The sequence below is a fragment of the Citrus sinensis genome, chromosome 2 (genome assembly GCF_022201045.2).
Source record: "Citrus sinensis cultivar Valencia sweet orange chromosome 2, DVS_A1.0, whole genome shotgun sequence".
In the NCBI taxonomy this organism is placed as follows: Eukaryota; Viridiplantae; Streptophyta; class Magnoliopsida; order Sapindales; family Rutaceae; genus Citrus; species Citrus sinensis.
Window position 1 is genome coordinate 23,316,465 of NC_068557.1, and position 60,839 is coordinate 23,377,303.

The 60,839-nt window shown below is 33.5% G+C and overlaps 5 protein-coding genes and 1 pseudogene across 10 annotated transcripts in view; 2 read left to right on the plus strand and 4 right to left on the minus strand.

Annotated features, from left to right (window-relative positions):
• Window positions 1-12,131: 12,131 nt before the first annotated feature.
• LOC102616655 (uncharacterized) lies at window positions 12,132-17,307 on the plus strand. Its single transcript, XM_006492228.3, has 2 exons — window positions 12,132-13,020; window positions 16,565-17,307. Exons 1-2 carry the CDS (start codon window positions 12,460-12,462, stop codon window positions 17,132-17,134), a joined length of 1,131 nt encoding a protein of 376 aa, XP_006492291.2. The 5' UTR covers window positions 12,132-12,459; the 3' UTR covers window positions 17,135-17,307.
• A 239-nt stretch (window positions 17,308-17,546) lies between these two features.
• On the minus strand, window positions 17,547-20,844 carry LOC102623128 (UV-stimulated scaffold protein A homolog; annotated as a pseudogene).
• Window positions 20,845-25,782: 4,938 nt separating this feature from the next.
• Window positions 25,783-27,272, plus strand: LOC102616951 (uncharacterized). Its single transcript, XM_006492229.4, has 3 exons — window positions 25,783-26,192; window positions 26,302-26,478; window positions 26,807-27,272. Exons 1-3 carry the CDS (start codon window positions 26,148-26,150, stop codon window positions 27,068-27,070), a joined length of 486 nt encoding a protein of 161 aa, XP_006492292.1. The 5' UTR covers window positions 25,783-26,147; the 3' UTR covers window positions 27,071-27,272.
• A 1,029-nt stretch (window positions 27,273-28,301) lies between these two features.
• Window positions 28,302-37,812, minus strand: LOC102617259 (IAA-alanine resistance protein 1). Its single transcript, XM_025093017.2, has 11 exons — window positions 37,058-37,812; window positions 36,857-36,906; window positions 32,921-32,972; window positions 31,666-31,794; window positions 31,086-31,339; window positions 30,438-30,590; window positions 30,193-30,300; window positions 29,069-29,170; window positions 28,934-28,978; window positions 28,635-28,837; window positions 28,302-28,540 (listed from the first exon to the last, which is right to left on the minus strand). The coding sequence occupies exons 1-10, from the start codon at window positions 37,464-37,466 to the stop codon at window positions 28,682-28,684; spliced, it is 1,458 nt and encodes a 485-aa protein (XP_024948785.1). The 5' UTR covers window positions 37,467-37,812; the 3' UTR covers window positions 28,302-28,540; window positions 28,635-28,681.
• Window positions 37,813-39,112: 1,300 nt separating this feature from the next.
• Window positions 39,113-45,124, minus strand: LOC102617740 (65-kDa microtubule-associated protein 6). Of its 3 annotated transcripts, XM_006492232.4 has the most exons (13): window positions 44,615-45,124; window positions 44,299-44,456; window positions 43,166-43,369; window positions 42,177-42,443; window positions 41,683-41,898; window positions 41,450-41,605; window positions 41,215-41,374; window positions 40,951-41,102; window positions 40,603-40,690; window positions 40,449-40,522; window positions 40,292-40,366; window positions 39,685-40,042; window positions 39,113-39,584 (listed from the first exon to the last, which is right to left on the minus strand). In XM_006492232.4, the coding sequence occupies exons 2-12, from the start codon at window positions 44,371-44,373 to the stop codon at window positions 39,704-39,706; spliced, it is 1,806 nt and encodes a 601-aa protein (XP_006492295.1). In that variant the 5' UTR covers window positions 44,374-44,456; window positions 44,615-45,124; the 3' UTR covers window positions 39,113-39,584; window positions 39,685-39,703. The 3 variants fall into 3 exon arrangements, with proteins under 3 accessions (XP_006492295.1, XP_015380639.1, XP_024948778.1); XM_015525153.3 differs by having other exon boundaries at window positions 44,299-45,124; XM_025093010.2 differs by lacking the exons at window positions 44,299-44,456; window positions 44,615-45,124 and adding an exon at window positions 43,511-44,018.
• Window positions 45,125-54,084: 8,960 nt separating this feature from the next.
• LOC102618207 (cyclin-J18) overlaps window positions 54,085-60,839 on the minus strand; it is a 7,706-nt gene continuing 951 nt past the window's right edge. Inside the window, exons 6-9 of one of the 4 annotated variants that reach the window (XM_006492234.4) lie at window positions 60,681-60,751; window positions 60,451-60,577; window positions 60,289-60,349; window positions 54,085-54,495 (exon numbers count right to left, since the gene is read on the minus strand). In XM_006492234.4, coding sequence (XP_006492297.1) covers window positions 54,413-54,495; window positions 60,289-60,349; window positions 60,451-60,577; window positions 60,681-60,751 — 342 coding nt within the window. In that variant the 3' untranslated portion in view covers window positions 54,085-54,412. Of the gene's footprint in view, window positions 54,496-60,288; window positions 60,350-60,446; window positions 60,596-60,680; window positions 60,752-60,839 lie in introns of all 4 variants that reach the window. The other 3 variants (XM_025093006.2, XM_025093005.2, XM_025093007.2) reach the window with 3 other exon arrangements.

Below are 60,839 nucleotides of genomic sequence, written 5' to 3' on the forward strand. Positions count from 1 at the left end.
AAACGGTTAACCGTTTATTGAAACGGTTAAAGGGTAACTTTCAGGGGCTGAAGAAAGGGAAACAGTGAAAGCCTAAGCGCTTAACGGCTAAGGAGTAACTGTTAGAGGACTCACTGTTGAAAAACGGTTCATCGATTGTGGCAAACGGTGAAAGGGTAAACGGACAGACACATAATCTCGTTACTGGAATTAAACGGTGATCCGTTTATAGGAAACGGCTAACCATTTATTTTATCTGTAATTTCGCACATTTGATTTAATTTTTGGCTAGCAAATAATATATTCCAATATCATTTAATTGATCTGAAAATATTTTATGAGCCAATTTAATGCATGATTCATGGACATGTTTTCAACCAATCAATTTATATAATCAAGAGTTATCAATGCAAATTCATCATTTGTCTACCAAGCTCAAGCATTTCATAAATAGTAATCAATCAATTCAGTACACTCAATAGCATGAATAGAGATGTTAATGCAAAAATTTCATCATCCCAAGTTCATGCCGAATTTTTGAAAATTGTTCTTCGCAAAACGGTTTTGTGAAAATATCGGCAAGTTGTTTTTCCGTGGAAATAAACTCTAATGCAATATCTCCCCTTTGAACATGATCTCTCAAGAAATGATGTCTTATTTCTATATGCTTGGTTCGAGAGTGTTGAATAGAATTCTTTGAAAGGTTTATAGCACTAGTATTATCACACTTAATAAGAATTTGTTCAAGATTAATGCCATAATCTCTAAGTGTTTGTTTCATCCAAAGTGCTTGTGCACAACAACTTCCGGCAGCTATATATTCAGCCTCGGTAGTTGAAAGTGCAACAGAATTTTGTTTCTTGCTAAACCATGAAACAAGAGAGTGTCCTAAAATATAGTAAGTTCCACTAGTGCTCTTCCTATCCACTTTATAACCAGCAAAATCCGCATCCGAAAAACATGTTAAATCTATGTGAGTTCCCCTAGGATACCAAAGGCCAATATCTATGGTTCCACTCAAATAACGGAAAATTCTTTTAACAGCGAGCAAATGAGATTCCTTGGGACATGACTGAAATCTTGCACACAAACATACACTAAACACGATATCGGGTCTACTTACAGTCAAATAAAGTAGGGATCCGATCATACCTCGATACATTTTGATATCCACTTCTTTACCTTTTTCATCTTTGTCCAGCTTGGTTGTTGTGCTCATTGGTGTATTCTTGGTCTTTGAATCATCAATGCCGAATCGTTTGAGTAGATCCTTTACGTACTTGGCTTGATTTATGAAAATTCCTTCCTCGTTTTGTTTTATTTAAAGTCCAAGGAAATATTTCAACTCTCCTATCATACTCATCTCAAATTCTTTGCTCATACACGATGAAAATTTTTTACACAACAACTCATTAGTAGAACAAAAAATAATATCATCAACATAAATTTGAACAATAAGTATGTCTTGGTTCTTATGCTTAACAAATAGAGTAGTATCCGCTTTACCCATAAAGAAGTCATTTTCTAGCAAGAAATTTTTAAGTCTATCATACCATGCTCTAGGTGCTTGTTTTAATCCATACAAGGCTTTGAGCAATTTATACACATGATTTGGAAATTTTTCATTTTCAAAACCAGGAGGTTGTTTCACATAAACTTCCTCCAAAATATATCCATTTAAGAAAGCACTCTTGACATCCATTTGATATAAAATAAAATCCTTATGACATGCATATGCTAACAACATCCTAATGGATTCTAACCTTGCTACAGGTGCAAAGGTTTCATCAAAATCAATTCCTTCCTCTTGGTTGTAACCTTGAGCCACTAATCTAACTTTGTTTCTTACAACCACACCGGATTCATCCATCTTATTTCTAAACACCCATTTAGTACCTATTATAGATTGATGTTCAGGTTTAGGAACTAATTCCCACACATTGTTTCTTTCAAATTGATTTAACTCCTCTTGCATTGCCATAATCCAAGATTCATCATTTTCTGCATCCTCAAAGGATTTTGGTTCAATTTGAGAGATGAATGCATTATGCTCACAAGTATTTTTAAGTGATGATCTAGTTGTAATACCTCGTGAGGGATCTCCTAAAATTACATTTTTAGGGTGAGAATAGACATACCTCTACTCCTTGGGGAGTGTTTGAGAAGTACCTTCATTTTTCTCCGCATTTGGTTCTTCATGATGTTCCTCTTGAATTTCATGTGGTGCATCCTCTTGATTGTCATTCGATGCTTCTTCTTCTTGTTCTTCTTCTCCTACATCATCATCAACAACGACTTTCTCCGTAGAGGAGGGGTTAGACTCATCAAATGTCACATGCATAGATTCTTCCACAACTAAAGTTCTTTTGTTATAGACTCTATAAGCTTTGCTTGAATTTGAATAACCAAGAAAAATACCAACATCGAATTTTGGATCAAATTTACCAAGATTGTCTTTTGTGTTCAAAACAAAACATTTGCATCTAAAAACTTTAAAATAGCTAATGTTGGGTTTTCTATCTTTCCAAAGCTCATATGGAGTTTTATTAAGATTAGGTCTAATCAACACCCGATTTAAAACATAACAAGCGGTGTTGACGGCTTCGGCCCAAAAATATTTTGGTAATGCATTTTCATTTAACATGGTCCTAGCCATTTCTTGAATAGATCTATTCTTTCTCTCAACAACTCCATTTTGTTGTGGGGTTCTAGGTGATGAAAATTGATGCTCAATGCCTAGATTATTGCAAAAACTCTCAAATGCATGATTTTCGAATTCTCCTCCATGATCACTCCTAATGCATACAATACCATGCCCTTTTTCATTTTGTAATTTCTTACAAAGCACTTTAAAGGCATCAAGAGCATCATCCTTATTGGCTAAGAATAATACCCATGTATATCTAGAATAATCATCCACTATCACAAATGCATAATATTTGCCATTTAAACTTGCATATCTAGATGGCCCAAAAAGCTCTATGTGAAGAAGTTCAAGTGGTTTTGAAGTAGAAATATGGTTTTTATTCTTGAAAGAAATTTTAATTTGTTTTCCAAATTAACAAGCTTCATAAATCTTATCCTTTTGAAAACTAATTTTCGGAAGACCTTTAACTAAATCATCTTTCGAAATTTTTGAAATCAAATCCATACTTGCATGTCCTAACCTTCTATGCCATAACCAACAATCATCATGCAATGCCGAAAAACATTTATCAAGAGTAGATGCACATTCTATGTCAATGATATAAACATTACCACATCTATTTCCAACAAATAGGGTTTTGCCATCACATGAGTTCTCAATAACACAACTAAGTTTATCAAATATAACTTTATAACCTTTGTCACATAATTGACTAATGCTAATTAAGTTGTGTTTCAAGTTTTCAATCAAACATACATTCTCAATTAGAGTTGAAGAGACTTTACCAACATTTCCAATTCCAAGAATTTTTCCTTTTGAGTTGTCTCCAAAAGATACGTCTCCACCATTTTCAATTTTGGTGAAGCTTGAGAACCATCCATAGTTTCCGGTCATGTGCCTTGAACAACCGTTGTCCAAGTACCATTTATTCTTCTTCTTCTTTAAGCCCTACAAGAAAAAGTCTCAAGTTTTAGGTACCCAAAGCTTTTTAGGTCCTTGAGAGTTAATAACGGTTCCTTTTGGAACCCAAATGCATTTGACACCATAATATGCATTCCTTTTCACGGGACATCTAAATTTCATGTGACCATTTTGATTACAATAATGACATGCAATCTTATGATCATTTGTGGAGGTAGCTTTAACAAAATAATTCTTATAATACTTTTGCTTCAAGTTAGGCTTATATCCAAGTCCTCCTTTATCAAAAACACATTTTTGTGAGTTAAGCATATTATCTAACATCTTTTGCCCATTTGTAAATTTCAAAACAATTTCATTCAACTCATTATTCTTTTTCTTGAGCAATTCGTTCTCATTTTTCAACTCATCTATGTGTGATTTCAAATGCTCATGTAAGATGCTAGGTTTCTCATTTGATAATGCAATTTCATCATGCAATGTTTTGTTTCCTACTTCTAGGCATACAATTCTTGCATTTAGAGATTCATTTCATTTTTAAGCTTTGCCATTTCCTTTTTAAGACATACATTCTTTTTACCAATTTTCATCAACTCATTATGCAAATCTTGAAAAGCATCATATAATTCATCATAGGTAGGATCACTTACCTCATTGAGATCATCATCCCCTCTTATTGCCATGAGTGCTAGGTTTGATACTTCTTGCAATCCTTCTTCATCATTTGATTCTTCATCACTATCATCCCAAGTTGCAACCATTGCTTTCTTCTTGAGTTTGTTGATAAGTGGGCATTCCGATCTTATATGTCCAGGCTTCTTGCATTCATAGCAAGTAATTGCCTCCTTCTTCTCCATATAGTTCTTGAAGTTTCTGAAATTTTTTCGCTCTCTAGTTTTCTTGAAGAATTTTCTGAACCTCCTTGGTAGCATGGCTAGCTCTTCATCATCCGGTTCACTCTCCCCATCACTCTCATATTTTGAAGCTTTGAGAGCAATGCTTTTCTTCTTCTCCTCATGTCCTTTTTCTGCAGCTAAATCCTCTTCATACGAAATAAGAAAACCAATTAAATCATCAAGAGGTAAAGTATTTAAATCTTTGGCCTCTTCAATAGCGGTTCTTTTAGGTCTCCATTCTTTTGGAAGTGACCTAATGATTCTCTTAACTTTCTCACTATTTGAGAAGGTTTTCCCTAAGGCACCTAGGGTGTTCACTATGTCCGTGAATCTAGTGTACATAAAATACACATTTTCATTTTGTTCCATTTGGAATAACTCATATTGACGAGTGTATCTACTGATTTTAGACTTTTTCACTTGATTTGTCCCTTCATAGACAACTTCAAGTTTGTTCCATATCTCTTGTGCACTTTCACAACTAGATACTCTATGGAATTCTTTCTTATCAAGGGCACAAAACAAAGCATTCATAGCCTTGGAGTTTAGAGACATCTTTCTCTTTTCTAACTCACTCCATTGACTCGATGGTTTAGGAATATCATCTCCTACTTCATCTTTGAACGTAGGCATGAATGGACCATCACAAACAACTTCCCAAATTTCATAATCTAAGGCTTGCAAATAGATTCTCATTCTAGTTTTCCAATATGCATAGTCATTACCATAAAAAAATGGTGGTCTAGTTGTGGATTGCCCTTCTCTAAAGGTTGAGTCATTTAGGGTTGCCATGGATCTTTTACTCTAGACGATTAAGTCTTAACAAGAGAACGAGGCTCTGATACCAATTGAAATACAAGTATGCAACCCAAGAGGGGGGTGAATTGGGATTCTAAAAAATTATTCAATTTATTAAAGAAAATCTTAATGCAATTATAAATCAAATTCAAAGCAATGACAATTAAGATGATCACAATATAAAAAGATAAGGGAAGAGGGATTCAAACACCGAGATTTTTACGTGGTTCGGCCAACCTCGCCTACGTCCATGCCTCCAAGCTTTCCGGGCTTGAGGATTCCACTAAGCAAGCCTCTAAGGCTTCAAATGCTTACACTTGACTTCCAAGGTGTCAATGGACCTTTACAACAAGAGATTATCCCCAATCTCTTAACCCAAGTGTATCCCAACACTTACAATCACTCAAAGTAAAAGATTACAAATTGTTTTGCCTCTCACAATATATAAGATTACACAATGATGCTTAATATGTGAATAGATGAAGCAAGAATGTGTTCTAAGCTCCATGAAGATTGAATTCTCGAATATTAGCTCAAATGGTCGTGTTGTGATCAAGCTTCTTTGAATTTGAATGAGCTTATTTATACTTGGAGCTGAAAATCTAGCCGTTACAAACTGTCGGACAGAAAACAGTTCGCCGTTAACCATTAACGGTTAACCGTTTAGGCTGGTCAAAGTTACCGTTGGGCCAATTTTCAAATAAACAGTTTGCCGTTTAGGATTAACCTTTCGCCGTTAACTTCCAAAGACCTGCAAGATAAACATTGGTTATCCGTTTACACTAAACGGTTAAGGACTTGCGTGAAGTGGCTTCTCTGGATATTATCGGTTGACCGTTTACAATAAACAGTTCGCCGTTTGTCTCTAGTAACCTGCAAAACAATTTAGCCTTATCAGTTTTGGTTAATCAGTGATTCTGGATGTTATCGGTTAACCGTTTTAAAATAAACGGTTCACCGTTAGGTTCCAGTAGCCTTCCCATCTTTGGTGTTTTCCGTTATTCATAAACGGCTAGAGCTTAGGCAATATGTTGCTCTCTGGTGCTAATCGGTTAACCATTTAAAAGAAAACGGTTTACCGTTAATTTCCAGTAACCTTCCCATCTTTTGTGTGTTCCGTTTTTCATAAACGGTTAGAGGTTTAGGAAATGTGTTGCTCTCTGCCTTTAATCGGTTAACCGTTTTATATAAACGGTTCACCGTTTATAACCAGAATTGCAATTTTAAACGAGTTTTTATAGAGAACCTCTTTCTAATTTGAAAATCCATCTTTTATGAAGAAATAAGGCAATGGTTAAAAGGGCTCTCGTTTATTAAGAAATAGCTCCAATATTTTTGTTAAAAACCATATAAAATTTGTTATCATCAAAATCAATATTATTAACATATTCATGTTAACAGAATCCTGGTGGAGAGCATTGGATAACTGTAAAGAGGATTTTGAGATATATTAGAGGAACCTCAGATGTTGCATTATGTTATAGAGGATTAGAATTTACTGTTAGGGGCTATGTGGATTCAGATTTTGCAGGAGACCTTGATAAAAAGAAATCCACTACTGGCTATTAAGTTTTGATGTTCATTTTTCTTTTTCTTTTTAATTTCTCCTTTATAAATATATTCAAATATTTGAGTCGAAGATGGCTAAATATGGAGTGTAGTGCCTCTAGAAACGCATCTTCTTAGTTTAAAAAAAAATATTTCTTTTTCTAATTAATTTTTCTGCATCATTTTCACATTTCTGCATGCATATTTTCCTTTCATGTTTAGAATAGGTTGGGGGGTAGAATGTTGTTTAAAAAAAATTGTGTTATTTATTTTAACATTAGATGACATGATTAATTTCAAATTTTAGTATTTGTATTATCTTTGGTCTTAAGTGATGTTATGCTATGTTTGCTACTTTTCATGTTGATGTCGGAGACAAATATGAGTTGCTTGAAGAAATGAACATGTCATAAATAAGTGCCAAGTGAGTTGTTGAGCCTATCATTTTCTTGGAGAGTAACCCTTTTGCCCATTCTCTATACAGCTTAGCAGTTTATTATTTTATACACGATCTCTAGATTTGTTTTGAGTTAACCCTAAAAAAAAATTGTAAAATAAAAAAAAGAAGAAAAAAAAAATGTGTGTTGCTACATTAGGAGGCCCATCTAACTCGTAGATATAGATGATTATTTAGAGCCCTAAAAGACGATGGAAATGCCATTTTTTATCCATTTGAGCTTTTCTAGCCATCCCTTTTGAGAAATATCCATAGTTAACCATTTTGAGCCTTAAAAAAAAAAGCCTTTTATTTGTTAAACTTATCATCTTGACCCACTCCGATTTGGAGTATTACCCGATATCTTATAAGTTCCATCACCTATTTATGTTTGAGAAAAATGTAAATAATTATTTTGTTTAGTGACGTTGTGCCAAGCAAAAGCAAAAAAAAAATTATTTCAAAAAAAAAGAAGAAAAAAAATAACAATAATAGGTGAAATCCACCTTGTAACTTAAAAAAAAAACAAATTCCTCTGTATTTTTCTCAAACATACACTTTGTTTTCCTTATTTCCCTTCTTTGTTAACCATGTCCCTAGCCTACGTTACTTCCTAATAAAAATCCTTGATTTTATGGAACTATAGTCTGAAGTAAAAGCTAGTTATATGGGCTAAAAAGATGTAGTGATGGATAATAAAAAAAAAAGAAGAAAAAAAAAGATAAATAAAGTGAGTTGACTAGCATTTTTGTTTGACTTGAGATTGTATTATTTCTAAGCTGAGGGCATATTTCTTTCATCTTGGTGAGAGCATGTGATCTCACTTCTTTATTATTTTCTCTCTCAAGTACTATTCATTAGAGTGACTATTTTTATTGGGTTTAATTTCTTTGTGAGAGTGTCACTATTTCCAGTGAGATTTTGGGGTTTGACATGTCATTCTTGAAAGTAGCTATGACAATCTACTAGGCTGATTCATGTAGTGATGTTGCTTTAGACTGGAGATAATGCTTATACATTTATTTGATTGCTATCATTAGTCTGATTGAATAAACAAGATTGTTTAAAAAAAACAAAAAAAAATTTGTGTTTGAATTTTGTTTTCGTTTTATTTGCTAGGGACTAGCAAGCTGGTTGGGAGGTGTGTTGAGTGTTAGAAAATGTATATTTATAAAGGAGAAAATCGTCATTTTACATTTCAAGTCTTACTAACAACCCTTACTTTTATGTATTTAAGGTTCTTGTAATTTAATTATGTGTGTTTTATTTTAATTAAGTATTTTGTGTATTTTAGGGGCATCATAGTCATTTCACAATAAACGAGAGATCAAACGGCAAAACGGACATCACTTTTGAACTCAGGACGGTCGAACACCTTAGGAGGAGCATAAAAGGAAAAATGACACTGTTCACATGTACGGTATTGTCTACGTTACTGTTCACGACACTGTTCACATAGACGGATCGATGACGTGGCATTGACCGATGATGTGGCATTGACTGATGAGGTGTCATGATCCTGTTGGTCTAAAATTTTTATGAACTGTTGATGGTGACGTGGCAGCATATTAGTAGACCAAAACTTGCGCGTACGGTACATGCATTACATAGAATTATTTTCAATCAAACCGCGTTACTGTTCAAAGCCGGGTCAAACCGTGTTACTGTTCATTCACGTGGTCAAACCGTGTACTATTGACTGATGATGTGGCGCAATCCTGAGCGTCCAAACTATTTTTAATCCGATGACCATGATTTACTCAATGTATCTATAAAAAGAGGGCCTCCCCCCCTAATTTGATATCTCTGAATATATTTTTGGGATCTATTTTCTGTAATTCCTTCTCCATCTTGTATTTTCTATGTATTTTAATAAATTCTCATTTTGCCCTTAGTTCAATTATGAGTAGCTAATTTTCTTTCAAGCTTGGGTTGAAGGTGAAGTCTCAACATGTGTTATGGGCTTTATTTGGTAAATTTATTTTCTCTTCCCCTCTAATTTTTGTGGATGTTTTGATTTCTCGTCGATAAATAATACTAATCTTGTCTAGTACCGCCTTGGTTTCACCGGCCCCCTAGTACAAAGTTATTATTATTTGGCACGATAAGCCCTTAGCACCATATTGATTAGAGCGTGGTTCATGAGGTGTAGATTCCCCCCTCATGATTTAATTGGCATTAATAATGATTATTTAGCCTATGATGCATGTTGATACGGATCCAGATACCCAAGTACGTCATCTCAATAAATTTCTCTTCAATTTATTCTCGCCATTTCAATTCTAATTTTAGGATAATCCAAATCATTTTCACCACAAATCCAACCACCAATTTACAAAATTAATTCTACACACAATTAAAATCCACCTCCTCGTGGAATCGACACTCGTCACCATTAGTCTATTCTACAATAGATTTGTGCGCTTGCGAGTTCAATAAAATTTGCACAACACTACACCCATCAATTTCCTAACAGTTTATATTACTCAGCCGCTTTTTTTTTTATTTTTGGTTTTACACTTTTACTTGTGTTTTGTGTTTTCATTAGTTATAGATTTCATGAATTTTTCGTAAAAATTGTCAAAAAGGTTCCAATCCTAATTCAATCCGAACTTATTCAAATCAGAACCAATACGAAATATTTATCCAATCCGAATTCGATCCAAACTATGTGAAATCGGATCGGAATGGATTTAAAATTTGGATTAAAATCAGATGGACTTTTTTCCCATCCAAATATTCTGAAATTTGATCGGACTCATCCGAATCTAAAATTGCCTAGCCGTAATGCACATTCAAACGACTTGAAGTAATGTAGTTTTGTTTAATGAAGCACACGATATGCACGTACTTAATGAAAGCTTAAGAAGATTGTTAAGAAACTATTAAAGCACGTCTTTCACATGCATTTTTGGGGTTTCATCTAGGCTTATTATAAGTTGTTATCACAGCTGGTTGTGATAGAAATTTTTTTGCTACATTGTGAGCATTGTAGAGAGAGAATGCTAAAGGAAATTGGGGGTTCTTGTTCCATACAAAAAGTTTTGAAATCTCCATAACTGATCCTTGAGAATCATTAATAAAGTTGTTCATGCTGTTCCTTCCGTGAATGTAAGCTAATGTGAATTAGTTGAACCATATAACATCTTTTGTTCTTTGTTTTTACAATTCTTTGATTCATTTTTGTTCTTGATTGTTTCTATAAATCATCTTGTGTAATCACTTTATCTTGTTCAAGTTTCAATCAGATCTTCTTTGAGGATCTTGGGCGGTGGCCCAAGGTGATTTGCTTTCTAGCTTTTCAATTATTACCATTGGCTTCACTGATCTTTTATTGCTCAGCAATACAGATCTCATTTTGGTAATTTACTAATTATATCACCTAATGCTCAAGGAATAATGGATTATCCATTAGATGAGCCACATAGAACATTGGCTTCACTGATCTTTTATTGCTCAGCAATACAGATCTCATTTTGGTAATTTACTAATTATATCACCTAATGCTCAAGGAATAATGGATTATCCATTAGATGAGCCACATAGAACACACTAAAGAATTTCTTTCTTTCTTTGGAGTTGGCCTTTTTTTCTTTTTTATTGTCTAGCACAAAATCGTCCAATCAAATAAATAAAAATTGGCACTATATAAATGATTTGGAATTTTAATTATAAATTTATATTATAATGAACGATGTTATGTAAAATTACTCAAATAAAGTTGAAATACAAACTTTGTATTATCAGTTAACATAACTATTAAAATATATGTGTTTTTATTAATATTTCTCTCCTTTGATCCCTATAAGTAATTATTTTAATTATCAATTTATATCCATTATCAACTCCTACCTTTTTCTCCTTTTTGGGAAGTAGCTACTTAATTACATATATTAATGATTAGATATTAATATGTAGAACGATATTAGTTTTAATTGAAATTTAGTTCATTTCTTTGAAAATATTTTTTTGTCCTATTTATATTAAATATTTTTACTTTGGGCCACATAAAGTTTGTAGATTCATCATTTGGGTCCCTATCGAACCAAAATTCTAGTTCTACTGCTAGTAAACCCATATAGAATAAATAGACATCCAATCTTAACCCCATCATGAATTCGTTTATTTAAAATTTTAATCAATATAATTATTTTAAAGAAATTTACTAATGCAAAAAAAAATTATAGGTTAATATACTAAAGAGGAAAATCTTCATTGTTATTAAACTGATCTAAAATCAACTGGTAAAAATTTTAATCATTAAAATCATACTAATATCGAGCATATAATTTGGATATTAATGGGTTTAGGTCAAACTATTTAATAAATCTGAACTCTTCTGAGACCCACCTTGAGCAACGAAAATGTGCCACCTATTCATTTTACAACTAAATTGTCGTCCTACTTATTAGTGAATGTTTAAATAGTGAATTTACAAAAAAATAATTATTTGAGAATCTATTCTTTAATTATATTTGACATTCTCAGTGTAATAGGTCCAAAACAACTCAAATAAATTATATTTGCTAATTAAAACATAATTAGGGAGTAGATTATTAGAGAATCCATTGCAATTCCAAACATACTCTTACTATGGTTCGTCTTGGGTTTTGTGCGTCACGATTAAAACTGCGTTGTAGTCATTCCTAGTGCTAAATTAAATAATTTATTTCATACTTTTATGTTTAATTTTGAGTTTTTGGAAAACCAGTTAACCATTTTAAAGGGCTTCAAATAATATCAATCATGTTAATTTCTTAATCGAAAAACTAACGGATTTGAAAATCAATATGGGTTAAGAAATCAAGAACGATTGATATGTTAAGAAAACTAAAAACGTAACCAAGTAATGAAAGTTTTTCACTTCCTAATAGTAAGGCAAAAGCTTGACATCCCCCGAATCCGATAGCTTTAAGGAAAAAGGAAACATCGCATCTTCCTTAAATAATAATCCTTTACAAGTATGGAAACATCGTAGATTCATTAGTTAAACGAAATCCTAAACCTCATAGGAAACCTTTTCAGTCCAGGATTTTGGAGTAAAAAAAATTCTTATAAATAAGGCCATGCACTGTCTTTTGCCATACACATTGATTCACTGATCATCTGGCTTTTCTTGCTTAGATTTCTTGCTTTTACATTGATTTACTGATCATCTTGGCTCATCTCTCTTAGATTTCTTGCTTTTACTCAGCTAATTTTTCCTTCTCTTTCGGACATTTGATTGAACACTGATGGCTCTTACGAAGACAATACTAGCTTTCTTGCTGATGGCAACACTTGTTGGCGTGTCTCTTGGTGCTGTTCACAAAGTTGGTGACTCCGCTGGATGGACTACATTGGGCAACATCGATTACAATCAATGGGCTTCTTCCAAGAACTTCCATGTTGGAGACACAATCGTATTCGAGTACAACAACCAGTTTCATAACGTAAAGCAAGTGACCTTCCAAGATTTTCAATCTTGCAACGGAGCCTCCCCCATAGCGACCTTCACCAGTGGCTCTGACTCTATCACCCTCAAAAGGCCAGGCCACTACTATTTCTTGTGCGGTGTTCCGGGACACTGTGAAGCAGGACAGACACTTGACATCATGGTTACTCCAGCTTCTCTGCGCCCAAGTGCAAGTCCATTATCAGCTCCTAATTATAGTTCATCGCCATCGTCATCGGGCTCAGCATCTTTACCGGCACCTTTGCCGAACCCATATCAGAGCAATGCTTCTTCTCTCCAAGTCCTTTCGGTTTGGCCTGCTTTGATCAGCCTTGCAATTTTTGTCATTGGTTTCGCATACTAGGCAGAATTTCAACTAATTTACCTTTTTTTCTCTTTAATTAGGTCTTGTATTAGCTTTCTTTATATTCATCGCACCGACGTGGTAACTCTTAAATCAATTAATTATAAAAAGTGAGCAAAATCAATAATTTCTAATTCTTTTGTTGGCCAAGCACAAGGCGGGAGATACATTTTGTTTCTTCCAGTAAATCTTTTAAATTAAATCAAAGTTAATCGACAATTTCCCGCGAACAAAAGATACAGAATTTTCCTATATTGTATCTATGTTCACTTAAATGCGTGGAAAGTTTATATATGAATGAAGCTGATTAATATATGAGTGGGAAATTTATATATTAAATGTGGGGGTACAGCCAAACATAAAGAGTACTTAATTTGGAAATTTTTATATAGAGAAGAAGAATTTATGTATGAATGAAACTGATTGATTGAAAATATTGATTACCAGGGAGAAGAAAGTTTTGGATGCTCAGTCAATTGGTATATACAATTTCATCCAGTGGATTCTTGGATAAATAAATAAATACTAAAATAAGTATAATTAATCAAATGTGCTCTAATTTTTTATATATTATTTAAAATTTAAATTCACATCCTCTTAATTTACGTAGAACTTAGCATTTCTTTTTGTTAATTAGAAAATTTTGATTCACCTATAAGTTTTTCAGTGAAAAAACCAACAATCTTTGAAGCGCTCCAAATAATAATAATGTTTTAAACGCAAAAGCTAATTGAAAAAAAAAATTAAGAAAAAGGTATAGAAATGAGAAAATTAAAAATTCCCTCTCTAGATTGGCTGATAAACACTTAACCTAAACTGAACGAAACTGCTACACACTTCCTCCTACTTTCAAAACATAACACTCTTCCCCAATGCTAACTTCCCCTACTATAATCCGCTTACTTCTAGGAAGAAGTCTATAATGCCATTAATTCAATTTAAGTAACTTTGAACTTCAAACCGGTGAAGAAATGGAATATTTTCAAGTCAACATTTGAACAAAACTGTACGAGAGAACCCACCCATAAATGGAAACAAAAACCATATTTTGAAAATAAAACCAATTCACTTCATCTATCTTATAAAAAAGAAAAAAAAATCAACTCATCTATCATCTTGTACGAGGGCTAACGTGAATTAGTTTAACCACGTAACCATCTTTTTTTCTTTAATTTTACAATTCTTTGGTTCATTTTTTTCCTTGATTGTTTCTGTAAATCATCATCATATGTATCACTCTATATTGTTGAAGCTTCAACCGGATCTTCTTTATAGCATCTTGTTGATCTTGATTCAGGATCTTGGGCGGTACCAAAAGGTGCTTTGCTTTCTAGCCCTTCAGTTAGTACAATTGGCTTTACTAATCTTCTATTGCTCGACAATGCAGATCTCTTTTCGATGATTTACTAATTGTGTCACCTAATTCTCAAAGAAATAATGGATTATCCATTAGATGAGTCGCATAGAACTCCTTAAACCATTTCTTTCTTTCTTTGGAGTTGGCTCTTTTTTTTTTTTTTTTTGTGTAGCACAGAATCGTCCAATCAAATAAATAAAAGTTGGCACCATATAAATGATTTGGAATTTTAATTTTAATTTATATTGTAGCGATTGATGTTATGTAAAATTACTCAAATATATTAACATAATTGTTAAGTGTATGTGTTTTTTTTAATATTTGTCTCTTTTGATCCCTATAAGTAATGATTTTAATGATCTTCTTAATATTTTTCTCTTGTTGTCTTTTTTTTGAATGTTAAAATTATAAAAAATAAAGATAGTCAAAGAATCAAGATTCATGAATCAGCTTGCCCATATCATTATTGTTATATTTATTTGTGTTTGTATTTATTATTACCATATGAAAGTTTGTTGCGTGTAGCTCGCTCTATTCTTCTGATTCTTCTCTGTATAAATCAAAGCTGACAGCCAGAAGTGGAAGACCTTTATTCATCTCATTTTCTTTGTTTCCTCCAAAAAACTTGATTTTGGCTCTCTGTTAATTCATTGTTTGGTATTTGGCCCTTGTTTTTGGTCAAATTAAGCGAAAATTTCATTTGAATTCTTTGAGTTTCTGGATTTGGGGACTTGGGTTTGATTATTTTCTTCCGTTTTCATATAAAAATCTCATCTTTCAATTTTAGATACTCGCTATTAGATAAATTTTGAAACTTTATACCTGGGTATCCAACAAAGAGCCAATACGTAGAAAGATACGAGTTCTAATTGAAATTTAGTTCATTTCTTTCAAAATTTTGTTTTGGCCTATTTATATTAAATTGTTTTACTTTAGAGCTCATAAACTTTGTAGATTCATCATTTGGATCCCTATTGAACCAAAATTCTAGTTCTACCACTAGTAAACCCTTAAAAAATAAATAGACATCTAATCTTAATCCCATCATGAATTCGTTGATTTAAAATTTTAATCAATATAATCAATTTAGAAAATTTACTAATATGAAAATAAAAGCAAAATTATAGGTTAGAATACTAAAGAGAAAATCTTCGTCATTGTTAAACTTATCTAAAATTAACTAGTAAAAATTTTAATGATTAAAAATATATTAATATCGAGCATATAATTCATTGGGATATTAATGGGTCTAGCTCAAACTATTTTATAAATTCAAACTCTTCCGAAACTCATCTTGGGGCTAGATCATGTAACGTAAACGTAAACATGTCATGTATTCATTTTATTGCTAAACTGTATTTTTTATTAGCTCATGTTTCAGTGGCGGATTCACAAAAAAAATAATTATTTGAGAATCAAACTCTCAAATTATATTTGATAATTCTCCATGTAATAGGTCCAAAACAACTCAAGTAAATTATATTTAATAATTTAAACATAATTAGGGAGTAGATTATTGGAGAATCCATTGCAAATTGAAAACATACTCTTACTGTGGTTGGTTTTGGGTTTTGTGTGGCATGATCAAAACTGCATTGTAGTCGTTCCTAGTGCTAAATTTATTTAATTTATTTTATATTTTTAGGTTTAATTCTGAGTTTTAGAAAAACAACAAACCATTTTAAAGGGCTTCAAGTAATATCAATCATATTAATTTCTCAATGGAAAAACTAACGGATTTGAAACCAAGATGGGTTAACAAAATAAGAATGATTGATATGTTAAGAAAACTAAAAACGTAACCAAATAATGGAAGTTTTTCACTTCGTAATAGTAAGGCAAAAGCTTGACATCCCACGAATCCGACAGCTTTAAGGAAACAGGAAACTTCGCAGCTTCCTAAATAATAATCCTTTACAAGTATGGAAACACCGTAGCTTCATTAATTACACGAAATCCGAAACCGCATAGGAAGCCTTTTCAGTCCAGGATTTTGGAGTAAAAAAAATTCTTATAAATAAGGCCATACACTGTCTTTTGCCATACATTGATTCACTGATCATCTGGCTCTTCTCTCTTAGTTTTCTTGCTTTTACATTGATTCACAGATCATCTTGCTCTTCTATCTTAGATTTCTTGCTTTTACTCAGCTAATTTTTCCTTCTCTTTCGGACATTTGATTGAACACTGATGGCTCTTACGAAGAAAATACTAGCTTTCTTGCTGATGGCAACGCTTGTTGGCGTGTCTCTTGGTGCTGTTCACAAAGTTGGTGACTCCGCTGGATGGACTACATTGGGCAACATCGATTACAACCAATGGGCTTCTTCCAAGAACTTCCATGTTGGAGACACAATCGTATTCGAGTACAACAACCAGTTTCATAACGTGAAGCAAGTGACCTTCCAAGATTTTCAATCTTGCAACGGAGCCTCCCCGATAGCAATCTTCACCAGTGGCTCTGACTCTATTACTCTCAAAAGGCCAGGCCACTACTATTTCTTGTGCGGCGTTCCGGGACACTGTGAAGCAGGACAGACACTTGACATCATGGTTACTCCAGCGTGTCTGCGCCCAAGTGCAAGTCCATTATCGGCTCCTAATTATAGTTCATCGCCATCGTCATCAGGCTCAGCATATTCACCAGCACCTTTGTCACCGACACCTTTGCCGAATCCATATCAGGGCAGTGCTTCTTCTCTCCAAGCTCTTTCGGTTTGGCCTGTTTTATTTTTATTTTTATTTTTATTATAAGATTTTTAGTGTAAAGCCGTGGTTTTTGAAATCTTTATTTATGCCCAATAAACGAGACCTGTGACAACATTTAAAGAATAACTAGCAACCGTGTATTTTACAAAATTTGCTAACAAGCAAGCTCCTTATTCATTCTATATCTAGGGAAGCCTAACAGCATCAAAAAGATTTCCAACTTCCTGGATAACACAACAGCAATGCTCTTCAAAATCACACAATCTGTTGTGAGATCAACATGTAATGGTTCTTGTCTCCCTTTATACAAATGAAACTGTTTATTCATCAACACAGTGCTGAGTGCAGACAATAATCCCAGAGCCTTGCTACAAAATATTTACCACTGATTTGGAAAGGACTTTCTGTAAATTTCATCCTCGCCCATTCTCAGCTGTCTTATTATTGCATCCCTTGCTCAGGTATTCAGAAGTCTCTGAGTTAACCTATCTCTTGTAGTTACTTTCTTTCGCAGCATGGATGCTAGAGTTTGCTTCTTGTTTCTTGTTGACGATCTCCTCCCATTTGTATCTTCTGCCTCGTCTCCAGCAGCTGCAGATCTTGAAGTTGAAGCCAACGCAGCATCCCGTAAAACTGCTTCATTGTGTTCCCGTACTTTTGCAAGTTTTGCTCGATTCAGCAACTGTTTATCAATTTTCCTCTTCCTTGCTTCCTCTTTATCTCTCTCCCTTACATTCTTTATAGCTTGTTTTGCTAATTGCTCACCTAAATCAGACCCCAAATCTGTTAAGTCTCATCCCTTAAAGAGCTCTTTTCTATCGATGATGTGCTCTGATTGATAGGATTTCCTTCATCATCTCAGGGAATGATGGGTTCATGAAATGGGCAGACTTCTAAATCCCTTCTCTGACAAAGGCCTCATTTCTTCAAAGGAGCACACCATGGTTGGATTTCTAATTGCTCTCCTTTGTAAAGAGTTGCCCTAAGGTTCAATTTGTTGGAGAAAAATCAGTTTTTGAATTTTTATAAAAACTTTTAGAATCGTTCTCATGCAATATATAAGAATTCGTAATTTAGAAATCGTACCTTGAAAATCTAAGAAGATGAACAATCTTTGCTTTTTCCGCTGAAGTGATTTAGGCTCCCAGATCATGATTCGTCACCACCACTCCTGTTAGATCACAATCCGTCACCAAATAATCTTACAGGCTATAACTCAAGTTTTATCTGCACTTGACGTGTGGGCGCCTTTATCACCACTAAAGCAACTAGCACGAGAAAATTTTTCTCTCAAAATTAGAGAGAAAAATCTTTTTCTTTGATGTGTATATTGCGGCTCTCCTCTAGTTTCTTCAGAGAAAATAAGTTTTTTTATATCTCTTTTTAATGAAAACCCTAGCCTCCAAATAATAAAAATCAAAAGTCGCGTTACTTGCTTTTTCTATAGGGGACCCACCTTGTAAAATAACATAAGACCCCTTACACACAAGCATATTAAATAGAGTTTCCCACTAAATGAAATATTTAGGCTTTTGACCCAAATAGCTGGTTATCTTGCTTATTAATCCAGTAGTGGTGCAGTCAATTAAATGAGCTAACCCGAGAATTATTTGGGAACATACAATAGTGGCTATAATAATTAGGCTTGTAATTAAACTAGCCCAATTATTTAATTCCAAATCTACTCCACTAAAAGATTGGAACTGACTTCCATAATTGTATGCTCGAATAATAATTTGTCCCAAGCCACATTGATTTCTTTACTACATAATCATTTGTACCACATCGTTAATTAAAGCGATATCTCAACTGTCCAATTGATTTAATTACATCTTATTCCTAGATACTTACTGGTTTTCTCTAATGATCATTTTCAACATACTAAATATGTTGACTCATTCTAACCAGAGAATTCTATGATCAAGTGCCGAAAACCCATCAAGAGATGTGTTGTACAAATTCTGTATTATTAATCTATAACTCCAATATTCATAATTGCTCCCACTAAGATGCCAGGTAATATTGACTACAAGTGTGTGTCGTGCTTATTGGTAACTCAAATGGAATAACAATTAAAATAATAAAATTATAACTAACTCAAAATTAAGATTACAGTAAAATCAATGCCTATGAGATTTAATAAGTCTGACAGTCATTTTAAGGTTAATTAAATCTCATATGTGATCTAGTTCAATGTAGTCAAACTACATCAGTAAATTCATACATGATTAAGACAAATCATTCAATGAATTTACTACAGTCTAAACATAAATAGAGCGTCCAACTCTATTTATCAACTGCAAACTTAATTTATTTAATCATAAGATAACTTGTATTTATATCTTTTTTGAATCTATATAATGATCACATAAATACATATAATATGATTAAACGGACCTTATTCAATATATTTATGTAATTGAAAAATATCTCAAATATTTTATTAATTAGAAAATAAATTAATATGCTTTAAAAGAGCACATAATCCCAACACAATTCTGTTATCTTCTCCGCTGGAATAACTGCCTCATAGTCTACCCTACCCCAGTGATTGTCGAACTCCATGCTCCTTTGATTAACCAAAACATCCATTTTCAAATTATGTGAGAAAGAACCACATTCAATCACTGGAGCTTCTGCTAGAAGCTTACTTCTAAGCAATATTGAATCAATTTTACCACCTTCATTATCCAGAGACTCAATCCCATAAGACTTCTTATTGCGGCCTTTGGAAGCCTTATCTATGACCTCACTGGGGGCCAATACCATGGACAAATTACTATTGTGCTTACTAGATGCATTCAAACTCCCACTCTCACTAGACCCAATCTTACCCTCTTCCCAAAAATCTTCCTCTAATTCATCTTCTATGAGAGGTTTCACATTGTTTATAAGAACACAACCAGAGTCTTCACATTTCTTCTTCACCAATTGGAGGCGATTTTGAATATCAATGAACTCCTTCAGCATTTTATCTCTAGACCTATTGTCTGACACTTCCACCCTAATAAGAACAAAAATCCATTCTTGGACCAAAACCAAATGCTTTGTTACTAGAAGTTGTACAACTCCCTCAGTGCATCAAAACCTACTTTATTATGTTCATCCTCGTGAATCTTTTCCCCTTCTTTCAATGAATCAAGGCGAACCTGCCTCAATTCAGAAGAACGGAACTCCTCAAACTCTTCATCATCCAAGGGATCAAGCAGCATAATTTCTTCCTTGGCACAAATGATGTCTAAACGCTCTCCAATCTCATCTATTGTCGACTTTATTTCTTCCTTATCGAAGAAAGATTCTGCCTCAGCATTTAAAACTTGCTTCGTAAAATCTCTTTCGTCTTCATCTCTCTTTCCCGTCTCTCCTGCTGAATCCGAGCTGCATTTGCTTGTAAATTAGGAAACTGGAGCCTGAGAGTATTTTTAAGGTAGTCAAAGCCTAATCTAATTTGTCTATAGTGAACCCCAAAAGAAGCATTCCATTTCTCCAATAATTCAAAAGCCTTTAATCGTAAAATAGATGCAACAGATACTTAAACTTCTTCTGAATCCGATACTTAAACTCAATAACTGATCCATTTTCTCAACAAGAATGGTCACGTTTCATAAGGTCCATGAGGGTTTGAGCGGCGAGTCGGAGCTCCGAATCCGAATATCGAACCACCGATTTAATGGCCTTGAGAAGACGTGGGTCCACCTCTCGTTCCGTGTCGCCTTGTCTGTCAAGGCCCTCACCTTCCCTCCCTCCTCTTCCATTTTCGCTTGCAAATCAGTCCAACACGAACACGATATATTAATTTTAATTTCAAAATCCAAATCCCTGAGATTAGGTCAATGCGCGCTACCGCTGAGTCACGGTGACGGTGTCGATTTGGAATTTTCTTCTTCAAGTTCTAGCCTCCCCATACCATCAATTTACGTAAGAGCCACGATTGAACACGACGTCAAGAGAATATTCAGCCTAAAAGTATCTTACCCCCTTGTCGATTGATACAACCATACAAACACCGTTCCCTCTATTTCATTATCACTGCTTGAATATTTATTTGAATGGGCTTCCGCTTCTGCCGATTTGGCCTGCTCTGCAATTCGCAACAGCCTAATCTAATTTTTGTCATTGGTTTCGCATACTAGGCAGAATTTACACTAAGTTACCTTTTTCTTGTATTAGCTTTCTTTATATTCATCGCAACGAGATGGTAAACTCTTAAATCAATTACTTATAAAAAGTGAACAAAAATTTCTAATTCTTCTGTTGGCCAAGCATGGAGGAAGATAGGCTTTGTTTCTTCCTCTAAATCTTTGAATTATATTAAAGTTAATAGACAAATTCCCCGCAGACAAAAGATACATAATTCTCGTAGCTATATTATATCTTTGTTCTATTAAGTGCGCGGAAAGTTTACATATAAATAAAACTGATTAACATATGCATGGAAAGTTTATATGTTAAATGTGGGGTACAATAAGACATATGATGCGTTTGAAATTGAGATTGGGCAGCTGTAACTTAAATGTTACAGCACTAAAGTATTTGGTAAACATTAGTTATTGTAACTTGTAAGGTAGTTGATATGATTTTTAATTGTATAATTAAAAATCTACTATATTTTTAATAATTTTGTCAAAATTATTATTTAAAATTTATATTTACTACATATTATTAACTTTTATTTGATAGTTACAGTTTTTTTTCTACAACCGTTGTAGTTTAAAAGATAGAGTACCTCAATTCCAAATGGGACCATAAGGACATATAAAGTACTTAGAGAAGAAGAATTTATATATTAATTAAACTGATTAATTGAAAACGTTGATTAACATCGAGAAGAAAGTTTTGGATGCTCTTTCAATTAATATATCCACTTTTGAATAAATATCCTCTTCTAATCTATACTCTCATGAACTTTCATTTATTGGATTCTTGAATAAATAAATAAATAATAAAATAAGTATAATTAATCAAATGAGCTCTAGTTTTTGATATATTATTTAAATTTTAAATTCACATCCTCATAATTTATGTAGAATTTAGCACTTCTTTTTATTAATTAGAAATATTTGATTCACCTATAAATTTTTCAATGAAAAAACCGCCAATCTTTAAAGTGCTCCAAATAATAATGATGTTTTTAAACCCAAAAAGCTAATTGAGAAAAAGAAAAAAAAATCTAAGAAAGAAGTATAGAATTGGAAAATTACAAACTCCCTCTCTAAATTTGTTGAGAAACACTTATCTAAACTCAGTGAAACTGCTACACTTCCCCCTTTTGCTTTCAAAACATGACACTTTCCCCCAATGCTAACTTCCCTCACTATAATCCGTTTACTTCTAGGAAGTAGGAAGAAGTCTATAATGCCATTGATTCAATTCAAGTAACTTTGAATTTCAAAAAGGTGAAGAAATGGAATGTTTCCAAGCCAACACTTGAACAAAGCTGTATGGGAGAACCCACCCATAAATGGAAATAAAAATCATATTTTGAAAATAAACCAATTCAATTCAACCGTCTTATTAAAAAATAAATAAAATCAATTCATCTATCATCTTTTACGAGGGCTCCGTTTCCTATACATTCTTCATCTTCTCATCTTTCGCTCGTTTGCTTCCACTCAACAATCTCAACTCTTCAGGTCCTCTATTTATAGTTCCAATTCATCCAAACTTCATTGCTTCCCATCTCCAATTAGTTGACCAATGTGTCATTGACCATTCTAGTACTTTCTGACAATCTATAAATAAACTTTCAACAGTCTACACAATTCATAACTCCCGGGTAGTTTTTGTCGATGAATAGGATTGCTTTGCATTTGTTTATAGATACATGCGGATCAACATTTTTTATTTAACTGATCGGGATACAGCAACATCATTGCATAGTGAGGGAAAACAAAAGGCCCGGTTTGTTTTTAAGTGGTATGGTCATTTTTCTTTTTTGTTGAATTGGTTCAAAAGGAGAACCATCGTGACATTAACTTTATCATCTTGCTACATCTGAGTCTACAACAGAAATGGAGATGTTTATTTCTATTACGTGGTCTAGTTGGTTTTCCAGAAATACCTTCATCCACAATCAAACCAGAGAGGGTCCTCAATAGGTTATGGTGAGAGCTAAAGGTATTATTGAAAATTATCACTCAGTCCAATCCTCTCCTACTTTAACAGAATCCCCTCATTCCTGTTCTCTTTAACCACTGTGGACTCTCCCACCAGCTTCGTGGTTTAAGTTGAACACAGCTGCAGCTTTAAGTCCTTGTAAAACTCATGCTGATTTGGGTGCTATATGTTGCCAGATATTGTGATGGGAAAGTTATGGCTACAGCAATAAACATTGTTCATTTTTATGGAGACATTGAGTAGGCAACGGCAGCAGCAAATCTTTTTGGCTTAGAAATGGCAGTGGATTCTTGTCTAACCCCTCTTCTCATTGAATCTGATGCAAAAAAATGTTTTAGATTTGGTAAATAGAAATATCAAATAGTAGAGGGGACGTAGGTTGGCTCATTTCAGACATTCACAGGCTTTTAGATTCGGGAAAATTTATTATTTCTCATGTCAACAGATCGTGAAACTTAGCTGCTGATAAGCTTGCTAAACTAAACTAGCTAGCCTTGGCTTTCCGGGAAACAAGGATTTGTTTGGAGGATCTTCCTTCTGACATTATCTTAATTGGCTTTAATTTTTTTCATGAAATTCTAGTTTCAATATATATACATATAAATAAAATTTACTTTCTTGTGTGTTTACTATATTACCCCTTTTATCTTTAACGGAATTGTAACAGAACTTCCAGGGGAGAAAGTATTATGTTTTGAAATAAGAGGGGGTAGTGATTTCCGGCCAAATTAGATGGGGGAATATGTGATTTTTCCGAATATAAAAATTTATAATTGCGGGTGCTAGTTAGTTTACTTAAACTCAAAATCTCTTGGGGATGTTATAAGGTGCGAACCTTGGAAGGGAGAGAATTAAGCCATCATCGGAACCCATACCACAACCTAGACTATAAGTCCCCGCTCGAACTGGGAGGCACATATTCTCTCAACACTGTAGATTCACCAACAAAGTGTTGGCTCCACTAGTAATTATTACTAATGAAAAATGAAAATTAAAAATTTTATAAGACATGAAATTGTTGCCCAATAAATGAATGTCACTTTAACACATGACATGGGTTACATGAAAGTGAAGCTACAGCGTGGCGGGCCAAAGCCCACAATGCTATTTTTTTTCTTTTGAATCTCAGCAACCATCCGCTTTTATTTTGAAATGAAAAAGATTATTTTCACTAAGTTATTATTTATGATTAGGAGGAATTTAAGTCTCTATAATATTGAGTATACTCATGATCTGAACAATGTATTGGCTGTTATAGCGTTAAAAGCATGACGGTTCACCTCAAAATTTTTATTTATATTTTATTTTGGACTCTATATCTTTACCATTTGAACTTTTGCCCTTACAACAATAAAATTTTAATGTTGACTTAAATCTTAGTATTTTCTTGACTCAGTCTCTCAAAATTTACTACTTTAGGTCTTCGGTTACATTCAAGAACACTTCATTGAGAATTCAATTATAGCTTAGTTTCTTTGGGGAGTAATCGTTTTCTTGGATCATATTTCAATTCCACCAATTAAATTTCGATTATAAGCTTAATTATATCAAATGTATATATGTAAAAGACACTCTCACTAAGTTCTTGGTATAAGAGAAAACAAACGAACAGAGAAAGAAATCAAAGAAAACAGAGTATAAGGATCTAGAGGACTCAAAAAATACGTGATAAATAATGTCAACGAGATTTTGATAATGTTTATAGTTAATTATTTTGAGTAGGAAAAATAGATTTCCTTTATATTTATAATGTGAACAATCTTTTTATTTGGATGGATCAGAATAGTTTGGTGCACTTAAGAAGATTTTTTTTAAAAATTTTTTCACTTATTTAATCATTATGTAAATCCTCTTGAAGTGTCGTATGATTTACTAATGAGAAACCAAAACTTACAATTACTTATGCGTATAATTTTTAAAATAGATATATCATATATGCATGAGTTCTATCTTGTGTAATGGCTTCTCAAGATCCTAGAACTTGAACTTAAAATGGACTTGAGAAACTTTGAAGATGTCAATTTGTAGCCTCAGCCTAGTCTTTCAATAAGCTAGACATCAGTTTAATTTGTTGTGAACAGGATGAGGATAGAGTAAAATTAAACCTGGATGCAGAGCATGGTTGTCGATAAAAGGGGCCGATTTAATCATTAAACTAAATGATCTCCGAAAATATAAACTAGAAGAGCCGCCAATTTCTAATTCTAAACTGTGCGTGTATTAACATATAAATTAGAGAAGATCACTGGATTTTCCGATAAAATATAATAAGTTATAACAGCTAATTGCAGGCCGCTGTCTCTGGCTTTCCGCTGCCTATTTGCTTTAATTGTTTTTGTACCATAGCTTTTATTTTCTTTATTGGCAGAGGGTATGATGGCACAGGGACAACACCAAGCAAGCATGTCTCGTTGGCATCATTTTCCATCTTTTGTAGAACCAATAAAGCAAAGAAATTAAAAGTAGAAAATTGTAAGATTTTCAACAGAACTGCAGCCACTGTTTTCAAAAGCTACAAGACGAGAAAAAAAAAACAAAAAATGAATTGAAAAAAAAAAAAAAAAGCACTCTCATCTCATGCTTTGTCGTTCAGTCATACGGAAAGAAGAAAAAGAGAGAGATGGAGAGAGAAAGAGAGAGGGAGGGAGGGAGAGACAAAAACAAGAATCTGTCTGAGAATCAATAAACAAAGGAAAAGGTTAAAAATAAAGTTAAGTAACAAAATCAAGAAAAAAAAAAAAAGAGCAGAATGGAATGGTGGGGAATCTTTATTCGACTTTCACTGTATAAATGATCCCACATCGCCACCTCTCTCTCCCCTTTTCATGCTCTCTTTCTCTTCTTTTTTTTCACCCTTTTTCAGTATTTCTCCCTCTCTCTCACAGCAGTCACGAACAAAGGTAGATTTTCTGTTCTTCTGTTGTGCTGGCATGAGCTTATTATGAGCATTAATTTCTCCATGGGTATTTCACGTGAGGATGGTTTTGTAAGTACATTCTTTGTTCACCTGCAATCTGCATGCTCCCTCTCAAATTGAGTACGTTTTTTCAGTTATTTTATTTATTTATTTGGGTTTATTGTGATTTTAATTATAGGATAAGAAAGAAAAGCAAGTTATATTGATCGATGAGAGGCAGAGCAGGGGTGTTAACGTTATGGAACATGAATTATTGGAGCTGGAATTCTGGCCAGTTGAGCACCCATTGGAGCCGCAAGACGAAGATCGCCCTGTCAAATGTCCTATGCCCTCTGCCTCTTCTGTTATTAATAATGTAAAGCTTCTTCAATATTCTCTTTTACAAAATTCACGGCAAAACCACCAAAGAAAGGAGTAAAAAATTGTCTTGGGTTTCTGCAAGCATTATTACTCTGTTCATTTTGTGTTTCTCCTTCCCTTCTTGGCATGCATGCATGAGTCGAATAGCTGTAGTAGATATTTCCCAATTAAGATGTATGATTTGGGAAAATTTCAGTTGGTTTTTCTTTCCTTAGATTAAATTTAGTACATGTTAACATACACTATTATCATCAACATTTTCTTGCATGTAATTTCTTCTTACATAATTTCTGGTGCAAACATTTCTCTTTGATAAAAAAAAGGATTCAAGAATGGAAGATCAGGAGAGAATAGCTGACAGCTTTCGGAAGAGAGCAGAGGTACCCCCAGATTTCAGCAACAGAGAAGGAATCGATGTGAATATCGAGCCTCCGATTCGAGCAGTGCGTAAGAGGCATCATCACAGTCTCACCAGTGATGATCATAATGCGCAGTTTCTCATGAGAACGCCTCCTCATCCTCCACTTCAAAGCCAGAAAATCACCGTCCTCGAAATGCTTCAGGATTTTGATAAGTTCGAGTCCTGATATATTTATATACAAATATATAATATACTTGTAATAAAAGCATCCATTCCCATTTTACAGCTTCTGTTGGACATTCTTTAGAAATTGCTGTACTACTAGCATTTTGGAATTCTTGTTCTGTATTATATCGTCCAATCTTAGTTGTAGCCTCAATTATATATATGTATGTGCAAGCTCAAAAGCTGAGCCTTCTGGAGTTCAATCATGGGGAAGTTGCTTATTTGGGGGTTTGAATTGAATGGAAGTAGAAAGAATCCATCATCCATGAGATTCGAAATCTAAATCATTAAAATGTTGTAAAAGACAACAAGGTGACGCCCAAAGGCCGGACAGTGAGCTCTGCAGTTTAGAAGATTATTATATTTTAAGGCAACAGTGCAAATTTAATTTGCTGTAACAATCAACAATAGTTTTTCAATGTGAGCATGGAATGGAATGTTGAAAAGAACGTCAACAATACTTGTTATTTATTGGCTTGCCTGTAGATTCCTTTTGACTTAAACCTCGAAACTGAGCCATTTTCAACCTCGATCACATGTTAATATGCAGATAATCAGATGCAAATGCAAATCTCTCAAACCAAAACTATATGCTTTCAAATGGAAAAAGCATTCCCTCTACATCAAAGGAGGAAAATAAAGAAGGTTAAAGCAATCATTACTTCCTAAGAAAAGGAGTTCACAATTGCTTAATTGAATTACAAAACTATTAACTAAGAAATAATTTATAAATAGAAATCTGAGCATTCTATAAGTTATCTTACTCCTCTTAACAGCCACAGCTTATGGCTTTCGGCTGCCTGCATTCCCAATTCCCATCATCAAGTAATCTCAAATCCATGCACTTGGTAAAGTGATATCATTACTCTTTCTCAAAAGCAGGTTCAATTGAAGCCATGATAAACCAACCAAATTCTGTTCACGAGTGAGAACACGAGATTCAAGTCTTAATTCTGTAATAGATTTTGCAATAATTTTATCTTCTTAACAGCAAGTAGAACAAAATCACGAGCAAGTCTTTCTCTTCGTACATGTACATTGACACATTTGCCCCCGTCTTAAATATTCAATGCCTTTTGATGGGAATCAGTCCGCTATGCACCAGGAAACCAAGGGCAAGGAGCCAAATCTAAAGAGAGGAAAATATTATTATTTTAAAAAACACAAAAACGAAAAAAGTTTTTTTTCTTTTTTTGGTAATGTCTACAGAAAGGAGTAAAAAGGCATGGAGGAAGGAGGAAAGAAAATAGATAAACTTATTAAGAGTAATGCTAGATGTACATTAATGTTTACAAAAAAAAAAAAAAAAGATTTATTAGATGACGAGATAACTGAGATATGTCAGATAAACAATTGACATCCATACAAGTTGTCACGTCATTTAATAAAAATCCTCCTGCAGTACTTTAACAAAATCTATGATTTCCTCTGAACACTGAATTTCATACAGTAAGCTTTGACTTCCTTTTCCCTGGCAAAGCGAAATAAAATGTGAAACTGGGTTCGCACCCTCGTAGTAGTCAGGACATTCATGTATAATTACAGAATCAAAATTAATTTTGTACCTGTGTGGTTACATTTCCGCATATAGTACAGCATTCTAAATGCTCTGTCATTCTACAAGGGAAATAACAAGGGCAACAGACATGCCCAAAATCAGGGAGGTCAACTGGACTGCAGAACTTTTCAACATTGAGTTGCCATTGCTATTCATTTCTGCGAGCACCCCAGCAACTGCAATGTATATAAACCCGCCTGCGGTAAAACCCTGCAAAAAACCAAAGGAACAAAGAAAGATATGTCAACTTAAAATTATGACATCAAACAAAAATTAATGTTACCTATGGTATAAAAGATGCTTTACCTCGATCAAAGATGACTGTCCTGGATCTTGTCCTAAGAGCAAAGCCTACAGCGAAAGCAGCAACTCTTAATTGGTTTTCATTGCTTCAAATAATACCTGGAGTTACTACACTTACACTGAAGAAATAACACTCACCATTGCAGTTCCTGCCAGAGCCACAAGAGCTGAGAGAAAGTTGAAGAAGAGAGCTTTTGATACGCTGAAACCTGATCTTACCAAAATACCAAAATCACCAACCTGTGGCGGAGAAGGGATAATAAAGCTGTTAGTTTAACAACAATAATGACAACTAGATATTGAAAATGCAATTTCCTCGACCACCCTCACAATGGGGGAATGCATTGCTTTTGAAAAAACAAATAAAATACTGAGATAAACAATTCAAACATGTCAAAAAGAACAAAAATTCAAACAACGAAAATTATCCATCGTCCACCCGTTTTTTCACCGTTTTTCAAAAATACACAAATCTTTTTTTTTTTTTTTTGCTGCGCTCCACGTTAAGTTAATATATTTTTTATTGGTCCACTCTCGTTATAACATTGTTAGAACTTTGCTGACATCATAAGGGTAAAATTGTCATTTCACAACGACATAGTAGTGGAAATGTGCAAACAATATAACTTCAAGTGGAGTTCAGTAAAAAAAAAAAAAAGAATTGTGTATTTTTGAAAAAATACGAAAAAAACAGGTGGCCGATGGATAATTTATCTTTTACATTTGAGGGTAAAAAAGTCATTTACACAATATTCCGTTAGTTTTCTTAACGGTCTCCAAACGGAAGTGGAAAAGTGAAAAGAAATGTAATTTCAAGTGGATTCCAGCCCAAAAAAAAAGAATTGTGTATTTTTAAAAAACTTGGAAAAAACAGGTGGACGGTAGATAATTTCTTTTCAAACAATTCAATAAAATACTGAGATCAACAATTCAAACATGTCAAAAACAAATAAAATACTGAGATAAACAATTCAAACATGTTAAAAAGAACAAAAATTCAAAACTTGAATAAGACATTCTGTTCAGAAGAGAAAAGAAGATTATAACCAATTTTACTGTTCCATCTTCAGAATTTATTTGCACATGAGAAGGATAAATAATGTGTTCGGCATAATGACAATCATTTTGTTGTAAAAACTTCTCTGAAAAAGAAAATTTTCATTCTGCATCTTCCTAGAGTTAAATTTCATCATACATCAAAATTACAAGGGACATAGCAAAATGCCATTCACTATCAAATAAACAGAGAGATGAAACCCAACCTCTTGAGGGATCTCATGGGCAAGCAAAAACAAGGTTCTAGACCATCCACCAACAGATCCATAAAGTAGAAAAGCACTTCCCAGAGCCATTCCATCGGTAAAATTATGCTGCGAGATCAACACATGAACCATTTTAATTAAAGTCGAATGTAAAGTAAAAAAGCATTGCTCAAACAACAAAAACTTTCCCTTCAAGCACAATTACATGATAGCTCAAATGCGAAAGGTTAGGAAGACATACTTACAACACCATCAGAAAAGAGATTGAGATAACCAAACACGAGATTGGAAGCTGATTGAACAGGTTCTTTCTTTTCTGAGGATTTAACGTCACTGGAAGAGCCATCTGCAGCATCTACATCTGATTTATAATCTCCATCAACAGAAGTCGTCTTTCTCTGCATAATGCAAGCATATCAGATAACACTTAATATCTGCAACAAGAGTCCAATTACATGAGCAATTAATTATTCGAAGAAAATCCCTATTAGCACTATTTACTTTAACTTTCACGGAACTAAGTACCTAATACATATCCCCAGACATGCACATACATATGTTTTCTCCGAAACAATTGTGATGGTGTCTGCCCAAATCCGTCCAATGACACATCTACCAACACAAACAAATATTGAAGCTCTACCTTATGATATGCACTCTTTGCCAGGTCAAATCCTTTTCCTGAAACAAATTCTATCCCAGGCCTGCTCCCCAGCTCAAGATTTAAACTTTAAAAATTGCAGTCGCCAGCAAAACATAGTACTTCTAGTTGTCCATGTAGTACATTTTTCAAATGCCTAAACCGACTCTAGGTTCAAAACTATTCAAGCCATGGCCGGAGCCAGAGAGTGAACTTGCTAAACCAATCACAACATGATAATTACTCAGCTTACCCTCCGAAGAAGAGTTTCATGTTGAGCAAGATTATCCCCATTCAAAGAGTCTTCTGACACCTCATCTGAAACGATTCCTTCAGTTCCACTGGAAGATTCTGATTGTGTTTTTCCAAGATCATCATCATCCTTCAATTTCTTACTACTCTTAAGATGGTGGTGGTGATGACCATGGCCCCATGAGTTAGATTCCCCTGAGTTCTCTTCAACGTATCTCACTATTTTCTCTACAATAAGAAAGAGTACAATTCCAGCTGCAACAAACAATATGCCACAGTAAGAACTCAAACGTACTCTGATCCAATCAGTTAAGTCCTTTATTACAATTAAGATTTTAGCAAAAAAATAAATAAAATCTAAACAACAAAATATAAATGAAGAAAGGAGAAAGCACGAAGCAACATTATTAAATACCCTACATATTTGAACGTGTTAGATAGAATTAGGTGCAAAATAGCATATGTTACAAAATATGTTCTAATCCTTAAATACACATTGTCTATCACTCTATATGAGTTTTGCTAATGCATATGGTTAATACAGGTGAGTAACACATGCATAAAAAAATTTGATTACTCACCCAGTACAGATATTCCCACAGAAAGATCTTGTAAAGAATGTGAATGCGAATGCGAATGCTGCTCACGTCCAACATGAACCTGATGAGCCTTGTTCTCATGGTGATCATGTGAGTGGGAATGCTCACCACCTGCAAAGATAATTTGTTAATTCATGGCCGGGTAAAATCTCGTTTAGTCCCGATATTTTAAGGTTAATGGCTTAGTGCTCGTTTAGTCCCTATATGTTTAAAAATACCTCAAAACATCCCCGACATTAAATTATTAGCACATTTCCTCTTACTTTTTGTTGCTTTTGGCTTAATTTTTACAATATTACCCTCTTACAATATATTTTTTGGACATTAGTAAAAAGAAAAAAATTAATTATCAATTTAATCTCAAAAAATAAAATAGAAACAAAATTAATATATGTTACTTTTTTGTAACACACTACTGAGGAATTAATATATTAATTTTTTTATTACTAATGTCCAAAAAAAAGGTAATTTAATTATTTTTACAATAAAATTTTTTTGGACACATGTAAGCTTTCACAAAAATTAATATATATTCTTTTTGTTTTTATTTTATTTTTGGGGTTAAATTGATAATTTAATTTTTTTTCTTTTTATTAATTTTATAAAAAGAAACATTATTGTAAGAGGGTAATATTGTAAAAGTAAGTCAAAAAAATAAAAAGTAACAGCAGGGATGTCAATAATTTAAGGGTAGGGATGTTTTGAGGTATTTTTAAAAATATAGGGACTAAATAGGAACTAATCTTAAAATATAGGGATGAAACGAGCTTTTACCCTTCATGTCCGAACTAACAAGATACAGTGGTACAATAATGCCAGTAGGTAGTAATTCTGTAAGGTTCAGAATTTTGAGACTTGGATCTCGAAAAACATGAAGCAAGCAAAGATAATTGAAGTTGACCGTGAAGAAAGGATGAAAATATAGAACCAAAATTTGACATTTATTAATAGGACTATAAAAAAATTAAAAAAATAAGGCAGCAACTACAAGTGAAAGCCACAAATGAATGAACTCTTTTATCACCTTATTACCTAAAATGACTGAAAGAGAAAAAGACTCTTAAGTACCTAAAACAGCCACCTCAGAGAAGTATTCATTAGAACAGCTCCACCATTGGGAGCAGTTAAAGCCTCTAAACTATTGTCAAGAACAATTGCATTTTAAGACTTGTTCTAGCAGAATAAATTTAGGGTTGTAATGAGAATGGTAAGACATATCATTTGATCAATACTATACCAAAAGCATGTGGCAATTGATGAAGAAAAGCATCACCCAACATAGCCCCAGCCTGCAAGTAAGAAAGTCAACCAAAAACAAAGCAAGATGTCAAGACACCATTAATCTTAAAAGCCTAATCTAATAAGGAAGCAACTACTGATATATTTGAACTATAACACGGCCATTCTAGTCAATAACCAAATTTAATTAATGAATGTATCGCATGGAAATCCAAAAACACAACATCTCAGTCAATCTAACACTAATAGTGTGGTGAAGAACATTAGTCCCAGAAACTTAAAATGACAAGAAAGAGTAACATACACCTTTAAAAGTTCACTAATGAATTTAACTACTGAACTTAAACAGACACATTTGCTACAATTTCATTGATAGAATGCAGAAATTTCAAGATTTGGGAGGAGTTACTAGGGAGGACACTCATGAGCAACAATAAGGGATCAGGAATAAACCTCTCCCAAGTATGCTAATATTTAAAGCAGAGAAAGTATTACAAATAACAGTGTCATGCTCAGAAAATCGATTGTTCTTGAAACTATAAAGATGGGTTGACAGCATCACCTAATATGCTAGTTTTTTGGGTTGTTTAGCAAGTGTTCAACTGTGACAGGAGGTGTTAAAGCATGTCTATATCTCTAGGATTCAGATCCTTTTTTATCATGATTTTTCCTTGCCTTTTTGAGATCTTTCGACATGTGTCATTTTATTAATTTGGATGGATCTAGTAATTTGGTTTTTAATAGAATAGCCACTTAAACACTGCATTTTGATCTACAAATGCTAGGATAGAGGCTTTTTTATGCTTTTTCCCCCCTTTCTTCAAAGTATAAGGCATATCATCAAAAACCTTAATCGCACATCTAAATCACCACTTGTTAGATATAATTAAAAATTTTATCACACAAAACTTGCTCTCCATCAAAACCCAACTTTTAAAATCTTCCCATGAGTCTTTTTAGCTTCAACTAAAGATCCATAACTCAAACAACCTTTTGAAAGCCAAAGAAATGTCTGACTATTAACTCGAATTCCTCACTCTTCCATCACATGTAAAAGCTCTATTCCCTATGAATTCCATTCAGTTCCCTGATCATTAAATTCATCGAAAGTTGCAGCACATCTATAACAATTAAAACTCAATATTCTCCAATACCCACAAAAATATTGTTTTAAAACAAAAAGAAAAAATCAAAATAATATTAAAAATGAGATCAGCTTTATAGGAAAAAAATGGATTTAGGTAAATTTTAGTAAATGAATGATTAAATAAGTCATTAGGAGTTGCCTTTTGAAATTTTAGCAGCTGTATTTTGAAGAGATTTCGCGTTTGCGTTTATGATAAGAGAATGGACATGAGAGATGCACAAAAGAGAGATTTGGGGTTTACTATTTAAAGACTAAAACGCTGTGTTTTAGTGGTTACTAAACTGAAAACCAAATAAATAAATCCTAGCCATCCAAATTGATAAATGGCACATTTCAAAGGATTTCAACAAGGCAAGTAAAAATCAAGATCAGTAGAGGATCTAAATTCGAATATATATTCATTATGTGGATCCCAAGAACCTATGCCATGCGCCATGAAAGAATTGTCATGTTGGAGTGTGTCCCTATGGTAAATGGGACAAGCATGCCCCAATAAGGATTGCCACAAAAGATGTGTAAGATAAGCTAGGTAAGCTCATGATGAGTGGGCTACATGTAATGAGGGCATGACATGATTGAATGGGGAAGAATGTCCAAGGACCCAAATTGGATAATGGTTGATTTAGGCCTATTAAGGATAGATAGGCAACATCACCTAATAGGATAGTCTTTTGTGCCAATGGCTACCTAAATAGGATTTTTTTTTTTTGGGCCAATTAATGCAAAACTTTATCCATGCAATCAACACAAAATTAACCAATTGGGTGATATTACCTGGCTAACATTTTAAGCCCAAAATCAACAAAATTTACCATCCAGAAGATTTCAAGTTCCCATCAGACACTTCAAAGCTCTGTGTTAAGAGTTTTACGTTAAGATTTCAACATTACTATTGAAATTTCTAGGTTTTGTGTAAGCAGTTTCAAGTTTTGTATTGATGACCGTTTACATGCATGTATATTAACCAATCCCAAAATCCGCACATAATCCATCCAATTTAAGGTTGTGATATTCCCCCCCAACCAATCATGTCAAACACTCGTTAGATTTAACCAACCTTTCAAGGGCATACTTGGCCTATCTTGCCCATCCTTGTAATAATTTCAATAAGAACACACCATCCTTTTTATCGTAAGGACACAATATAACATGGCAATTCAGTTGAGGTGCATGAGACAAGATCTTGAGGGTGCATATAACTAAGAAAAACTCAAGCATACACTAATCCCACTTGTCACAAGCCGAGCACTTGTCATCAATCCAAAGACTAGCTCACTACCAACTTATATAAACCTAAGATCAACCCGTTTTCTAACTAATCTGGCACCATGACCATATTATTGGAAAATACTTTCTTTACCTGAAATATCAGCAAACCTCATAAGGTTTATAAATTCTCTATTGTTTAGTCAAAATATTAGGGAGAAATTGTCAACCCTCATAAGGTTTATAAATTCTCTATTGCTTAGTCAAAACATAAGAGAGAGAATTTGTTAGCTATCTATTTTCTTTCAACTATCCCACCCGCATTAGCTCCTTAATAACCTCCCTAGTCAATCATCCCCTATAAGCATAATATTAGCTACCATAACACTCATGACACTAGCACCAAACTCTTGATTACCTTGTCCTTTCGTTCCTTCTTCATGTAATTCATCTTTCAAAATTATTTTACACTTAAAAAGCAATTGGTAATCATTACACTACGATCCCAGAAAGAGAAAAATGTTACATGGTGGACTGATTGTTCTGTTCTTGCAGATGTCTCTCACACTTAAGAGCATTCAGTAGTGTCAATAACTAAAAATTCTACTAAGTGAAAATGTGTCATACTGTCATATAGCGGTCACACAATTATCCTGATAAGTCATGAAAAACTCGAGTATTCTAAAATGGATTTTCTTATCTTAAAATCAAAAGGGCTTCCACACTGCATTTTACTCATCTTAACATAAAAAGGACTTCTTCACAAACTAGGAAACTCCAGATTCAAGATGAAAAACCTAGGGATCACGCCTACAGCTTCCCAAAAGAACAGTGGCTTTGAGATTACTCTTATTATATCCACAGAAACAAAGCATGAAATACTTCATACAATGAGTAATTGAAGAGATTCTTAACATTTCAGTAATGGAAGTTAAGAAATAGAAAATCTAGCCCTTTAGTGACACAAGTTAAGAATTGTAGAAGCAGAAATAATAACGAATCTGCCAACGATCAAGTAATCCAAAATCTGGGGAAGCATACAGCAAAAAATCAATCAATATTGGTTGGTAACAGGTCCCCAAAGGAATTGATTAAGATGTGAACCAGTAAAAACATATCTTAACATTTGCAAAATAAAAATATATCTTAATATTTGCAAAATCTTTTCTTTAAAGAACAGATAACTTTGGTGTTTAAATCCATTTGAATCCTTCAACAGGCTTTCTAATAATATAAAAATTGTGGAATTTTTCTGGTAACAAGGAAGCAATGTAATAGTAATAACAATCACACCGGCAGTTATATAAAATATAAACTTTGAGTTTCCTCAAATATGTTTCTATGGCTTTTAATCACTAGCTATCAAGTCTAAGTGGGTTATCAAGTCTAGGTGGGTGGTACAAATTAGCCGTGAAGTAAAAGTTGACACTTCAACAGCGGGCCCAAACATATGATATTATAGAATGGTTGCATAATTTCACTGAATTTGTCAAGAACATACAGCATATATCTATAAAGTACAATTAAAAAGCAATCAAATTTTCAAAACTAAATACAAAGGTGTGATATGAAGAACCTTACCCCAAATACAGCCAATGAGTCGACAACGGCTTTGGATGGCTTCCCTTGAACTGAAGTAACACAACAAGCTCATTTATCACTCCACAATCAATTAATCAAAAGCCCATTACTAATCTAAAGTGAAAGTAAAAATAATGATAATAATAAAAATAGTAATGATAATAATAAAATCATTTAAGTGACAAACAGAACTTCACTTACTGAATATCACGGGCAAAAGTACCAAGCAAATAAGCGAAGCCAAGCTCACCAATAGGGAACAACCCAATGCATTCACCCAGAGAGCTAAACCCGAAAGCTGCGAATCTCTATCATGATGATGACGACTATGACCATGATCATGATCATGATCACGGCCGTAATAAGGGCCAAATCCGTACAATTTCATGTCTTCCTCCTCAGCTAACTCCTCGGGAAGCAACATTTTCTTCTCCTTATGTTGATGATCATGATCATGATGGTGGTGTCCATGGTCGCATTGATGGTCATGCCCATGGTCCTTTCCGTTCACCGGCGTCGCACAGAATCCACCCCCTGAACCCAGATCCAAATTCGAGACCAGAACAAGTGCAAGTACTAGCAGGATCAGTTTTTTCTTACAAGCCAACATTTGTTAAGTGTTTGTCCGTGAATTGAGGCAAACAAAAAATGAATTCAAATGGATAAAATGGGAAAATTGTTAGGGCGTGTTTGGCTGGGAGCTAAGAGTGACGGCGTTTACAGGTGCCCTCAATGGTTATGTAACAAACAGCGACAAAGAAGAGCACGATTATTCCGACTATGATGCCGAACGTTATGGCATCCATTTTTGTTGATTTTATTTTATCTTTTTATTTTCTTTTCTGGGAATCATAAATATAAAAGAATCTGAAAATCCTCATAATATATGCAAATTACAATTATATAATAGTAATTCAGAATAATTAAAATATTTTCGCTGTGATGGCCGCACCAAAAAAAAAAGGAGGGGGTCTGTAATTGAATGATTAACGGAAATTCTAGAATTATTAACAGGGTTTTGTCGACATTATGTCATAATTATGACATTACTTAAATCGGGGGACCACCAACATTTTAACTTTTTCACTTTTTCCGTAATCAGTAATGCGGTAAAGGGTGTAGTGTAACAGGCTAACAGCATATGAATCTCTAGCGTCCGTGGTTTCCAAATAGCAAAAATACTTTAAAATATTTCCAAAATTATTTAATCATCTCAAAAAATTTTAAAAATTATTTATTATTATATACTAATTTATTAATACTTGATGTAAAATGATATCAACAGCATGACATGTCATCCATACACGACACGTCATATAAGTTCCACTCTTTGAGAGGAAGAAAAAAAACTTATAACCAGTTGAACACCTATAAATCTCTTTGCTGCTTTGCTTTTTTTTTTTTTTTAAATTTTCGGTGTCTATATGTGATTAAACCGTGGTTCTTAAGTTCATTAAATATCGGTTTAGTGTGTATGTGTGTCTATGTATATATATCAAATCAGACTGTACAGCTTTTTAATAGAAATTAACTTTTTATTGTGGAAATTAAATATTATAAGATAAGAAAATAATCGAAGTAGGGAAAAGAAGATTTATTTGATGAGCCAAAAAATGAACAACATGATAATTGAATTATCTCTTTAAGAAATCATATTATTTCTTAAAATCATATTATTTCTTTATTTCTCTAATGAGACTTGTAAGTAAGGATAGCAACAGTCCGAGCTGGTCTCAGCTATTACAATGCATGAATTTGATTCATATATATTTTTTGAACACTTGGGTTAGGCTGTACTTTTTTAGTTGGCCTAAAAACTTGAAACTATGGACTTCAAATGTTTAAAATTTTAAATATATATAATAAATGTGTCAAATAAATATAATTATTTAAAATAATATATAATTTTAATTTTTTTTTTCATAAAATTTGGGTTTTCGACTTTAACTTGGTCTGAGTGAGAGAAATCGGATCTGATCCAAGCTCATTCTCGGGCCAGGCCGGGTTCGGTCTCAGTGAGAGAAATCGGATCTGATCGAAGCTCAATCCCGAGCCCGGCTGGCTGGGTCCAGTCTGCTCCAGTATTTTTGAGCAATCCCTTCGTAAGAACTCGTCGTTTTACAATTGACGATAACAATGGGTGCGTAATTAATCAAAAAGTAATCCTACTACCACAAGGTATAAAGTACAAACCTTTCATCTCTCCAAAGAACAGAACAGAAAAAAAAAAAAAAAAAAATTGCAACCCTTTCAATGTTAATCGGTTGAGAACGTGAATTTTAAAACAAAAAGAGAACAGATTCCACATATGACATTCATACAGCAGCATCACAATTCACGAAGACCTCACAGGCTAGGCTACAACTACATTTCCAAGTATATCAAACTTCCTTCACCAAAATGAAAACATTTCATCACACTGATACATATTTACATGAACAAGCAAAACACAAACAAAATCCACAGAAAAGACAAGGTCGATACTACTACTATAACATTTCCACATTAGCCTATTTCCACATACAAGTTTTCAAGTTCCGAAAGTATTTGCCTATTTGTGTTAACCCCAAATAAAGCCTAAATGCACGTCTTCAAATGTCAGTTTCCGTTTGTCTGAATACTCCTACAATTGGCAATCATACACTGTGTACAGTCCTTTCCATATTCACAAGGTTCCCACTGATCTAATTGCGTGTACAGTTGTTGAAATTGCAATGATCCGGTGTTCCTGTGATGACACAAATTGAGAGAGTACGCAAAGCAGCAAGGATTTAGATTATTCATAGATAACAGAGTAAGCAGAGGGTAAAGCGTAGAGCATAACATACCACTTCCAGGTACTCATTTTCAACCCTGAGGGGGAGACCCTGGCTCAGAACCACAAACAGATGTGTATGACGACATTGTATCTTCTTTCGATATGGCCACAAAATTCAGTGGCGCGGTTGACAGCCTTCTCATTTCCCTAAAGTGTCCATTTTGACGCGATGAGTAGGATCGGGGTGTGAGGAGCTCAGGAGTTCCACTACCAATTGAGTACCGACGAGGTGTGGGAGTCATTGATCCATTTCCATTTGCACGACATCCATTTGGCTTCCTAAAACTGTTAGATTTTCTTGGACTAGGTTTTGACCCATATATGGCTTCTTTCTCTGTCAGGAGGAGATCTTGCATCTTCTTTTGATCCTGTGAAAATTTGATATGATTAAATCACCATCATGGAAAACAACAGAAGTACTCAACGTGGGGACCCATCTGGATATTTTATAATTCTGAATAGACCTGTTCTTTCAATTAAACTTAGATCAATAATTACTATGTCATAATACAAGAAGGATCCTAAGATTATTTTTCCAAACCGCAAGCCAACTTTTGGGTTAGACACAACAGAAATCTATACAAACACACAAATATAACAACATTTGGTTCAATTACCCTGTATCTCTTCTTCTCTTCTTCTCTCTGTACTCTGGTCAGCTTGTAATCATCCAGTATTGACACTAACCTCACCTGCAAGTAATCACATACAATTTTAAAATAAGCAACAAAACAAGCATTTCCAGAATATACCGAGCTATAAATTAGAACTTACCCCATCATATAGAAAAAATATCTTTTTCTCTTCTTCCCAGGCAAGTGTTCTATTTATCAGATTGTCCACAATTGCTGGAAAGAGCACCACATTAGCTAACAAAACAAGTTCCAACTTCAAATAAATGATAGCAACATCAAAAAAAATGCAGTACCTGGAATTTTGCTCACAGTAACTCGAGCTCGTTCTGCACGTTTAAGATTAATGTGTGCACCTCTCCCAGCATTGTACCGGTTGTCATCCTGTAATTACACAAAAAGTTTTTCAAAATAGGAGCAAGATAGATACTCTAACTGTAATGAATGGCTTGTCAATCACTGATGTTGTGCTAATTCAAACAACTTCTACAATGTGCTAAATAATAAATCAGAAGAGGCAGAATTTAAAATACTATTACTCTGAAGCAAGAGTTATGGAAGAAGTAGAGGAGAAGAAAGCCAAAATAGAAAAATCTAGAGAGTTTGTCCTATCATCACACGTTGATACAAAAGATTCAATTTACTTGATTATACTCTTCAAGCCATTTTTCCTCTTCGCATGCAAAAAGCCATCGGTCTATCCTGTCCATTATATCTTTCCGGCTAAGTGCTTCATCTTTAACTTTGATAATCTGAGCTTCAATGTTGGCCAACAGTTCAGAAGGATCTACTAGACCTGAAAACACAAGTTCAGACAATTATATATTTCCTTGCTTATCAACTTGTATAATTAGAAAACAGAAAGATCTTAGTTGGCATCCTTCATGTCAGAAAATAAATTATCATACCAGAATCTATCATAGCATTGGATTTCTCAGCAGCTGTACTGGTATCAGGTTCAATGTGAGTCATTTTGCATATTTCCTCTAATTCTGACCTCTTTTTCAAGACCAGTTCTTTCATTCTAGTTGCTTTCAATTTAGTAAGCCTCTCCACTTCTGTTGAAGCCTGTGAAAGAGAAGAGAAACTTGAGGATCTGATTTCCAATAATAAAACAAAAAATAATTGGGAGTGCATCCAGACCTGTTCAATAACCTCAGTTGAAAGAACACCAGGTTCTGTAATTTCAGACTCTGATAGTCTAAGAATGGAAGTAATCTTAGAAAAGCTATTCTTGTCTTGAATTGGTGAGTCCATCAAATTCCAAAGTTCAAAGAGTGACACCACAATGTCTTTCAGCTGCAGATCAAAATATGGTTTTAACCCAAATAGCTCAGGTAAAAGCAAATAAAGTAATACAGGAATATCTCCATTACCTTCTGTATTCTAATTTTTCTCTCTGCTTTCAGTTTGACAATTGCATGTTCCAAACCTTCCAATGTGCTATTACTGATGTTTGTGGAATGCCCCATGGCAGTCCCATGCAAGCTTGGATGCACATCACTCACAGTTTGGCCAAAATCCAAACCAAGCACACCACAGATTGAATGCACCTCATTCACATATTCCAAAACCCTATTCAGGCGATCAGACTGCAAAAAGCATGAAGCATCCCCATTAATTAACAAAATGTTTGACGAATATATATTTAATTCATATCAGCACAAGGCACTAAATATGTGAGCTATTTTCTATCAAGACATGAGGGCATTTATTGATCATTCATCCAGCCAAAGGCACTAACCAGCAACATAAGTAATTTTGATAAACTTCAATCACACAATCATTTAGACAATTAACAAGCATCCACTAAGCCTGCACACATTCTGATTAAAATCTTCAAACTCAGTTGCTATTGTTACATGCATACCTTCTCCTTTTGAAGGGTGCGAAGATGTGTTTGGCATTCAGTAATCCTTCTTAGCGACAAGTCTTCTTCTTCCAGAGATAAAGAATTTATCAGAGAATTACTGAGATGATCATAGCCAGAAATCTCTCCGCTGATCTTCTCAATTTGTGCCTTTATGTCAGCAAATTGTTTCATTCGTTCTTCTTTCTTGGTTCTCAGGTCCTCTACCAAGGGTGCAATGGAGGCAAGCTTTTCTTTCAATGACATTGATCGCTTCTCTGTCTGAATCTGCAAATTGTTATGATTAGGATCAAGAGAGCACAAGATATGGATTTGACCTCAAATAGTGAAATTGGTTGCATACTTTATACTTTGCTCAGAGTAAAAACTCTGCAGGGCAGCAGAGAGGTAAAAAGAAAGATACAGACAACAAATAATGATAACCCAAAAGATAAATGGATCCAGAACAAAAGTTTCCATTAATTATCAAGGTAAAATTTATTTTGCCAATCATTACAAAGGTAAAATTAGTATCAGCCATAATTTCTACCGAAACAGTTCAGTTTATTCAAGTATTAATTATCATTAGAGACCATGCAAGGAGACACAAATGCCACAAAAATAGTAGTTAACATAGAATTGCAGCAAAGGCCTTCCACTTTTCTCAACCTTTCTTGATTTTGGGTACAAAATTCTTTGGAGAACTATGCAAAACTTATTAAATTACTAAGCAAACACATATCTCGATTGAATCTCTCCAGCCATTTTGAACTTAAAATTCTCCAAAAGATGGCACAGAACACTTGTTGGATAATCACTGGGGCAAATGGCTTCACAGAGTTAGCGAATGAATCTCTGTACATGAGATTCTAACAGAAGAATCAAAGAAAACACCATACATATACAAAACCAAAAGGACCAAAAATAGAATATACAACAAAAGGAGTGAGAAGATGACAATAGAACAAACATGAATCTTTGATAATTTAGAGGCAGGAAATTCACTTTACCGGTGAGTGGATATTAAGTTCCCCAAGAGCAGCCATGAGAGTTGCAAGCTCAGCTTCCTTTGCTGCAACAGTCTGATGAAGACGTGCCTTGGCATTGGCAGCTTCCTCAACCTTTCTTCGATAAACTTCTAAGCATTCTCTCTCCAACTCCATTAGTATGCGGTCTTTTTCTGCTTCGCTCTCCCCAATATCACTCCATATTTGCTGCTCTCATTACAATAGATAAATAAAGGCATTAAAACATGAGTTATATTAAATGCTCTTTTGCAATAAAATGGCTTACAATCAAATGATATAACAGCAAAATTACATTTTATTTAATAAACAAAAAGTAGAGAATACTACATGAAAATCTGAACAGACCACACTCATTTTTCCGGAACCATTAAACCACAAATCACTAATTAAATTGAAGTGGAATTATTTTCACCCGAGTGGAGAATGACTATTATAAGAAAAATGGTAACTGAAACTTTATTAAACATTTTGGGAGAAACCATTCACAAAATCAAACTACCAGTTATGCACTAATCTTCTGTAAGGCCCACCTAAAAACAACAGAACTCATCAACATAATGATGGTTAAAAAATTAAACAGTTTGCTAATTCAACCACCTAAGGAGCAAGGACTATCACCAACAAAGCCTAAAACAGATAACAGAACACGTGTACCAACAAAGAACAAAGCCACATAGGTACGCCTGGAGTAAAACAGAATTTTATAAAAAAAAATTCAAGAAAATTATAGTAACCCAACTATACAAATAAGAAATAACCACAAAAATTAGAAACAAAGAAAAAAGTTTGAGCAAAAAGTTTAAAACTCGGGTAAACGTAATACTACAGATCACTTCTGAAAGAGCCTTTAATTTAACAACCTAAAAGAAATCCTAATTCATTTCACAGGTAGGCTTACTTGGGCTAGACCCATAATGATATGACGGTAAATGTAAAACAATCAATGCTTTTGCCTTTTTGACATACATGCCGCAAAAATAATAATAATAATAATAATAATAATAATAAACTGTCTCAAAAAACACATCATTATATCAAAAAGAAAAAATTCAAAAGAAAGAAGAAGAAGAAACCCAAAGAAAAGAAGTAAAGAGAAAACAGGAAAGAGGAAAGACCTGAAGCTCTCTGAGCAAAGCATTGCAACTAGTGCTTGTACGGACACTGTAATTAGGACTCCCAATCGCCAGCATTTTTTCTACTTGATCTCTTTCTCTCTTGGAATTCAAGAAACGAGTTAAAGTTTCTTCTTTTCTCAGGTTGGTGGGTTTGGTTACTTCTCGGAAACACAAAAGGAGGAAGCAACAAAGAAAGACTAGAATTAGAATGTGAGAGATAAAGAAAGAAAGCAAGTGGCTTTGTTGTTCTTGTCGTTCATAAAAGTCAAAAAGAATCCAAGAAACCAAACTCAAAGGGGCAGTTACTTGAAACAACCTTAAGCTTAAGCTTCAGCTTTGCTTCCCCAGATCTGAACTTTCCAAGTGAAAACGAAAATAAAAATAATAATAACACAAAAGAAAAGAAATTGTACACTGGCAACAGAGAAACCAAAAGATAATGATTGCCAGTTAATAAAAGGGATTAAGCTAAAAAGCCCAACATACAAAGAGATTGGTAAAAAAAAATGGATTTTTTTTTTTTTAAACAATGGTCTTTCCTCTTTTTTTTTTTTCTTTTATTTATTTATCTTATTAGGGTTTGTGTTGTGCCTGTGGGTGATGTGTGGTGGGGTTAAACTAAAATGCGCCAATTGTAGCAGGTAGAAGAAATAGAAATAAAAGGAAAGAAGATGAAGCTTAAACAATAAAACAAGCAAATGAGCTGCGCATTTTAGCCCAAAATCATTTCCACTTTTTTTTTTCCTTCTACTTTCACTTTCTGTCTTCTTGGGAAGTGAGTCTAGTGAGTGAGTAAGTGACAGTGAGTTCACAAACTCAGTTCTAAACAAATAAAAAAAAAATACAGTGAACTCTCAAGTGTCAACTGGCTTATAAATTTTATCATAACAACATGGTGTCTCATTTTCATTCTCTTTACGAGAGCGTGCGTTTCACGGGCCAATCATAACAGAAGTGCAAATCTACGACAAGCAGCGAGCGTCATGAGAAGAGAAGAATATGATACGTTACTCTCTTTCCACCGACTCTAATATAGCTGTTTTGATGTTGAAGTTTTGATAAATGGGGTGATAATTTTTTTTTTATTTCCTACAAATAATTGATTTTTTTTATTTTCATTTTTTTGTTTTCATCGTATTATCTATTCTACGGTGTATAACTGTAACCCGGTTGGTACATGCAATTGCAGACACAATCGACACGTATTTTTTAAAATTATTTGAGGGTTTCTATTTGACTCAATCATTGACTCCCTTTATCTTATACGAGAAATCAATTTTCAAATTTATCTTGTTTCTATTCAAGTTTTATTTTCCAAACACTTAGTCTGTAATTTTTAATTATTTTTAAGGGAAATAGACCTGCTGAAGTTCGAAGTGATTGTCTCAACGCGCATATAATTAAGACATAAATATTAGTGGAATACAAGCTAATTCTAGTTTGAAATTCAATTTTCTACAGCAAGCTCAATTTAATTTCGAGAATGAAGAACGTGACTGCTATAGTTATTAGCGTCACATAGTATCGTGAGTTGTGTGGCTAATGTGTACGTGACATTATTATTTTTTACAAGAAGAATAATAAATAAAGGTAAGCTTTGACGTTCTTTCCCAAAAATATATAAAGCGTGCGAAACTTTAGCAAATTAAATTATTTAAAAAAAGGGTAAAAAGCTAAGATACCAACTTAAGCTTCATTGTTAACCGACATGTAAATAACGTGATGTGATTATTATAAGAAAAGGTTTGTGCAACAACTAGATTTTTAATGATTGATTAAAGCGAAATATTGTAACTTATGGTAAAAATCTTTACACCTTCGTTTGAGAAAGATAAAAGACTTCCTTTGCATGGCTAGAGGTGGCGAGACCTTCATCTTCAATAATCAAGACCATCATCAGTCATTCGTCATGGTTCGTTCTTGCTTTTCCACTTTGATTCTTGCCAAATTAGCTTAAGTGGTGCGTTTTCTTTTAATTAAAAACAATCACCCACAAAAATTAAAGAGAGATATAGAGAGAGAGAGCAATTAATTAAGTGTTTATCTTTGTGGAAAAGCAAAGAATCGCTCACAAACACTTAATTGGAGGGTAGTTTGATTCGTTCTTGCTTTAATTAAGTGTTTGTGTAGAAACCGGTGTGTATGTATAGCGAAATTAAACTATCCTGTAAATGAATGAACAGTTCTTTAATTGTTACTGAAAATTTGGAGGGAAATAATAGCTTGTTTCTTAACTCATCTCCACCTTTTCCATGACATCAAATTTTTTTAACACATGGTAGTAGTACCTGCCATGCCGAAATTCAGCAACAAAGGGAAATAAAATCTTCAATTTGTGACAATAAATAAATAAATGTTTTACTATCAAGGGATAAGACTCTTTATTGTTTTGCTTCGCGTAGAATATAGAATTTTCTTTTTCCTTTTTATGTAATAGATAATGGATTTTGATCCAACACGCAACATCGCGCACATTATGGTGCGCAACGTCGCGCATAGCAAGTTATGATTAGAGTCTGTGCTGCGAGTCCTATAACCTCTAATTATGGCTTGTTGTGTACAATGTCGCACAACCTAATAATGTATTGGGAGATCAAAGTAGGGGATTTCATTCTTTTTTCTAGCTCCTATTTCAATTGAGAAGTATGCCCATGATAGTTGATGGCAAGGTTGAAACTGAAATTAATTTCTATTCATTACAGATAATTTTAATTTTGTCTTTTAAATTATGAGAGAATAGAGCTGTAAATTAATATATTGTGTCATGTGGTGATTAACTCTTGCCTCTTGTCAAGATCAGACCAGCAATAACCATTAATCTTGTACTAAGGCCAGTTCACGTGTTGGACCTTTAGACTTATCATGTTACCACCACTAATATGTAGTAGGCAAGTTCACAGTTGACCCTTTAGACAATCATTCCTAAATTAAGCTCAGTTACAATTTATCAAATTCTCTACTTGTGACTATACATTCTCGATCGTTGTAGAATATTTTGTTTTAACTCTGCCCGTCGTGTGTACGTTAATCTTTTTAATTAATCTTGTAACGTGATAAAGGTAATGTAGACCCACTTGTAAATAAGTTTGACTCTAATATCATATAAAATTCTACGAATGTAATTTATGTTCAATAATTGAGGATTGTCTCTAATTTATATACATAGTTCAAGATAATTCTCATCCGATGTGAGATATCTTTTCTATCAGAGCTCATATTTGTCCTAACACAAGCAATTTTACATCTCGAGATATCCCTAGGCTTTTAGAATTAAATATATAATCTCAGTTTTTCCTCAATCTTAGTTGAAGTACTTAATGACTTTTCAATTTTGGAACTATTTTATAGCTTTTATCTGTCTTGATGAATCAAGAGTTCCCGAAAATTGTTTTTCCTATTTTTCATTTCATAAATTGTTGCTAACTTTTCTAACTTTTTTCCTGTTAATTTAGCTTAATTGATCATTTCTTAATCTCGCTTAATTTTGCACCTAATATTGGTTTAGCTTTGCAAATCTTGAGATCATCACGATACCTACTGGTTTAATCCAGACCCAAATAATAAGATATGTCATTTTCTTAAAAATGGACGTGATAATTAATTATAGCTGAAGATTAATTATCAATGTGTCACCAATAAATCGAGTTGCCAATCATGAAGTCGCCTCTCTCAGTATTTTTTTGTCTTTTAAAATAGTTACATGCCGAAGAACACTTAGGATGTCATTAGTTGGCTGTTGAAAAATATCAAGAAGATAGCTTAATTGTTGAAGCAATGTTAGCCATCTCAATATCTATTCATCTAACTCGCAATTTGAGAGCAATACATAACATTGAAATTTAAGGTGGGATTTAAACATTAGGATTCCTAACATTACTGAAATTTTTATTGTTCATTGACCCAATTTCCTTTTTTTTTTGGTTAAAATTTTGATTTAATTTTTGTTGATTCTAAGATAAATAAGTATCATTTCCTAACAATAACCATAGGAGGAAACAAAAAGATGCATATGTGTATTTTTATTGTTGATACTGTTGAAATCTAATTCTATTCAGTTGTACAGGTGTTATTGATGATTGAAATTAGTTCATAATTAAGGAAATAAAGATTAAAAGTCACCCTATGGAATTGTTACTAAAACGAGAGATATTGTTAAGAATAACATCTAACGTTGAATGAAAATGAATCTTAGATTAAAAATATAGGGTTCAGGTAATTTTTAACTCTTGAACTAATTTTTTAGTATGAGTTAAAACTCTTAAATTTCTATAAATATGTTTGAATTAAATATAAACTTAAACATCCCTCAACTCTACCACCAATACTATAAAACCAAACAATTCCCTAGTTTTTTTTAATAACTAACTAAAATAACAATAATAGTTTTACAAAGATACAATATAATTTAAATATAAATTCTTGTAAATAAACTCGGATTTTATATCTCTTTTGTAAACAATGGGAAAGAAAAAAAGAAAAAAAAAGTTACATATGCAGGCAGCAACGATACAATATTGTATCTTGTTCTCCTCCAAAAAAAAAAAAACGATACAATATTGTACGGGAAATAAAATAAATAAATGAGTTTATAAGCGTATGGAGGCCGCCCTGCGGTTTTAGAGCTCCATTATCTTATCACTCGCTAACAACGATGTGATATTTCATCTACTTTTTTTGTTTTCCTCTACTTTTTATATAATATAATCATTTTTAATTATCTTTTTCCCCGAAAAATCCGCTTTTTTTATTTATCACTAGCGACGCTGAGGCAGTCAGATGCATGTATTACCAAAATTTCCACGTTCTTTTCTTGTAGAAAAAGACTTGGGAGTGGAGGGGAAGGGTGGGGAAGGGACTGATGTCCTCCCATTCATTTATGATATTTTGTATGTCTCTGTCTCTTTTTTATTTCCGTCAGAATTGTTTTGTTGGAGGGGAAGAAATGAGGATCCTTGAATAATAACAAAAAATCTCTAAGGTCCCCAATACTCAAATAATTGATACGTTTTTTATTTTTTATTTAATATAATCATATTAACCTAAAAATATATAAAATAAAATGATAATGATCATAAATGGGTCATAATTCATTTTACTCAATCATTATGAATAGGTCTTATTTCATTTTACTGCATCAAACTTTTTGTAAATATAATATTTAAATAATACTTTTCCAAACAAAATTCAATTAATATAATTTTTATAGAATATTGACGTGAGTGTTATCCATTAGCAATGATATTTCTTGGCCACTGACTATGGTACAACAAACATTGCAAGTCGAGCTGCTAGCTGACGACTTGATGAGTTGAGCTACTCGGCCACCGACGATGCGACGAGGTACTGAGGTATGATGAGATAAGGCGCAACATGCTACTAGGCTATGATGAAATATTTGTACCAACAATATAAATTAATGCAATTTAAACTTAACCGCAACCCAAAGCACACAACCTTATAAGTCCACAATCTACGAATCAAATCCTCAATTACTCTCTCACTGTCTCACTTATTTTTTTTTTACAAATTATTCATGCTGCAGCTAGCACCTAGCTAGTCTTTGTTATTTGTTATTGCATTAATATTTAATATTTTAAAATTTAAATTTTATTGTTTATTCACTAATAATTCTAAAAAAATAAATAAAAATTAAAATGGGGAGGGAATAAGGATTTCATTTTATCCCTGTCTGTTTCCCGAATAAGAAATTAATTAAAAAAATTGTGTTCATCTTTTTTCCCGAATAAGAAATTAGATATAATATTGTTCATATACCCTCTCCAATGAGAAAAATCCCCCAAGACCCCCATGTGGGGATTTCTATAATCGTAAGAAAGGAAGAGAGAGAGATTAACCTAGGGATGACAATGGGCACCGCCTGCTGCGGGTTTACTATTACTAAATCCACACCCGTAAAAAAATTAAATTACCAAACTTGCCCGCAACCCGCAATGGTTTTTTTTTTTTATAGAAAAACCTGCCCATTTCGGGCTTTAACAATTACCAACCCACCCGCAACTCGTAGCGGATTTTTTGCGGGTTTTCTAATTTAAAATCAGGAATATAAAAAGATATACTTTTAATAATACATAAAAACTTAAGTTATATAATTCAAACTATAAATATACATAGCAATAGCCTAAAAACTCACAAACAATACTCAATTCTAAATTTTATTAATGTAAATAAGAAATTAAAATTTCAACATATAAAAAATACACAAAATATATTAGTCTAACATAAGATATTTCTGTTGTAGGCAAATTATCATCACTAATATCAATGTCTTGCTTCATCTTTTAATCAATATACAAGTATTATCAATAATATTAACAAGTAAATTTTATACAATTATTGTTAAGGCAAAACAAACAAAATCAAATAAAGTAAAATTATTAAAAGCTTATTGTATATATGTTGTAGTGAGATAAGTTGAGTTTAGGAATTAGAAATTTTAACTTAGATATATGTATGATTAATTTCTTTTAATGTAGTTTTTATGATTAAAATAAAAAAATATAAATAATTAAAATAAAGAATGCGGGTTGATGGATACCCGTGCAGGTACCTAGCGAATTTTTTCTCAATACCAAACACACCCATAACCCGCAGTCGATTTAAGTTTGAAATACCAAACTCAACCACAACTTGCAAAATTATTCGCAGCGGGTGGGTTTGGGCAGGTTGGCGGGTAATTTTCGCATCCCTATATTAACCAAAAAGTTTACTATCAATAAAATGTAAGTAGGATTTGTTTGGTATTAAAGTGTTACAATTTTTAAACCATAATTGTTGGAAGAAAAATCCATAACTATGATGTAAAAGTATATTATATAAAGTAAATTCAGTTTAAAAGTTACAACACAGCAATGCCAAAAATACTCTTAAAATTTGAAACCATCAGTATATGTTTATTAGGGATAATATTTTTAAGAAAGTAATACCACACATACATAATTAGAAATTTAAAATATAATACATAATTTGTATCCCAAATGATTTGATTGTATGGAAATATAACATTACTCTTGACATAATTAATTTGTATGTACACATATCCTTGCATTGAGTTTAAGTTTCTTCATGAACATTCCTAAAGATATGCTTTATTTCATATATATATATAAATGGTTTAGTTGGGAAACACTGAATAACAAGTGATTTAATTAGATATTTGAACTGCAATCGGAGCATAAATAAATTAACATGTTCACATACCATATCCAACACGCTATTATCGAATGACATGTGATCTACCAGCATTAATACCATCAATTGTCGCAATAATATGCATGCTTATCATTATTGTTGGACCGGATCATAAAGTGTATCTTCATAATAAAAGCTATAAAATCATAATCAATAAGTCTACAAATGTATTATAAAAACGCATTGCTGCATTAGCCACGATCGTACGTATTTTTGTCAAGAAATTAAAGTAGCTAATAAGATATAAGCAAAAGACAAAGGAAATATAGCTGGCCATTGAAGGAAAATGCAGAGAGATGGACCCTCAAGTGATTTCAGTATCAATCATAACAAATCATACAAAGAAAGATGCTGTTTTTTATTAGATTATTTTATCACTAGGAATTTCGTTAAATGTCCCTACTTGTTATTATTATTTTTTTTGGCAACCACTTAACAATGAGTCATCAAATGCAATTTTAACATAAAAGAGAAAGCTTCGAACGTGTTAGCTTTAAATACACGACTAGATCTTGTAATGTTATTGCCCACTCTTTAGCTAAACTAGCTTTAGAGAAGTGCAAGAATGTTGTGTGGAAAGGGTCATACCCTTCACAAGTGATGTATCTCTTTTATTCTTTAGTTTAATGGAAATCTCTTTTAAAAAAAAACATAAAAGAGAAAGGCCACTTCGGCCTTCCACAAAAGCATTGCGGGGGCTAAATGTTCTTAATATATAAAAATCATTGTCTCTTGTGAAATGCGAGTGGAGGATGGACATCATTCCTTTGTGAGGAATTATTTGTCTAGGCATATACTTCACATAATTCAATGTAATAATGTAAGTCCCAATTATGTATATTTAATTGTAATTATCAGTGTAATATATCTACTATAATAGCAGTTGTTGTAAATATCTGTGTAATAAAGTAATATGATATTTAATCAGTATTAAAAAAAAAACATAAAAGAAAAAGAAAAAGCTGAATTTGGGTGACCAATAATTTAATAATTCAACTTACATATATGTCGACAACAATATCGCAAGAGATTGTTATTATCACCAAAATGAAAAAAGGAAAAGAAAAGAAAATTAGCGTTGCTTTCTTCACTATTGATCGGGAGTCAACGTTCTTACTATTTGATTCAATAATCAAGGGAATGAAACCTATTTGTGTAAATACTATGTACACCCAAATTGATAGCTTCAGCTTCAGAATGTGTTCCTAAGCGCACCCTTTATATGAATTATACACCCAAATCAAATTACGCGAGTACTAATTTAATTACAATAACGTACGCCAAGCTTAATCAACAACATAATTTCCTGTTCCCGTATCAAAATAATTGCGCAATATGCCAATAAATGCATTTCTTGGCTTTTCACAATTGTGAAGTATTCGCCAATCATTAATGGAGTTAAGCGAAAAAGAGAAAGTACACTGTCTCCAATTCTCCATGGCCAACTCGGCATTATTGATTCTAAGGAATACTGTTGAAGATTGAAGAACAATCTTTCCTTTGTTTGGGATTTTCTTCTCTTTCTTTTTGTAATACAATTATTACTAACAGCTAAGGCTTCACTAAACATCTAATTAATAATAACGCAATGGTATATTAGTGGATGATTGAATTCATACCCATGAATCATTTCCCAAGGACAAGTTTGGAACCTATTCCTTGCACTTTCACTTACCGGAACTTTTGGTTTTCATCACCAAACTAAAGGATTATTGCCGCTTGAATATGAGAGATAATGGCATTAAATTAAGCAAATTTTAATGCGAAAAAAGGAAACGAAGTGTACTTATTCAACATGTCAACTGTGTTCAACTCTTACCTACTCAGCAAGTAATTACCTCTATGAATGAGATCACTTTTATCAGGAAAAAGAAAAAAAAGAAAGAAAGAAAGAAAGAAAGAAAGAAAGAGAGAAAGTTACGAACCTTTACCATCAACGGAAAAGCAGGACGGTTGTTGGATTTTTTTAAGAGCAGTACATCTTTTTCTGTGGGGTTGCCTATTTATAGAACTGGAATTATTAGCCGACACAATTAAGAGAAATGTGACCTTTCAAATTTCAATAGCCTTTATTAAAGGACTTAATTATCTATCATTGTCCTCCCAGACGGGGTCCAATAATTTTTAAGTGATTTTTATTAACTGATAACTTAAGTTTCAATTTTAAAAGATATATAAATCAAAAAATCAATTTAAACTTTATTTTTCATTAAAATTCTTTGTATTCTTTTTTTATTATAAAATAATAACTACAGTTTTTTCAAAATTTAATGGAGACTTAAAAGTTATAATCATTAGTTGCAGTATTTTTGGCATCGCGTTAGTTATTTATTTCGAGGAAAAGAATGAGATTAAAATACTTTTTGTGTTTCCCCTTCAAATGGAATAAAGCTACCGTGTGATAGACCATACATCTTAAGAGCATCCAAGATTATATATCTCTAATTAACTGGTTTTCCATTATTGTTTTTTTCTTATAATTAATAAATTCTATATTATTATTATTATTATTTTATATAAATCTAACTCAAACCACGAATTATTAACGCCCAAATAAACAATATTAAGAGAGGGAGAGTAAGAATAAACGCTTTTGTATATGCACAGATTAACTATGATTCTTCAATCCTCATTGTAATTAACATGTCTAAATTCTAGTGACTCTGAATATGTAAATGTAAAATTATCAAGAATATAGTTATCTTCCGAAAGGAAATCAATCAACCGGTAGTGTGGGTAGAGCCCACGTGTAAGGAGTCATCGGATCACATGCCAAATGAAAGTAATTTCTGTGACTAAAAACAAAAGCGACCCACCATTTCCCATCATCAATTTGTAGACTTAGCAAATGAGGGACCAGCAGTCCATCAACTTTGATGGAGTTGAGAAACACCCAGAATTTGATTTATCTTGGCTCAAATACAAGTTTAAGAATCTCCTGCACCAATTCTACAATATTCTCTTCTTTGCATGAAGTTACAAACCCAACTGCGTGCAAAAACAAAAACACTTTCATTTAGTACGTACTTAGATCTTTGTCTGTCCGGGACATAATGCTTTTACCTTATGACCCCGAAAAAATAATAATAATAATAATGTAATAAAAGCTGACATATATGAATTTTGCTAGCCAACACCTGGCCAAATAAACTATTCGTGTCTGTGGGTTTGACTACTACATACCAGCTGACATATCTGTAGCAAGGGATGGAGCCAATAATTTTGTCGAATAGGGGAAAAAAAATAAATAAATAAAACTGAGAGAAAGTGATAGAAGCCTGCACATTGTTCATTTAGTTTCATTTTTTTATTTTACCAAATCCTTCTGCAATCATGTACCTCCAACTAAGCCTGTTGCTGTGCATTCTCGCTATTTGTACAATGAAATTGAAGAGGTTCAAGAAAGAGATAAAATGAACGAATGCTTGGTGAAGGGCATGAGAACAAAAATTTAAAGTAGAATCTCAGAAGAAAAGGAAGTAGAAGAATGATTCACGCAAGTACAAACATTATGATGACACGCTAGTGAATTTGAAGCGCAAGAAGGGACCGAACAACTGGACAGAGTAGGTGTACTGGAGGATTAGAATGAAACTTCCTTGGTAGAAAGATTCCTAAATATAGGGAATTGTTGGGTCCATATATATGTATTATTTTGTATATTATCCTTCTCATAATAAGTAGTCTAATATTATGTCTCTTCCCATTGGATAAAGTCCAAATTTAACAAACAGACAGCCTTGGGGGAATCCATCCCCTTCCGGATCTCGCCCACCTTAAATCACAAAAGTTAGTACTCCCACACTCATGATTCACACGTCTGGTTTATGGCGTCAAGGATTCTCTTAAAATAACTTTTATCTGCTGCCTGAGGTGCATGGTACCTCGAAGGGAAAGACAAAATTGACAAACTTTGAAGTATACAACATTTATGATAACTTATTTAACTTGTTTTGCACACTTGAAACTATTGTTCTGTAGACGTTTTTGATAACAGTGACTTTGTATTCTAGGCTTAATGCAACGTTACACGGTGATGGTGGGTTTCTGTTGTCAACTATTAAGACCTGCGTTCAAGGGATAAGTGGTCAAATCCATGGAAAGAAACTGCGATAGGAGCACATTTATTAGTACTACAAAACAGAGCTGGACGAGAGAAATGGCAAGGCCAGAAATAGAGGTTATTGCCTACTAACAGTGACGATTAATTTGAAAATTAATCATATGGCGTCAGAAAAGATTTTACAGTTCTTTTAGTAATTGAACCATGGACCACAAGTGCTACATTTGATGAGGACCACAAACTTTGATGATCGAATGTGGCCGGTGGTCAATCTTAACAGCTGTAGAATGGAGGACGATTGCTTTGACGGCTGACAAGTACCCAGTCCTTTAGGGCGAGAAGATCTCAATCACTCTATAGTCTATAATTATGACCTAAAATTTGGTGAATAAAAAGTAATCAAAACACTTGAAGCTAAGATGACATAGTGGGGCAGCTCGAGAAGTTTTTGTTTGACATTGTTGGGGATATTTATCCAAACAATTAACACATGGACCTGAGGCATGTGAGCTCCTACATTTGTTTCAAAGCCCAAGTGAAGAGGCCCGGCAGGAACCTACAACCAATCTAGCTTTCTTAATTCAAAACATAAATAGTCAAAAGCAAAAATTTTCCACTGGAAAATCAAATATGTACAAGAACCACATACATAATTTCCAAGGATACAAATAATGCACCACACACGACACACCATAAACAGCATAAACCAACAAGTTAATAGTCAGTATTTATATCTGTCTTAAGAACAAAGACAGAATCAGTACAAAAAGACCTAAGGCGGTGTTATTATCTAGAGGCAAAAACAACAATTGATGGTTGGTTTACCTTTTCATCACCATAGCTAAGATTCTATCTTCCTTTATGGTGCGTTTACTAAACGAAAATTGAAATGGGTTGGAATCAAAATGAGCAGGAATTGGAATAAATTGAAATAAGAATAAAAAAAAAATAAGTTGTTTACTCAAACTGTATGAATTGAAATTAGAATAAACTACATCTCATTAATGCATTTACTTTATCTTGGAATCGGAACAAATTGTTTTAAATTACTAAAAATTACCCTTTGTTAATTGTTATCCCTAATATTATTTGTATCTATTATAACATCAACAACAATAAAAATAAAAATAATACTAAAACTAAAAATAATAATAATTAATGGATTATTATTATTATTATTATTATTTGTGACTTCGGGATTTGGCTTATTTTAATTTATTGATATTTATATTTTTCATTTAAGGGGGATATTTTAGGAATATTGAAATGTTCATAGGGGTAGAATGGAAGCACAAAGGAATAGGAAATTGATTCCCGCATTCCCTATTCTCAAATTCAGGTGGATCTGACGATTTTGATTATGATTCCCGCCTCCATTTCATGAAGTAAAAACCATCAATGATTCCGATTATGAATTCCAATTCTCCGATATGGGAAGTAAACACACCTTAGTGAAATCTTCTACTAGTAGCACCTCCCACAGACATTGCAACTCTGGCACCACTCACCAGCACAACAATTGTTGCCTTCTCCGCTGTGGATAATACGTCTATTTGTGTCTTCTATATACTTTAAGAACCATGAAGTAACATCCAAAACTTCATTTTAAGGAGATGTTGCTGACATTTGTTTAAATTCTCATAGAACCCATAGCATGCGCAAAGTAAAATCTTTAGATCTTACTAAAAAAGCAACCAAAAAAAAAAGATTATCTTTCTTAATGCAACTTCGAGTAAATTTGAATTTACTTTAAAATAAGGAAAATAACTGCTTTCTGCCTGGGAACTGCTGGCAAGAAATTACTTACTATGATACCCATAATAAAAAATGCAAACAAAAAGGCCTAACATTATAAGCTATAGTGTAGCTTGGTGGTGAGGTTAGGCATATAAATCTGAGTAGACCGCCTTTATATATAATCGACGACATAAACTATCTCAGCTTGTTGGCCACCCACGGTCAGGCTTAAGCAACGGAAGGTTAAGTACTTAAGTACTTGACTCAGTTTCATATTGTACCTTCTAAAGAAAAGTAACTAAATTTGTTTTCCAGCAATTCTATAAAACCCCTGGGGTTTTTAAGATAAAGTCTATAATGCAAGAAACTCCAGAGATTTAGATATTAATTAATCTAATAAACTATCAAATACGAAGTGCTTTGCGTACGAATGCTAACTCCCAAATATAAAATAGTTCTTCCATAGATTCATTTATTTGATGAGAACCTTTATGTCTAAAGTAATGATTTCAAACAATACTTATGACAAGAAACTCCTCTTTTGCAAATTTTCAGCTGCTGCATAACTCTAGAAACTGGTATCTGGCCATTGAAATTCCCTATAAACTAAACGTCCCATCTCATCGAATGGTTCAACCTTATTTGGCAATACACACAATACCCCAAAGGTAGGTTGAGTTTGCAAATTTTCAGTTGCTGCATACTTCTAAAAACTGGTATCTGGCCATTGAGGTTCCCTAAAAACTAAACATCTCATCTCATCAGATGGTAAAACCTTATTCTGCAATACACACAATACTCCAAGAGCAGGATGAGAGTCAAAGACCTTGGCCATATAAGCTTCAATCTTCAGAATCAGCTTATATAGATGCTAGCCATTGAAATTCCCTATAAACTAAACATCTCATCTCATCAAATGATCCGACCTTATTCTGCAATATACACAATACTCCAAGAGTAGGGTGACTTTGAAGTTACTTCTAAAAACTGCTATCTCTGCCATTGCAATTCCCTATAAACTAAACGTCTCATCTCATCAAATGGTTCAATCTTATTCTGCAATACACACAATACTCCAAGTGCAGCATGAGAGTCAAAGACATTGGCCGTATAAACTTCAATCTTCAGAGTCAGTTTATAGAAATGCTATGCAAGATCTCTGAAAAGTCTAACTCAGAACACCAAATAAAATAGTAGACTTGGAATGCATCAACTTTTAGTCCTAGGGTCAATAGAGTGTCCTATATGATTATGAACTGTCGTGCACCTTCAAGGCTCCCTCGTGTGATTTTTTTCACCCAAACAAGTTTTGGTGGCATTATATCACTTAAAACAGTAAAAACAATTTTGTACCTACAGCTTGTCTAAACTCTTCTCAAAAGGTAGAAATTTGATAAAAGACTTATGTATAATTTAGAATCTTACTCCGGAAAAAACCTCAAACTTAGAAGTAAATAGTGTTGAATTGCACACTTTATAAACCAAGATGACAATGCCATACAGCCTACTGAAGATGAAGAAGGCACTATTTTTTGGCTTATTGGATGCTGTTTGGAGTATTTATCTTTTCAATGGGGGAAAAAATGAAGAAAAGCAGGCAGAAGAAATGACATTACACGGGCGATATTCAGTCAAAAGTGGATATCAGATCGCACTGAAGCGGAAGTTTCCAGACAACCCATGTAGCTCAGACAGCTCGCTAAGCCGATGGAACGTTATTTGGGCTACTGAGTTACCGGAAAAAATTAAGATTTTCATGTGGAGAGCAGTGAAGAATCTCCTGCCAACAACATCTAACCTTTGGAGAAAGAAGATTGTTGAGAGCCCTATTTGCCAGAGATGTGGAGTGAAAAGTGAGGATGTGATTCATGCTTTACTAGAATGCAAAGCAGCGAAAAAAGTGTGGAAGAATACTGCTTTTGCAGAGGAGATTAAGAAACTCGAACAGCAAGAGTTGATGGCTTTGTTGTTAGAAATTCAGGGGAAAAAAGGTAAAAAGGAGCTGGAATTGATAGTTGTTCTGTGCTGGGCCATTTGGTACTCACGGAATCTTTTCATCTTTGAGAATAAGAGAGAAGATTCACAATTATCTATTGCCAGAGCTGAGGCAAGGCTGGAATCGTTCAGAAGAATCAAAAAGCCATCTTAAAATATTCTGGAAAAGCAGCAAATGAATAGACAGCAAGTCTGGAACCCTCCCCCCAGTGGCTGGTTTAAAATTAACGTGGATGCAGCTGTGAAAACTAAGGACCAAATAGCTGGGCTGGGAGTGGTTATAAGAAATTCAAGTGGAGAGGTAGTGGCAGCTGCTGTCCAAAGATCCATGTTTCAACTCATCAGTACTCACATGGAAGCTGAAGCTGTAAACTTAGGTATCAAGAGTGCTCAGAGTGCAGGGTTCTCCCCAATGATCATAGAAACAGATTCGCAAGAAGTGGTGGACTTATCTTGAGCAAGAAAGACAGCATAACAGAAACCTCTTGGATAATTGCAGACATTCAAGAAAGCATCCAGCGATTGAATCAGTTTTCAATTCATTATATACCAAGAGAATGTAATGTCACAGCCCACTCTTTAGCTAAGAAAGCATTAGATTTTGAAAATCCTGTATTTTGGGAGGGATCATTCCCACCTCAAATTGTGTCTTTATTTCCTAGTTCCAATCAATGAAAGCTATACTTTCATCTCAAAAAAAAAGAAAAAAGAAATGACATTACACTGTAATTTGCCTAAATTTGGTAATAAATTAACATAAGAAAGAGATGATATTGTAACTCAACTAGAATGGAAAACCTCTTGGGAGGGGAAGTGGGGAATGAACTGATTATAGCAGGAAACTATAATCTGTTTGCACAATCTAATGGAGTGGAAAAATTAAAGTCGTAGTTATATGAACAAAAAATGGATGAACTTATTTAAAAAATTCTTACTACAATAATAGGGACAGAAAAAAACTCACTAAAGGGGAAAAAAGTATTTACCCCAGGGAAGTATGGGAAACTCCCACCTCTGTTTAGGTACGGTAATGAGATATGAAGCAATCTGTAAAAGAGAAAAAAACTCAGGGAAAGAAAAAAAAAAAGAAAACGAAATGAAAATTGAACAATCTCTGTGAACAGAAGTATTAAGAGTTATTAACATGCCAAGATGGATGCAGCAAGAGAACGTGGAGATCGGTAGAGAGTCGATGTCTCCTCTTTTTCATAAAGAAGATCCATAATGTCCATGCATGCTTCAAATCTCAGAAGTTCTCCAACTTTTGCCACTCCCCTGTAGTAACTAGATGTACTAATATGACATCAATTTATCCTTAATATAAATAGGCTAATGTAGATCATTCAATAGGTATAACAGATTAATAAAAGAAACTCACTTGAACTGAAGTAAAAGTTCTTCAAGTAATAAGAAAGCAATATTGGATGTACCAATCTCAAAATCCAAAACCTAGCTTTATCAACAGAACCACCGTATCATGAGTTGATAACGAATGAGTACAAGATGACTCTTTAGTTACAGAACATACAAGACTGAC

Coding starts and splice junctions, on each gene's coding strand:
- LOC102616655 (XM_006492228.3), top strand. CDS start 12,460: ATGGCTCTTACGAAGACAATACTAGCTTTCTTGCTGATGGCAACACTT. Junction 13,021..16,564: donor TTGTCATTGGTTTCGCATAC/TAGGCAGAATTT, acceptor ACATTTGATTGA/ACACTGATGGCTCTTACGAA.
- LOC102616951 (XM_006492229.4), top strand. CDS start 26,148: ATGAGCATTAATTTCTCCATGGGTATTTCACGTGAGGATGGTTTT. Junction 26,193..26,301: donor TTTCACGTGAGGATGGTTTT/GTAAGTACATTC, acceptor TTTTAATTATAG/GATAAGAAAGAAAAGCAAGT. Junction 26,479..26,806: donor CCTCTTCTGTTATTAATAAT/GTAAAGCTTCTT, acceptor GATAAAAAAAAG/GATTCAAGAATGGAAGATCA.
- LOC102617259 (XM_025093017.2), bottom strand. CDS start 37,466: ATGTTGGCTTGTAAGAAAAAACTGATCCTGCTAGTACTTGCACTTGTT. Junction 30,591..31,085: donor ATGAAACTCTTCTTCGGAGG/GTAAGCTGAGTA, acceptor TGCATTATGCAG/AGAAAGACGACTTCTGTTGA. Junction 30,301..30,437: donor ATCTCTTTTCTGATGGTGTT/GTAAGTATGTCT, acceptor TTGATCTCGCAG/CATAATTTTACCGATGGAAT.
- LOC102617740 (XM_006492232.4), bottom strand. CDS start 44,373: ATGCTGGCGATTGGGAGTCCTAATTACAGTGTCCGTACAAGCACTAGT. Junction 40,523..40,602: donor TACTGTGAGCAAAATTCCAG/GTACTGCATTTT, acceptor TGCTCTTTCCAG/CAATTGTGGACAATCTGATA. Junction 40,043..40,291: donor AAGAGAAGAAGAGATACAGG/GTAATTGAACCA, acceptor AAATTTTCACAG/GATCAAAAGAAGATGCAAGA.